The sequence below is a fragment of the Silene latifolia genome, chromosome Y (assembly GCF_048544455.1).
Source record: "Silene latifolia isolate original U9 population chromosome Y, ASM4854445v1, whole genome shotgun sequence".
Classification (NCBI taxonomy): domain Eukaryota; kingdom Viridiplantae; phylum Streptophyta; class Magnoliopsida; order Caryophyllales; family Caryophyllaceae; genus Silene; species Silene latifolia.
In genome coordinates, this window is record NC_133538.1 from 337,920,411 (window position 1) to 337,992,499 (window position 72,089).

General features: G+C 37.5%; 1 protein-coding gene, 1 long non-coding RNA gene and 1 other non-coding gene across 3 annotated transcripts; 2 read left to right on the top strand and 1 right to left on the bottom strand.

Annotated features, from left to right (window-relative positions):
• Positions 1-19,243: 19,243 nt before the first annotated feature.
• On the bottom strand, positions 19,244-23,128 carry LOC141631461 (uncharacterized). Its single transcript, XM_074444128.1, has one exon. The coding sequence runs from the start codon at positions 23,126-23,128 to the stop codon at positions 19,244-19,246; it is 3,885 nt and encodes a 1,294-aa protein (XP_074300229.1).
• An 11,661-nt stretch (positions 23,129-34,789) lies between these two features.
• On the top strand, positions 34,790-40,411 carry LOC141626262 (uncharacterized). Its single transcript, XR_012535869.1, has 4 exons — positions 34,790-37,067; positions 37,899-38,210; positions 39,379-39,504; positions 39,819-40,411. It is a non-coding gene; the product is annotated as an uncharacterized LOC141626262 (long non-coding RNA).
• Positions 36,303-36,399, top strand: LOC141636848 (small nucleolar RNA Z266). The gene has a single exon (XR_012541428.1). It is a non-coding gene; the product is annotated as a small nucleolar RNA Z266 (small nucleolar RNA).
• Positions 40,412-72,089: the final 31,678 nt, after the last annotated feature.

A 72,089-nucleotide genomic window follows, 5' to 3' on the forward strand; every position in this document is an offset into this window, starting at 1 on the left:
TCTCGGGTCTACCTTGTGGAGAGGAAGCTTTGGTGTAGCCGTTGACGGCCATGAGGGTGGACTCAGCCGAGGCGAGGAGGCTGATCAGCTGGAACCTGACAGAGGGTGCTGCCAGCATTCCCGGGTTGGTGACGAGTTCTAACGTCAGGGACTACTTTGCGGGTAGGACCTCGGCGACGGTGACGATGACGATGGACTGGAAGAAGATGGCTCCTCCTCCTTGTACTGCGGAGCAGATGGCGCGCTTGTGGCTGTGGTGGTTCTTGTCTTCGATTTACCTCGGAGACAAGGGGGAGAGGCTGTCGACGAAGCCCCTTCCTTTTCTGTCTGACTTGAGTAACCTAGGTCGGTGGGACTGGGTTACTCCTGGTTTTGCGGTCCTCACTCGCTACATGAGGGCCATGGGACGTCCTGAGCTAATAGAGAAGGGGACTTCTCCTGCTACTGTCGGTCCTGGACTCTTGTTGGAGGTATGAACCTTTCCTTTGCATTTATGAAAGATCATTATTTCTTCCTTTCTTTGTTTCTATTGAATTATGAAAGAGCATCGTCATAGAAAAAAATAAATGATTGTCTTGTCTCCAGGCGTGGGTGTACTCCTACTTTCCCAGCTTCCCGCCCAAGAGGACGGAGCCTGAGCCGAGGACGTACCCTGTCGTGAGAGACTGGGTAGTGTGCCGTAGGAAGAGCCAGCGCTCTTCTTACGATCTCTGTCGGAGGGCGTGAATGCCCTGAAGTTTGAGAACGTAAGTACCCTTGATCCTTATTTGATTACCTTTCTTTATTTATGTCTTTTATTTAAAAGTTATCATAGGAATGACCCCCTTCCCGCTTAGAGCCGATCTTATGAATTACCCCTCGTTTCCTTATTTTAGTGGGTGCCCATACCTTGGGAGGACTACCCTGACGCTCCGGCTTTCGTGGCTGCGGTCCTTCGTCCTAGGAGCTCGAGTCGGTTGTTGCTGAGGACGCCCATGGTACCTGTGTGGTACCTGGGCGAGCGTTTGACTTGACAGTCCTCTCGTGACACCTTCACGGTTCCCATAGATCCTCCATGGACGATGTTTAGGGAGCCTTCTGACGCCGAGAGAGAGGCTGACTTGGCGGACGCGAGCGGTGACGCCCTTCTCCTTCCTGGCGAGGAGTACTCCGAGTTCGTTCACCGGAGGTTGGCATACTGGCCGATCGTGGTAAGTACTTTACTTTTTCTTTGCTTTTTAATTCGATTTGACAAACGACGAACGATCGTCAAGTAAAGAACCCTTTGATCCTTGTAGGAGATCGAAGTGGCAGGCGTCGAGCCCCCAGCTTACCCGGAGACTCTCGAGTACACCGACGCGGTGGGGATGACGACAATCTCGGAGGTCCATGACTTCGGCAAGGAGGTGAGGGATGCTGGCTTGGAGGAGTGGCAGCACTTAGTGAGGAGGGTAAGTCCCCAGTTTTGACTGTCTTTGTTTCTTTTATTGCATAAGAATGCATTTGTTCCTTTTCCTCCTTTTTCTTGAACCTTTTTGTTATTGAAATGCAGGTGGCACCATCTCAATACGTGGCGCTATGGAGGACGGTCAACCGGCTGCGAGCCACGACCATTGAGGCACTTGTTGGTGGCTGGAGACGACACGTATGAATCTCTCATTTTCTTACTTTTTTTTTTTTTAACTTTATCGCAACTTCTTACGTTTTAGTGAAATGATTGAAAATGAGGCATTTCTTCATCATTTGCAGAGAGAGCGTGATCTAGAGCGCGAGCTGGCACAGTCCCGGGAGGAGATAGCTCGTCTGTTGAGGGAGTTGGAGGTCAGAGATGCTGAGATCGCTGCTCTCGAGGCGACCGTAGCTGAGTTGAGTGGCGACCAGGACTAGTTGCTTTCCTTTTTTGTTGTCTTGTATACATTTTGTACAATTTGGACCTTATTTCGGATTTTTCGGACCTGTTTTGGGCGAGAGCCCCCAGTTTGATGTATATATCGCATTTTGGTTGTATATATGATGGCCTGAGCGCCTTTGCTGCTGGGTGTTTACTGTTCCTGTAGGTTAGCTTAAAAACAGGTTTGGTAGGTGACGGTTTGTGCCGTCATGTTGCCGAAATTTACATAGATTTTGCACGTAAAACACATAACATATGCGTGGCTTAAATTGGCGCAAAATGAGAAAAAAGGGGGAAAAAACAAGGTGCCCGAAAATGAGCAAAAAATGACAAAATGTCCAAGAATGCATAGAAAAATGCGCAAAAAATGCCTAGAAATCAAAAAATGCCCAGAAATGAGCAAAAATTACCGGACGGTAGGGAGGGCTACCCCCTAAAAAAACATAAAAAAGACATGTATAAGTGTGAAATGTATTGAAAACGAGGAGTGAAATGATTCCCCTAAAAAAGAAAATAAAATAAAATGGGTAAGTGTGTTTGTTTGGCGAAAATGTCGACTTTGTCTCGAAAAGCGAACCCGAAAATAATTAGGAAACATCAAACTTGTTAATTTGACGGAATTACCAAAATAATACCCTATAGGAATAGGAAATTATAGCAAGAAGCAAATTAGGAAAGATCCAAATCTGAAAATCACGGAAAAAGGCATGGGGAAGAGGCGCAGCAAGAGCTGCGACTCTTCGAAGAGGCGCAGCAGATGCTGCGTCATTTCCCCAGCTTGGCAGACTTTGACGTAAATTAGGAAATTGCGAATAATATAAATAGAGACTTCGAGGAAGCTTTTATTCACACAATTCCTTCATCTTTATTCCGTCTACCACATAAAATCTCTTATATCTTCTAAAAAATTCAAAATTATGGATGTCTTTGAAAATTGTCTCAAGGAGTGGACAAATGAGTTCAGGAATGTTGAGAAACACAACATGGGTGCTTTTAATTTGGGATCGATCTTGAGTCTCAAATTAGTGAAAATTGTGAAGCCTTTCTTGGATGCTTGTCTTGAGTATTGGGACCCAAATTTTCATGTAGTTGCCTTTCCTGGAGGTGATATTTGTCCTTTCCCTGAAGAAATAACTGCTATTGGAGGATGGGACCCAGAAATCGCACCCGCTATACTCCTTAGCTCTCAAGGATATAAAAGTAAATTTAGAGACTTGCTCGGAATGACCAAGGCTGAGGTGGACCGTCTTGTGAACTCGAAAGAAGTTCGTATGTTTGACTTTATTGACCGATTTATAAATAGGGAGGACCCTACTATTTCTTATGTTGCGAGGCGTAGGGCCTTCGGGTTTTGTCTACTTCATCGCTATGTTCTTCAAGGACATATTGACAAGGAGATGAGAGGTGACCCCCGTTTTTTGAGCCTAGTGGAACAAATGGAGCTGCGCAAGAGCCCAGTATGCCTTTGCTTAGGGGAGACCATTCTTGGTCTGGATAACAGAAAGGCCAACCGCGAGCTTCCTTATTTGGGAAGTCCCGTCATTCTGCATGTAAGAACCCACTTTCTCTTCTTTTTTATGTCAACCGTTTTTTTGTTTTTTCTTTTTTCTTTTTTTTTTTTCTTTTTTTTCATTTTTTTTTTCCCGGTGGAAATATGGGCATTAATTCTCGTCTTCTTTTGCAGGTTTGGCTGATGGAACGGCTGCGGTTGATCGAGCCCCCAGTTACTGTGCCATGATACCATGCTCGATCAATTGCAATGAGAGCTAGACTCTATATGGTGGACTTCACTCGGGTTTGCAACTATTGGGAGAATAAGCTGAAGAATGAAGGAGGCCCCCTGATCCGGTGGATTGTGCCGTGGTGGCATCTCAGATCAGTTACTGGAGTTTCATCTTTTGACCCGGCGCTATCAGTTCGCATCCCTGGCTTGGGATTCATGATTTGCATTTTTCCGGAGAGATTGATGAGGCAAGTGGGCCTTAGGAAGAAGATCTTAAAGCTTGACACCGTTCCTCAGACTGCGTTGGCACACACCACGGTGTCTCGTCGAGAATGGCCAATTAAGTGGGCTCAGAGGAACATGTGGTTCATACCAGTTCCGATTGGCTCCTTATGGGTATCTGACTCATACTTGCAATGGAGAAAGGCTGGTACTCCGGAAGAGCGTGAGAAGTTGAGGAAACACGAGCCTGTGGATTATAAGAACCGCAAAGCAGCAAAGGAGAGTCAAAAGTATTTGACTGGGGAGGAAGAAGAGGCCGAATTTCGAGTCGTTTATTCGTCTAAGAAATCGAAGGCCGCTTCTGCCTTGGAGATGGTAATGGATCGAAACGGTAAGGGTAGACCGCGAGAACGACTGTTGGTGATTAGGTCGGAGATAGCACAAGAGCGCCCGGCTCGTGGTCGAGATAAGAAGTATGATAAAGGCGACAAAGGCAAGGGGAAGATGGAAGAATAGCCTTAGTCGTAGTATTATTTATTACTCCCTCCTATTTCCTTATATCTTCCCCTTTCTTTTGGGCACAAAAATTAAGAAAAGGGAAGAAAGAAGGAATAAAGTAGAATAAAGTATTATAAGTTGTGTTTATAGGTGAGAGAAAATAATAAAGAATTAATGATGAATAAATAATAGATAAAGTAATGAGAGTTGTTGATTTTTTAGGATAGAGAAATTAATAAAAAATGAATGAAACTTACCAAAAAAAGGAAAGAGGGAAGATAATCAAACTTGTGTGAAAAAGGAAAGAGGGAAGATAATAGGAAATTGGAGGGAGTATTATTTAAGTTGTAATAAACGGCGGGGTTTTTAGAATCCTAGCCTAGCATTTATTTCAGCATTTTCGCATTTATATGTATTTGGCATATTATTATTATTTATGGACCAACGAATAAAAGATTAATTAGTTAAGAAACTATTATGATTTCCTTTTATTATTCTTGTCGAATTTCAAATGCAAATGCAAATGTCCTTCTATTTACATTTCAAAACAATGGGTTATAACCTGTGAAGGATTGCCTACGTATTCATTGAAAATGAAATCAAACCCTGTGCGTAGTTCGAATAAATGTAAAAGAATAATTGTTCGAAGCAAGAGCTTGTAATGAACTTAGAAAATTAGCACGGGCTTTACTTACTCTTAAAATGCAGTTCAATTTATTTGATGACATGAGGATGTCGAAGTGTCAAAATGCAAGAGCATAGTGACATAGGCTTTCTTTTAGCGGACCAAGGGCCATTTTTATTTCGTGTCGTACGAGCGCAAGTAGGTGTTACGCGAGGGGCGTTTTCTGTCTTATACTAAGGGTAATATCGTTTCAGTTGGTCGAGGTTGGTCAAATTAGCAAATTCATTCCCATCTAGGTCTATAATCTTAACCGCACCCCGAGAGTATGGACTTGACTAGGAAAGGTCCGGCCCAGTTAGGCTTAAACTTTCCGCGTGGATCGACAGGTAGGAGAGCTCTGACTGATTTGAGAACCAAGTCTCCTTCTTTGATGTTCCTGGGCTTAACCCATTTATTAAAGGCTCGTTTGATACGTGCCTGATATGTTTGCACATTATGTTGCGCGCGCAATCTTCGTTCATCCAAGAGGATGGGTTCCAGGTATCTATCTCTATTCCATTCAGCTTCTGGAATTTGGCTTTCGAGCAAACTGGGTAGGGACGGAATTTCTAGTTCAACTGGTTGTATAGCTTCCATGCCATAAGTTAGAAAGAAAGGAGTGGTCCCAGTGGGCGTCCTAACTGACGTGCGATAACCCCATAAAGCAAAAGGTATTTTGCTAGGCCAATCTCGATAATTGTCGATCATTTTCTTGAGGATTGTGACGACATTTTTGTTAGCTGCCTCCACCGCGCCATTAGTTTGAGGTCTATAAGGCGAAGAGTGGCGGTGTTCGATTTTATATTTGGCTAGAAATTGTGCAGCTTCGGCTTGGAAATGTGACCCATTGTCACTGATGATCTCATGTGGGCAACCATATCGACAGATGATATTGGTTTGTATGAACTTTGCCACATGTTTAGCTGTAAGAGCAGTGTAGGATGCTACTTCGACTCATTTGGTAAAAATAGTCGATAGCTACTAAAATGAAACGGTGACCTCCTGTTCCGGCTGGAGTGATCTTTCCCATGATGTCGATTCCCCAAGCAGAAAACGGCCAAGGAGACGTCATGGTGTAAAGTATTGAGGGAGGGACGCGTTGCACATTCCCGAAGATTTGGCAATTATGGCAATGCCTGACGTATTTAATACAATCTGACTCCATTGTCGTCCAGTAACATCCTACACGTGTGATTTTATTTGCCATCATGGGTCCACTTATATGAGGACCACATTCTACATCGTGAACTTCTTCCATCACTTTTTGTGCCTGTGAATGATCAAGGCAACGCAAGACTACACCAAGAGGTGTTCTTTTGTACAATTCTCCTTGCATGAGAAGGTATTGAGAGGCTAGTAAGCATATGGCGCGTTGTCCCCTCTTATCCATATCTGGTGGGTATGTACCATTGAGTTTGAAGTTTAGAATGGCTTGAAACAAAGGTTCCCCTGGACTTTCATCCTCATTTGTAAGGTGGTGTACATAGGCCGGTCCTGACCGTCGTTTGATGCATAAAGGCATTTCAACCATGTTGTCTGGCATATTAATCAAAGATGCTAGTTTTACAAGAGCGTCTGCAAATTGATTCTCTTCACGAGGCAGGTGTAGATAAGTGACCTGATCGAAGAATTGGGCAACTTGATCTATCCTAGCCTGATAGGGTGCTAGACTTTCACTTCGAATTTTCCAAGATCCCGTAATTTGGTTAATGATCAAGGATGAGTCTCCGTGAACTCGAAGATTCTTGATGCCTAAACTTACTGCTGCTTGTAGACCAATGAGGCAAGCTTCATATTCTGCTGCGTTATTTGTCACCTCGAAGTCGAGTTTGACAGAAAGTGGTGTATGCTTGCCTTCAGAAGAAATGAGCAACACTCCGATTTTAAATCCTCTTAAATTTGATGCTCTATCAAAATAAAGATCCCAAGAGTCTACACTGGTTTGTAGTATGTCCTCGTCTGGAAACGACCACATGTCTATTGTTTGGGTGTCGTTGATTGGATTATCTGCGAAAAACTCGGCAACGGCGCGTCCTTTTATGACCTTCAGAGGTACGTATTTGAGATTGAACTCTGAGAGCATTAAGGTCCACCTTGCCAAACGTCCGTTGAGAACGGGTTTCTCGAAGAGGTATTTGACGGGATCCTAACAGGCTAGTCATGTACCTACCAAAAATAACCAACTGGCACTAACTAGTATAGCTAGGGAAGTCGGGTCGAACTCCACAGGGAGGCAAGATATCTGTTAGAGGTCCGTCTATTTAGGTCACTAAATGGGGGTTTAAATTTGGTTTCTAAACTAATAAAGGCTTAAAGGAAAGAGCAGTAAAGAGAGAGCAATAAAAGGCAGAAATTATAATAAAGGTGATCAAATGAGAGAGAACATGTTAGGATTTCGGTTCACCATGGTAGTCTAGCGATTCAACTGTAAATAGCCTAGATAATTTATTGTGAGAGGGATACAGGAAAGGTCCTTCCGGTCCACTTTCTATCCTAGATTTCCACTAACTTAACTTCCGTCCTCGTCAGGGTAGTCTACTGTTCATAGCAGGTCTATTTAATCCAATCTTCCGATCCAGGAATAAATTTAACCAGATTAAAAGTAACTTAGAAGCGTGCACTCAACTAAGTCGGTAGTATAATTAAATTGCCATGGGTACAGATTCTCACAAATAAATCATCTAGCCTATTCGCTCCATCGTCACAATCCTACCATGGACTCCCTAATCCCAACATGAAAGGATTTAGCTACTCATATTACTAATGTTGTCAATAATAATAATAGTGAATAAACTAATTGAAGGCATGATGAAATAACAATAATAATGCATAAACTAAATTAGGGCAGAATAATTATGACAATAAAACAAGGATTAAAACAAGGAAATAATGAGATTAAGATTAAAAGCAAAAGAGAGATTACAATCTCAAGCGATTCTGGCGTAAAGATCAAATCCACTAAGCAAAAGATTAAGGAGAAGAGAGTTTACAGTAGAAAGTGTATAAAAGAGAGATTAAGAGTTTCAAGAGATGAATCAAACGTAAGTAGCGTAAAACAGCGTACTTAATAACCTAATTATTGAATGCTTAAATAGGAAAACTAAGTCCATCACGAAATAACATAACATGGGTTAATTAAGCCCGTCTAAAATCCAAAACCTCTCGATCGAGTGGTATAAAACCACTCGATCGAGGTCTTCAGCAGCTAATGCTCTCGATCGAGTAAAAAGATCACTCGATCAAGGACATCCAATAAACAGCATTTCGATCGAGCACATCAAACCACTCGATCAAACTCTTCAGCTTCCTAAACCACTCGATCGACCAAATAAACCATTCGATCGAGTGTTCTTCCTCCAAGTCAGCTTCGAAATCATCTTTGACTGCTTCGTTGGCCATCCCTTCACGTGCTTCAAGGCAATACTCTCGCTCTAACATTCCCGTCTCCTCAAAATGCATGCAAAATAGGACGAATAGAGCACGGTTTCACCACTTTCAGATTCATTTCTACAAAAACAGACAAAACAAACCAAAGTAGCCAATTCGGGGCATATTGCAACAAAACAGTACAAAAGTGCATAGAAATACGTGCAAAATAAGACTAAAAAGGCTATATAAAATGCACGTATCAGATCCATTTTAGAATACACCTTGACAGAGTAGCTACGCATGTAGTGGCGTAGCTTCTTTGTTGCCCACGCAAGAGCGAGGCATGTCTTTTCGAGAGGTGTGTATTTACACTCATATTCTAAGAACTTCTTACTAAGGTAGTAGATAGCTCTTTCTTCTTTCCCAACAGTTTGTGCGAGCATAGCCCCCATGGCTGTTTCGGCTACTATGAGATATAAACCAAGAGGTTGATCTCGTTGAGGAGGCATTAGCACGGGTAGCTTAGCCAATATCTCTTTAATCATGTCAAATGTCTTTTGACAGTTATCGTCCCATATGGTATGATATGTTTTATTGAGCTTTTTTAAAATGGGTTCGCAAATCATGGTAAGCTTCAATATGAATTGGTTTATATACTGTACTTTGCCCAGAAATCCTCTAACCTCCTTCTCCATTTGGTGTTGCGGCATTTCGATTAAAGCTTTAATCTTGGATGGATCGATTTCTATTCCCCTCTGGCTGACGACATATCCCAGAAGATTGCCTGACGTTACTCCGAATAAACATTTCTGAGGATTGAGGCTCATGTTGTACTTTCGCAGTCTTAGGAAGAATTTGCGAAGGTTATCAATATGCCTCTTCCTATCCTTGGATTTGACAATCATATCATTGACGTACACTTCTACTTCTTTATGCATCATGTCATATAGCAAAGTGATTGCAGTGCATTGATATGTAGCTCCAGCATTGATTAGCCCAAATGGCATAATTGTATAGCAATATGTGCCCCACTAAGTGACGAAGGTTGTCTTATGCATGTCTTCTATGGCCATTTTGATCTGATTATACCTTGGATATCCATCCATGAAGGATAACAACGCGTGATCTGTTGTATTATCTACCAATATATCGATGTGTGGTAGAGGGAAGTCGTCCTTGGGACTTGCTTTGTTCAAGTCTCTAAAATCAATACAAACTCGGATTCGCCCATCCTTTTTGGGTACGAGGATTATGTTAGCCAGCCAGTCTAAATACTCGAAAATTCTGATGAACCCGGCTTTGAATTATTTATCGACTTCTTCTTTGATCTTAAGAGCCCATTTTGTCCTCATCCGACGAAGCTTCTGTTTTTCGGGTTTGAAGCCTGGTTTGATTGGAATTCGATGTTCTGCAATGTCTCTGTCGATTCCTGGCATGTGTTTGTAAGACCAAGCGAAAACGTCCTTGAACTCGTGTAGGAGGTCGATGAAATTGGCCCTTTCAGTTGGGTTTAAGGTCGTCCCTATCCTAAGTTCTTGGGGTTCTAGTTTGGTTCCTACGTTGATGGGGTCAGTGTTTTCTATACCTGGCGCCCCTTCCCCCTCTTGTAGTATCTCTTTAACTATGTAGGGAGGTAATTCGACTGAGTCTGGGTCAGGATCATCCGCATTATCATTGTAAATAGAATTGCATTCAGAATAACACAAAGAGTAAGCATAATCTGATTTATTCATATTAAATTTTGAAAATATCTGAAACAAAGAAGCCATCTGTTCATTAGTCAGTGGCGGTAAAGGGACAGCTGCTTTGGGACATTTCCCAGCTACTGTTATTATTCGATGCTATGCTAGGAGAAACAAGGGAATGGGGAGTGACGACAGAAGAAGACTCTCTAGACTCAGACCCTGATTCCGACTCCGGACTCCGACTCTGACTCGAATTCGTCGTCTTCTGGCTCTCCTTTAAACATCTCTCCTTCTCTAGTGGTGACTTTGAAGAGCTTTCCTTGGTTATTAGTCCATTGATTGATTTTCTCCATCCTTTCTGCTGATTTGAACTGGTGTCAGTGATCAATGCTGTGGGGTTGAAATAGTCATCTTGAAGTATCATGGTAATGATCTCATCCTGCACTGCTCTGACAAATCGGTCCTCCCCGAATATAAGGCTAACGGCTTGTTCGTCTAAACAAGGTGTTTGATGAGTTTTGACGGTAGGAACCATTTCTAGAGGGATGAAATAGCAATCGTGGAAGACCTCGATTCCATCTAGTTGCATTCCTCTATAGTGCCAAGGTTCGGGAAACCCGTGAAAGTATTCCTGACTCTCTTCTCTAACGAAGTATCCATTTAAGGTAGGGAGATAGGGTCGCATCTAAATCCCTTTGTCCTTACGGTTTTGCAATTGGGTGAGCATTTATAAGGCTGCCGTTTCGTGGGCTTGTACCCCAATCCTAATGGTATCCTTTGAGAGTTTTCTTCTTTATATGGTGCGAAGGTATTCTTCTTGTCAGGGTTTAGTGGCATTCCTGGGAAGTATCCCTGGGACTTAAGTATGTAGTTGACCACCAAGTTGGAATATGGGTTGAAGTATAGAGGTGCTAGTTCGCTTTCCACAAGATTTATGCTTTGAAGCCCCCAAGCTCATATACTGGGTCTGTGACTACTTGGTTACTTGACATTTTCTCTATTACGGCTTTGATAGGTGACGAAGTGATCGTCACTACTTTGCCATTTAGAGGAATCTTAATCTTCTGGTGCAAGGTGGATGTTACCATTTTGGAAGCGTGAATCCAAGGCCTTCCTAGAAGTATATTGAATGATGCTTCGATATCCACTATTTGAAAATTAACCTTTCGCTCGATTGGCCCTGTGGCTATAGTGAGATTGACTAGCCCTACTACTTTATATCGTGTTCCATCGTATGCTCGAACACCTTGGTTTGTAGAAGTCCAATCTGATTCTTTCATGCCCAGCTTGTATGCTGTTTTTAGTGGTATGACGTTGACCGCAGAGCCATCATCCACTAAAGTCATTAGTACGTTCTTCTTTAAGCATGTGACAGTGATGTATAGAGCGAGGTTATGACTGGTGCCGAAGGGAGGCAAATCTTCATCTGAAAAAGTAACTGGGTTACTTAGTTTTACTAAGTCTTGGAAGACTAAATTGACTATGTCGTCAGGCGTAGAGTTGTGCGCTACGTTCAATTTAGCCAATGCTTGCAGTAAAGCTTGACGATGGGGAAATGATCTCACAACTAGTTGCCAGACTGAAAGATCAGCTTTTGTCTTCTGCAGTTGCTTTAGCAAGTGGTCAGTAGACGTATCTTCGCCATCATTTGGGGTGATGACATTGGTGTTAGTAACTGGACCATTAGCCGTAGGGCCGTTCTAAGAAACATTTTGATATGGACGCCTTGAACGAGTAAGGTGGTCTATATCTTGATCTTCACTAGCCTTGACTATATCCTCACTAACCTTGACTAGATAGTGTTCTGTGAGGTATTCATCTTCATCGTCATCGGCCCATATTCCGTTGACGATACTGAACTCTCTCAACCTGATGATCTCGGCTTCCAGACTGATTATTTGCTCGACTAGGTTGTCAACTACCGCGATTAACTCTTGCATCGTAGACTCTTGAGATAGACTTGAAGTTAGTGACACATTCTCCCTAGGTATGGTACCGGGATTGCGTAAAGATGCCACTACAGCTTCCAACTCCGAAACTTGCCTACTCACACTTTTTGCCCATGTGATAAAAATCGGCGTTGGTAGGAGAAATGGTGGAATAACTTCCCTCATCTTCCAGTGCATGAATCTCATCCTCGACTGGAGAAAATAGGTGTGAACAATCCAAGGTGGATTCTTCATCTGTGATCATCAGAACTCCAAGAGGATTCTGAGTATTGTTAGGCTTACCTCCGGGAGGTATGGGTAAATGACCATCTTCGATCATATTCTGAAGGACATGTTTCAGTTTAAAACATTTCTCTGTATCATGTCCCTTGCCTCTATGATATTCGGAGTATGCGTTCTCATCTCAGAACTTAGACTTCTTTTCTGGGTCAGGTGTAGGTCATATGGGTTGGAGCTTACCTTATTTCATCAATCTTTTCAGAGCGTTGGAATATGAATCACCAATGTTCATGAATTTCCTTTACGGGTTATTCATCTTCGATGATTCGACAAGGTTAACCTCATCAGTCTTGCTAGTATAGCCATAAGAACGACTCGTTGAACCTTGATATCCGCGACCTACCATTTTGGACAAGAGTCCTTTCCGGATGTCGTCTTCAATTCTCGTCCCTAGCACAGTCAGATCTTTGAAAGACTCTATGTTTTGGTATCTCAAATGGTTTGCATAAATAGGTCTCAGATTATCCACGAACTTTTCCACAAGAGTGGCTTCGTCTGGACGTTTAAAAAGTTGTGTGATAGTCTTCCTCCACCTACTTAGGAAGTCGGTGAAGCCTTCTTTCTCATTTTGGGTAAGAACCCCTAGAGTGCGCATGTTGACTTGGATCTCAGCATTATCCGCGTATTGTTTAGTGAACTCAATTGCAGCATCATCCCAACTGGCAATCTTCTTGTGCTCCAAAGAGTAAAACCATTGCTTAGGAATGGTGTCGAGAGATGAAGGAAAGATCCTTAGGAACATCTCGGGTTTGATGCCTTTGATAGACATGTAATCTTTGAAAGCACGAATGTGGTTCAAAGGATTTCATGCCCCTTGAATTTTGGAATGTCAGTCATGTTGAAGTTGGAAGGCAATTGAGCATTTACTGCCTCATACTTGCGATTGTTCTCCCTGTAGATGTCATCTCCCTTAAGGTACATTAGTTGTTCCTCCAAGTATTGGAGTCGTTTTTCAACTTCAGTAGGACCTAGTGGAGGGTTGACTTCTGGTTGTGTAGACACCTCAAAATGTCTACCTAGCCTTAAGGGTACCCGATGATGAGGCTAATATTTAATGACTAAATGAAAATTGACAATGTTATAATTAAAGGTTCTTTACGCTTAATTTTCGATAAAGTACTTAAAATTGTCCTAATGCCCGTATTATGATTACCGCATTCCCGTTAATCTCATAGCCCATTTGATCATTGTTGGCCCCTGCTAATATGACAAAAGCCCACTATGAAGATTTGTAGTCAATCCCTCTAGAGAAAGAATTCAAAGCAAGATGTATGATTATTAAGGACACTTTAGTGATAAAAGAGGAAGCAAAATTAATCTTTACGGTTGATGATCCTATTCACTATTAGATTGAAGATCCCAAGTCAAACTCTATTTTCCATCTTTCGTAAACTACTTGTCTTAGCTAACTTCTTCACATCTTGTCAGTGTATATATATACACTCCCGCAAAAATATACGAGGGACATAAAAATAGCGAGACAGGGAGGACGAGCCGTACACACAAAGCCAGATACGTAAATTCAACACCCGTCTCAAATATTCTATCCCAGTTTCAAATCAAACCACACACAAATAAACCATCTCAGTTTCACATAAGCGTATAAGAGCTAATAATTAACGACAAAATCGATTTTCATTAATAGTCAACATCCACATAGGCCTGAGGGTACCGACATCAAATAAGTTTTCTTTACTTTTCTATTTCGTTGTTTTATTTATTTTATTTATTTATCGTATAATTTGTATTACTAACCTAGTTAATTTTCCTTTGTCTCAAATTTACATCGGCTTGTGTATAAAATTGTATAATTAACCTTTTTAATTGTTAGTTTCGTCAAATATATAATATTACAAATAAATAGTAGAGGCCGTCAGTTTGATGGGCGATCCGGGTGCCTAACACATTCCCTGATCGTACCTTTACCCCCGAATCCGCAATCTTTGGTTTAGGCCGGAGTGACGGATCAGTCCCCATTCCAGGGATCAAAAGGGGCTTTTTCCGTCAAATATTTTTTGTATGTTTTTATATAAGACCTACTGGCGACTCCATCTATTTCCATCTTATTTTACTTATTTTCAAAAAAGGAGATTTTTTTCAGGGATCTCACAATGGCGACTCCGCTGGGGACTTATTAAGAGTGTAAAGACTTGAAATTTATTTATAGTATTATATATTTGACGAAATTTTTGTTTTTCGTTCAGTATGTAAAAGCTGAACTTGCTCGCCCTATAAGTCGTACTTTGAACTGAATGATATAAGTTGCTTTATTTCTACCTAAGTAATTAATAGTATGTACTATGTAGTACGCTAACCAAGTAATGAATGATGGAATTCAAGATTAAGACAAAACAGAAAACAAAAGCAGGTGCATGGCTGGTACTTAATTCAACGTAAGCAATCCGATCTCTTTGGAATTCGCGCTATCGAATTGTTGCATGAAATTACAACCTGGCTATTGAGTTCTGATATATACTTGTATTATTTATTTTTTACGCATGTGTTCTAACCTTTTCCTATGTTTTTTCTTTCATTTTCTTGTTATCATGTCGTTCTCTGATTTTCTAATGCAAAAAAAAAAGGGCATAGACTCTCCGTAAGTCAATATTATGCTATTTTAAGCTACCCTAATTCACCCTCGGTAAAGTATGTTGTATACTTAGAAGGTCCATTCGATCGACTAGGCCTTACACATATTTTCCACCTCATGACGTCGCGTTTTGGCAACTCGTCTGGTCCATATGACTGGTGGAGCACAAAAGCGAGAGATACCCTCGGGTATTTTAATGTTGTGAGTACCCAATTTCCTACCCACAAACCTAACCATAGAGCCCGTAGATCCTTGGTATAGGTCATATTATGATGTGTGCTATTGCTTGTTATAATTTCATGATCTAGCTGTATGATAGTTAGTATTTAACGGGAAAGAACCACTATGAAGCTATGAGTACACTTACATTAATCTTAAGCAGTAGCAGCATGCATTCCGTGTCCATAAGTTAGTCAAACACAGTACTATTTTTAGGTCATAAGGTTTTTGTTGTGTACATAGTCATATCACACCGAGTCGAATAAAAACCGCGAGTTGCATTTAATGTCTCGTGCTCATCTATGCTACAATATTTAGTCTCATATAAAATAGTAGTCTATATTAATTTAATTTTACATAGGGAAATTAGAATACATAGTCATTAGCCAGCATCAGTCGTTTACATAACATTTGCACGTAGGCACATGCATACATATATCCATTGTAATTAGTTGTCATTTGCATAACAATGATCGTCACTAATATAATTTGCATTAAAAGAAAATTTGCATCGTCAGTTGACTATAATAGGTTTCTATAGGGCTTAGTACAATAGGATCATGCATCATTTACATTAACATTGAGCATTGTATATGTTCGTTTTCAAATTTTCTTCTTTTCTTTTAAAAAAAAATCTTTATTTCTTTAAAAGGGTCTAATTTTAACTACTAATTTTATTTTAATAATCTTTTTTTAAAAAAAATAAAACAAAAAAAAAGTTTCCTTTCTTTCTTTTATTTAAAAAAAAAAACTCACTTGTGATCCAGGTAGAAATTTGTATATATATCGTCTTACACATCGAGTCAATTTCTAAACAATTCTCCCAAATTTTTCCTTGTAAAGACTTGTTAACCCGTTTAAAAAGAAAATGGTGAGTAAGAACAAAAAAAAAAGTCCAAACTTCCCGACTATCAATATAGCATAACCTTGTCAAAAGAGCATTATATACCAGTTATGAGTCATGTTCTAAGTATAGGTCTCTCGTGTCTTTTAATTCAATACAAGTAGCTCATATCAGTTAAAAATGGATAAGCATTAACAAGACAGTAATGACGACCATAAGAGAGTAGTAAAATAGGGAATGATAATCCCACCTTTTTGTCCTAACAAGAGACCAGTACTGCTATACAAACTAGACCGAATCTCAATCCATTGTCTGTTTCCTGTCCCAAGTTCACAAGATGCAGGATTATAATTTCATGATTTGGTAGTAAATCACACTCCTAGTATACATTTGATATTAGATAGGACCATCCTAGTCCTTTTTTAGTAACATAAAAAATGAAACAAAGAGCATATGTCATTTTTATTAGTCACTTGTTCTACTTTTTACCCTTAACTAGTAGAATAGACTTGAAATACTTTAGATCGTATCTTTTTAGTGTAGATTAATCGACCTCTTAGAATCAGCCTGAACGAGGGCGTGCATTTGACCATCTTTTCCATCTCATGTGGTGTGATAATTCCTTGATCGTCGTGTCTCTAAGTGACCTCTGGGTTTGGAGACTACATCTTTCTACCCGATTCGTCAATTTTCCATATGACTACCAAAGGAGCACAACTCTCCATCTACCAGGTTTATCAATCCCATATCTCAAATGACTACTAGATGAGCACAAACTCATATGATCGACCATTTTAGCAAATATTATCATTCACTTCCATTAGTACTAGAAACCTAGCTCAAAAATATTCAAATCAGATTCATAGTACACCCGTGTCCAAACATACCAAAAAAGACACGGAAGCGCGCACTCCGTGCTGTTTTATAGGTGACCATTAGTCCCTTAAAATGAACTTAATATGTGAGTCCAAATTCCAATACAAGCTCAAAATACCCACAGTAAAGACTCTCATAAGTCAACAAAATTACTCAGTCAAAGTTGAAATCAACTCTAGTGACAAAAGTCTCAAAAGTCAAAGACCAAAATGATCTCAAATAGATTCAAATCCAGTTTCAAGACTCTCAAATATTCAAAGAGAAAAATTATGATCTCAAAGAGATACGAATCCAGTGTCAAAAACTTAAAAATTCACAAGGCAAAAAAAAAAAAAAAAAAAAAAAAATTTTGGTCAAATTTGCAATCAAATTGCAGAGTAGTCATTTCTCCTTTCTCAGACGAGTCAATCCACACTTACATTGTCTCCATTCCTCTAGGAACAATCCTTTCATTCACTTAGGTGAGTAAGAGAGGCACACAGGTCTCCAGTGTCTTCTAACACCATAGAACCTTCTACTCCATTCCATTTATCACCCTCGTTAAGCGTCTAAGAATTCGGGGGATGTACACTAAGTTTATACGATCACACAAGTATTTTGTTTCTATGGTATTAGTTTTGCTTAATTAGTAGAGCTTGTTACTGTAAAAATGGCAGAACTCATAAAAAATAACTCAAATTAACAAGTAAAATAAAAATGAAACACATTCTCCACATCAGAGAATTTGTTAGGAGTTAATTCTAGAGTAATAGTGTCCAGTCTTTCTACTTGGATCACATTTGGGTCAGACCCCATCTATTTCAAAATATTTTCAAAAAAAATAAAAAAAAATTCACTACTCATTTCAAATGTCAACATTTTTTTACATTCATCTTACATGCATCATATCCAGGACATGCATTTGCATTTTAGTTGTCATATATTTGTCACTAACTATTCCAGATCTCCAGTCAATTACTTTGTCATTCATCTTCCAGATTCATCCAAAGTGGGGGCTTCTCATAAAGTCTCATTTTTCTCGTAATAAAATTTTGCCAGTTTAAAAATCAATCAATTCTCCAGCTCTTTTCGTGAAATAAATTTTACGATCCTCAAATCACCTTCTTTTTCGAAATAAAATTTTGAATTCCTTGGTCGGCAGGCCCTGACATGCAATTAAGTTCTCAAAATAAACTTTTCTGAACTTACCTTTTTGCGAAATAAAATTTTGCATTTTTAAATCCTTTGGTCGGCAGGCCCTGACATGCAACTGAGTTCTTAAAATAAAATTTTCTGAACTTGCCCTTTTTGCGAAATAAAATTTTGCAATTTTCAAACTTATCGGTCGGCGGGCTCTGACACGCATCTAAGTTTGTAAAATAAAATTTTACGATCTTACCCATCCATTTTCAAAATAAAATTTTGAATTCCTTGGTCGGCAGGCCCTGACATGCATTCTGAGTTCTTAAAATAAAATTTTCTGAACTTGTCCTTTTTGCGAAATAAAATTTTGCAAATCCTAGTTTGTAAAATCAAATTTTACATTCTATTCCCTTTTCAAAATAAAATTTTGAATTCCTCGGTCGGCGGGCCCTGACACGCAATCGAGCTTGTGAAATCAAATTTTGCAGGTTCACCCTTAAACTAAACAAAGTTAGGCTATTCCAGATTCCAGACCGGCGAAACAAAGTTTTGCCATAACCAGTTTTCAAATAGTAAAACAAAGTTTTACCCGCTCCATTCCAGATTGACAAAACAAAGTTTTGTCATGCCAATTCCAGACCAGTTGAATAAAGTTTGGCTATACCAGGTCCATACCAGTGAAACAAAGTTTCACTATGCCAGTTTCTGACCAACGAAACAAAGTTTCGTTGCACCAGTTCCAGTTTCATTCCAGATTAGTAAAACAAAGTTTTGCTAAACCAGTTCCAGTTTCGAGCTACTACAGACAGGTAATGTAAGAGTCCCAGGTACGTTTCTTATCCTTTATCTGTCCCGACCGGACTACTTTGACCTTCGTCTTACTCAGACTCGGTCAAAGTGGGGGCTTCTGTAGACACCTCAAAATGTCTACCTAGCCTTAAGGGTACCCGATGATGAGGCTAATATTTAATGACTAATTGAAAATTGACAATGTGATAATTAAAGATTCTTTACGCTTAATTTTCGATAAAGTACTTAAAATTGTCCTAATGCCCGTATTATGATCACCGCATTGCCGTTAATCTCATAGCCCATTTGATCATTGTTGGCCCCTGCAAATATGACAAAAGCCCACTATGAAGATTTGTAGTCAATCCCTCCAGAGAAAGAATTCAAAGCAAGATGTATGATTATTAAGGACACTTTAGTGATAAAAGAGGAAGCAAAATTAATCTTTACGGTTGATTTTTTTTCGACAAAAGTAAACCGATATATTTAAACCTAGTTAAAACGTCATTACAAAACCAAAAACAAACAAACCAAAGTCTCGAAACTAGCCAGTAGCTAGACTAACCGACCAGTTACGATGTAAACGGAGAAATGTGCGAATTGCAAGAAGTGAATTTCGCACAGCTATTGGTACTGGCTTTTGAGAAGCCAGAACTGAAAATAATTTTTTTGATGAAATCACAAAAGTAATTTCGGGGTAGATAACTGTCTCCTGACGATTCATAACTTGAAGTAGAGCTCGAGAATATGCAGCAAAAAGGGATGAGGCACGCATGTAGGAGAATTCAGCTCTGCGGAAATTTGAGTCAACCATAATAGAATATCCATTTTGTAGAGAATTCCTGGAGATGCAGAGCCGATAAGAAATCGCAGGCTGCAGAGTTGAAAGATGATTATCTGCGGTAATCCGTAGACCTTGGTTCAGAATGCCGGCATATCGGAGAGAAGGCAGTTGCAGGTGTGAGTGATGTAACGCTTCAGCTAACTGAAGGATGCGAACAGGCACAAACTCACGGTTTTCAAAAACAACAGAGTTACGTGTGAGCCAGATGGATCTCAAGATAGCATAAAAATGAAGTAAACAATTAAAACCAGAAGAAGATGCTCGATGAAGATATGAAATGTGATCTGCTAACCAGCGGACGAAAGGGACATCTGGATTAGCCAAGGAATGTATGCCAAGTATCGACGAACGCCAGATATGCTGAATAACATCACAGGACCGGAACAAATGTTCAGGAGTTTCCATATCCGTCCGACATAGAGGACAAGAAGTATCTAGACGAACTCCTCTATGAGCCAGAACCGTCCTTGTTGGGATGATATGATGGACAAGCTTCCAGATAAAAAGAGGAAATTTACTTGAAAACGGGAAAAGCCATACCAATTTCCAAGGAAAAGAGGGAACCTGTGGAATTGCTGACAAATGCTTGGATAAAAGGTATGAGTATCCCGACTGAATGTTGTAGCATCCATCTTCAGTATACTTCCAGTACAGATAGTCATCATCTTGAAGAAGAGGTGGTTCCATGGCCAAAACATCTTTAGCAGTTGAGTTATTAAAGAAACGAAAAAGACTACACGAATTCCATGATCCATCTTCACGAGTAAGATCAGAGAAAGAAGGCAAGTGGGTATCTGCAGGTTGTTTCATACATGGGGGATGACCTTGTACCCAGTGGCTCCGAATGAGATCAATGGATTTGCCATTTCCAGCTTTCCAGGCCATAGCTTCAGAGCATGTTGCAGTAACCCGACAGATACCTTGCCATACAAAGGAAGGCTGCGTAACTTTGGACTTGAGGTTGGGAATTGGAAGATCCTTTCGATATTTTGGAGTGAGGTATTTAGCCAAAATTCCCGTTGGCTTATGATGTAGGCGCCAAAAACTTTTCATAAGGTAAGCTTGACTAAGTACAGTCACCGATTTAATTCCCAAACCTCCTGAGTCCCTTGGAACATGCAAGTGCGGCTGAGATAGCCAATGAATTGATCGATGTGAAGAATTTTTACTCCACCAGAAGGCAGCAATTAAAGAGTCGATCTTCTTAGACACAGATAGCGGAAGGGGAACAGCAGCTAAGATGTGAAACAACGATCCAAGAAGAATGGAATTGATAATAACAAACTTACTGGCTTGAGATAGGTGGAGGGAAGACCAAGATGAAATACGTTTGGTGATCTTATCCAGAATATCATGAAAAGCCGTCTTCTTGCATTTAGGTATGTCAACCGGAACACCCAAATATGTACCAAAAGAATCAAAAGCTTGCATACGCAGAATAGAGGTCATATGGGATTTAAAGTCCTCCGGTGAATTGGGACTGAATTTAATAAAAGATTTCTGGAGGTTAACCATTTGTCCAGAGGCTTTCTCAAAGTCTAGAAAAATATCTCGGATAGTCTCAAAAGAAGCAGGTATTGCTTTGCAGCAGATGAAAGCATCATCCGCATAAAAAAGGTGCGATAAAGGCGGAGCATACCGAGAAATCTTAAGTCCAACAAGTTGTTTCTGGGATTCAGCCTTCTGAAAGTGACGAGAAAGAACTTCCATGCACATAATAAACAAATAAGGAGATAGAGGATCTCCCTGGCGTAACCCACAAGACGGATGAAAGGAGGGCGAAGGTTCACCGTTTATCATGATACTATAAGTAACCGTGGAAATGCATTCCCATATCAGATTACTCCAGGACTGCGGGAAACCAAAATAATGTAACACGGACATGAGAAAATGCCAGGATACTCTATCAAAAGCCTTATGCATATCGAGCTTGATTACCGAGTAGCAGTTTGTCCCCTTCTTAGTCTTGTTAATATAATGCATTATTTCATGAGCAATAAGGCATCCATCAGACATGAGGCGACCTGGGACAAACGCTTGCTGGGATTCAGAAATAATAGATGGCATAATCAATTTGAGTCGATTTGCCATACACTTGGAAGCTAAACGATATACGACATTACATAGGCTGATAGGTCGATACTGTGAGACCAACTCAGGGTTATCAACCTTTGGTATCAAAACAATGATGGTATTGTTCCATTCTTTCAACATAACGCCAGAGTTGAGAAATCTAAGAATTGCCGAAGTCACTAACTGACCTATTTGTGGCCAAAAAGTCTTGAAAAACTTTGGTGTAATACCATCAGGACCCGGAGATTTTGAATCATCCATACCTCGGAGAGCCAGCAGAATATCATTTTCCGAGAAAGGGGCTTGTAGTAAAGAGCATTCAACTGGTCCAAGCTTGGGCAAATTGAGTGTAGACAAAAAAAGATGGATAAAACCCTCAGGACCAGAATGCGCAATTGTAGAATTATTACAGAGCAAATTGGTGAAATAGTTAACTATTTCATCTGTAACAGAAGCTGGTGAATGTAACCATACTCCATCAGTTGTACGAAGAGCCATTATACGATGCTTTGTAGCTCGTTGCTTAACTCGGTTAAAAAGGAAGCGTGTTGGATAACCATCTAAAACCTCAGCTTTGATTTTCGAACGTTGTACCCAAAAAAGTCGTTGGTTTCGCATAAGCTGAAGGCGAGTTGAGCGCAGATGCTGAAAAAGAGATGCTGAGTAGTCATCCACAATACTTGCAGCAGATAAATCCAAATCAGCTTCAATTTCAGACCAGTTAATTCCATTAGAAATACGATGACTTATAACCCATTGCAAGATAGAGCGACGAACCATAGCTAATTTCCGTGACAGCACAAACATTGAGGATCCAAGAAAAGGAGTATTCCAAACTCTTGAAACAAGATCTTGAACTTCAGGGTAGGATAAGCACCAATTATCAAGGCGATAAGGCCTTTTACGAGGTTTAGAAAACGGACTCAAAGAAAGGATGACAGGTGCATGATCGGAAACCAAAATAGAAAGATGTGAGATAGAAGTTGAAGGGAAAAGAGTAAACCATTCTTGATTGGCATACGCACGGTCTAGACGTTCCATGATGAATTTATCATTGTGTTGATTATTCATCCAAGTGAAACGGGGACCAGAGAAAGGAACATCCAATAGGCCATTACTAATTTTCCAAGTGGTAAAATCACTTTGGCCACGAATGAAGCTTGTACCCCCTAACTTATCAGCAAACAACTCAACCTGATTAAAGTCCCCAAGTATCAACAAAGGAGAAAGGCCCAAAATCTTGGAACTTAAAAGATTCCATAAAGCTTGTCGATACTCAAACCGTGCTTCACCATATATAAATAAAACATATTTTACATCATTTGTACAAGGTGCCCCAGGGGAGGATAATTTACAAAGGATAAAGTGAGATTCTAAACTTAAGGTAGTTAAAACTATAGAATTATCCCATCGCAAAAGAAGGCCCCCACTACGACCAGTCGAATCTACACCGCAATAGTGAGGTAGGCCCAGATGAGAAGTCTTATCAGATGCCGAGTCAGAAGAAGTCATAGTTTCTTGTAAAAACAAAATGGACGGATGATGTTGCTGGACACTTCGATGTATAAACGGAATTGTAGGATCATCCGTCGATCCTAGCCCCCTACAATTCCAGCAAAAGATCTTCATTGGTAAACGGGTGGCGAATTAAGGTCCGCCACCAGACCTATATCAGGAACAACCGCTTCATCTCTGGACAAAGAAAAGGGAACAAGCATTAGAAAAGATCCATTCAAAAAATTAAATGGACCAGCTTGTTCCAAACAAGGTTTCTTTATCACATGGGAATCCATTAATGAGATAACGATAGGATCCAAAGGTCTTTTTTTGCCCAAAACCGAAGAGCATGAAAAAAGACAACCATCCGACTGTTTATACCGAAAAGGCAAAACAGAGGATGACCCAAGCAACAACTCAGCTGGAGTTGGTTCAGAAACAGAATCCACAGCCAAGTCCATAAAACTCGATCTATTAGTGTATTTAAATCGAGTACGGCTGTAATAATTAAACCCAACTCCTACCTTACGTTTGAAGACAAATTTCACCGTCCTGCCAAGAGAGTCCATAGCAGGAGGATGACTAACAGAGGCAGAATTAGAGGAACGAAAAAGACAACTAACATCAGTTATCTGCGGTGGAGTCGATGGTTCGGCAAGGCCGAGGTCTAACGAATCGTCCTCCTCATCATCAGGCACGGCCATACGAAAAGCCGGTGAAGCGTCTCTAGGACGAGACGGTCCACCAACCTCAAACCCAGGTGGAACAGCCGGCCCTCTGACAAGAGGAAAAGATTCAAGAAGAATCTCACGTGATTGGTCCTCATGGACACAAGAGTCAGGAGGGTAAGAAAAGGCATGACCATCGGAATCATCATCCGAGGAAGATGAGGAGAAGGAAAACACAGGTGATTCTCCTCCGGAATCCATAATGACCGGGTCTGAAGGGGCAAAAGAACACAACTCAGTGTTCAAGTACTTTAGACGAGAAGGCAATCCCAAAATATCAGGACTGTAAAAGGGGGTTCCCGGTGGGCCATGTAAAACCAACAAACCACGAGCCGAGAGCTCGTCTAACCTGCCCTGAATACCACGCATCCCCTGCACCTTACCAGAGGGGCAGAAAGACACACGGTGACCAACAAGGCCACAAGTTTTGCAGAAACGGAAAATTCCTTCATAGGAAAAACTGATCCACTGATGCTCTCGCTCACTAAGAGCCAAAAAACATCCAGGGATAAGCGGCTTAGAAATGTCGACCCAAACTTTCACTCGCACAAAATTGCGAGGTGGAATCAGTGAAGGATAATTTTCCTCCTCATAAATATCTCCGACATGGGAGAGGAGAAAAGCGGCAACCGAAGTGTTCAAAAGAGGAATTGGAAGGTGTTTCACTCTGATCCAAAGAGGAACAATGTGAAAAAGCAAGTTGTCCGGAATAGTGGTAGCCGTAACAGAGCGGAACACAAAAAAACTCCCTTCAATAGTCACCGTCTGTCTCAGACGAAAATAAGCAAGGTCAACCGCTGACGAGAACTCGAAAATGTAATACGGTTTCATTGCACGGATTGAAACAGAGCCATTAAGAGTCCAGTGTTCAGAAATTTTAGATTGGATTCGGGGAATGGCCAAAAACCGTTGGTCCATAATTTTGGCAAGGAGTGATTTTGAAAAATCAACCCCTGAGAAATCAGCACATAGATATAAAGGAAGCTTAAGACTGACACCAGCTTGACATAGATTGGGCGAAGAGGAAGAAGCCATGATATGTTTTAAGAAAATCGAACAGAGAAACAGAGACTTACAGAAAAGAAGAAGATTAAAACAGTGGAAAAAGGCGGTTGAAGGTCAAAGAGGTGGAAGGCAGGGTGGTTATAAAGACGGAGGGGAGACAAGATTTGATGAGTTGGCAAAAAGGTTTGTTGCATGAAGGACACCTCAGCAAAGAAAGGGGAAGTTTGGCGAAAAGAGAACTGTAGTGGTGGGGAGGATAAGGTTAGGCGGAGGAAAGGAAGGCGGCTGAAGGAGACTTACGCACAAAGAAACTCAAATAAAGAGGAACTCTATTTTTAGAGAGATTTAATTTCGAGCTCTCTTTACGGTTGATGATCCTATTCACTATTAGATTGAAGATCCCAAGTCAAACTCTATTTTCCATCTTTCGTAAACTACTTGTCTTAGCTAACTTCTTCACATCTAGTCAGTATATATATACTCCCGCAAATACACGGGAAAAAGGGGGGGAAATTATGATCAGAGACAGAAATATACGAGGGACAGAAAAATAGCGAGACAGGGAGGACGAGCCGTACACACAAAGCCAGATACGTAAATTCAACACCCGTCTCAAATATTCTATCCCAGTTTTAAATCAAACCACACACAAATAAACCATCCCAGTTTCACATAAGCGCATAAGAGCCAATAATTAACGACAAAATCGATTTTCATTAATAGTCAACATCCACATAGGCCTGAGGGTACCGATATCAAATAGGTTTTCTTTACTTTTCTATTTCGTTGTTTTATTTATTTTATTTATTTATCGTATAATTTGTATTACTAACCTAGTTAATTTGCCTTTGTCTCAAATTTACATCGGCTTGTGTATAAAATTGTATAATTAACCTTTTTAATTGTTAGTTTCGTCAAATATATAATATTACAAATAAATAGTAGAGGCCGTCAGTTTGATGGGCGATCCGGGTGCCTAACACCTTCCCTGATCGTACCTTTACCCCCGAATCCGCAATCTTTGGTTTAGGCCGGAGTGACGGATCAGTCCCCATTCCAGGGATCAAAAGGGGCTTTTTCCGTTAAATATTTTTTGTATGTTTTTATATAAAACCTACTGGCGACTCCATCTATTTCCACACTATTTTACTTATTTTCAAAAAAGGAGATTTTTTTCAGGGATCTCACAGGTTGTTCAACAAAGGGTGGAAGGTTATCATGCACGCCCATGTCAGGAACATCATTCTCTGCAGGAGGAAGTCTAGTTTCTACAGCGACAATTCGGCCTTAAATAGCATTGAAGCGAGCATAATCTTGGTCTTGGCTTGTTTGGAGACGGACGAGCGCGGCTAGGATTTGATCATTACCATTTCCCGGTTGTCTATTAACACTTGCGTGACTAGTTCCAGGCACTTGGAAAATGGGGATTGGAGAACGATGACGAATTAAAACACGATCGACCATTTTAGCACACTTACTCAAAAAGACTCAACTTGTGAAGTGGGGGTGTGCCACTGTGTTAAGTGAGCTATGAAAATGACAAATTTTAAAATGTTTGTCCTAGGCAACTGTTGTGTAGTTGTAGGAGTGTTGACTCGAGGTGAGTTTTTTAAATGGGTTTTGAGGCTCGAATTTTGACTGGACATTTGGAATGAGTTTCGACTCATTTTCCGCTAATTTAAGCCACTTTCGAAAATATTTACATTTTAGAAGGGTTTTTACTTTTACAGAAATTTCGTCATGGTTTTGTTTACAAAATGGTGATCACATATGATACAAGCATTCATACAGGCATTATAACGGTATGTTGAGTGCATTTAAAAGGGTTTTGGCTTAAAGGGTGGGTTGCCATACCAAGCAATCAAATCCTGATCTGTGGAGAGGTCCGTGCCAAACATGAGTAAGGTCGGTTCCTAGTCCATTTCCTCAAGTAGTAAAAGCCCTTGATACAAATATGAGTATGTACCACGGTATGGTTGACGTCAATCCCTGTCTATCCTTAGGCCCAAATAAGAATTTGGATTGTGCAGACAGGACGATTGGTCGAATGGGTTGGGTTGGGCCTAGGAAAACCGAATAAAACCACCTAAGAAGGTCGAGTAATGAAAACCGACAACTGTCTCGTATAAAATATTCCTCAACCTCGTTCAAGTTTCACCCTGGGTAACACGTAAGTATATTATTCCCCAACAGAGTCGCCAAACTGTGGACATGGGCCACGGGGGCGCTTGGGACAAGCGTTGCATTTGTGGAGTCGCCACCAATTTTTATGGGAAATTGGAACCATTCGAATACCTCGTGCCATGTCAAGTCACAAAGTAGTGACATGAACACTAAGAACTCGTTACCCTTAGCATTCTATGTCTAGAATGACTCTCGTGGATGCCAATGAACACGGATGTTCACAGAGATCTGGAGTAAGGGGTGAGGGTACGTATTAGTAAGTCCTTTTACTGAACACCTAATCCCGCCCTCCTCGATAGCGGCCTCTACTAATGATTGGATAAATCGTTCATATTTGATATGTCGTCGATTATATGCATGCAATGCAACAAACAATCTTTTAATCCTAACATGTGAATTAAACTTTGTCGGTGAACAAATAATTAGCAATTATTAATGTCGAATTGGGAATTAGAATTAATTACATGTGAAAACCAAAGAAATAAATCATACAAGAAACGATGAATAAAATAGTAATAATAAAAATTACAATGAATTACAATTATTTAACTGATTTACATCAAAAATACCCTCAAGACGGAAATTTGAAGAAAATAAAAGAAAACAAAAGGGTTAAAAATAAAGTAACAAAAATAAGACAGATTAAGAGTGATATTATGGTTAATAGTCAATTAATTACGTAATTAAAGGTTAGGGCAAAGCGAGAATGGAAATTCAGGGACACAACTCACCTCAGAACGGGCGCAGCACTGCTGCATCCCTTGGAAGAGGCGCAGCTATTACTGTGTCTGTTCCTGAGTTGAGCTCTGGCCCGCAGGTTTGTTAATTTTCATTGGTTCGTTTTATGATTTATTATCGATGTTTGACTCAAGTGGAAGTGATTTAACATATTAATTACATGTAACCGTCATAAAAGCGATAAACACGGATTAAAACTAATTAAAACGAGTTAAGAACGAATTATAAACGAATTAAAACGAATTAGGTTTAATTACGATGGTGTAAACGAACTCGAAAGAACTAAATAAATTGAAAATAAGCGATGGAAGCATGTACAAAGGACGAATTCCAGAAACTTGATATGAGCAAATCGAGTTTCTAAAATCCGGGTTTGATCTAATGACGAAAACCCACAAATATTGATTATAAGAGATTTAAGTCATAAAGAAAACGTGATAATTATAAGGAATATATTAAGATCATTTTATGTACAAAGAAAAGAAAGAAAATAAGAAAGTAACGGAAAAGGAAGCGAAACAACAGAAAAACCGAGGAAGAAGAAGAAGAGTAGGAGCAGCGGCAGCCTCTGGAAGAGGCGCTGCAGGTGCTGCGACCCTTTGAAGAGGCGCAGCTGTTGCTGTATTTCTTCTCAACGTCTGGTTACTGTTGTTCCATAAAAACAGTTTGATAAAAGGGATTTAAAAGTCGGTTTTGAATGTATTTTTGACCTGAATCTTACATTAATTGATACAAAAATAAAATACAATAAAAAAAGATGGGATTTACACCCTCAGACTTACATGTTTGACGAAACGAGATTAACTAAGTTAATGTTTAGTGATTGCTCGACTCGAATGTATATAGAACGTGCCCTCGTTAAAGGATTTAGATTAAGTTGATTGATGTGTAGTGGTCAAATTGGTCGGTCATGCAACATGACTGGAACTCAGAATGATCTGAGCTTACGTGGTCGATCGATCAAGCACGTAGGCGTCGAAAGCTTAAAGCACGGTCTTAGAATGCAAAGGGAGAAGAGAAGGACGGACACTCGTGTGAAAAATATGGAGACTGAAGGTCTCTATTTATACTAAAATATGTGAAGAGTTATGGAATGACTCAAACTTTGGAAATAAATCACGGAAAAAATCTGAAAACAGACAGAAACGAGCTGGAAAAAGGGCGCAGCAGCTGCAGCGATCCTTCCAAGAGGCGCAGCATCTGCTGCGTCATTTCCCCAGAGGTTTCCCCCTGCGGAAGAAAGATTTCCCCGTTTCTATTCTGGAATTACGGTAGATCTACACTTCTTTATTCCTTAAAATAAGATTTACAAGATATATTTTACCAAAAGATATAAAATTAGATTATGGAACAAATATCCGGAATATTCTAGAGCGTTCCGACACGGCATTTTAAACGGTTTCTTGGAAAATGAAGCGGTTTTTTACCCTGACTCCAAATGAACTCTAATTACTGTCAAAACGACCGTATAGGCGCGTAGATGACGACCAAGGGGTAGACACAAGTATTTGAGCTATCACTTGACGATAAACTTACGAATTGTCATAAATCGTTCGGCGTACCAAACATGCGGCCCAATCATCACTGGGTGGTTAGCGGGAGGTGTAGAAATGAGGTATCTATAATGATATGCCGGTTCAGTTCCCAGTTGTTCCTGATGCTATATTTTCTAGTACAACTTGTATAAGCCGGATGTCAGAATTTTGCAGACCCTGCTAACTCTTGTAAATCACCGTGATCTACCAACTGTTGTCTGTGCTTAAAGGTGGTTGCTAGGACACCAAAAAATGAATGTTAGATCTCGTAGAATGTTTATGTGAACAAGCTTGTCCCCTCTATGTAAACAAAATATGTGATCTAGCATTAATGGTGATATTTTTTTAGGAGTAGCTTTTAATGATCCAATCTCAAACAATTAGTTATAATGGACCCTCCTTAAAGGGCGATTAAATCCTAAATAGATAGTACCTCAATAAAGCAATACGTAATCGTAAGTGTATATGTGTACAACTAACTATTAGCCATACTGACAATGTCTAACGTAGTAACACCATTAAAATCTGTATGTTTGCCGCAGAAACATGACTTTGTTAATATTTGTCTCACAAAGGTAGAACATAGAACTGCGTTACAGTATTGTAAAGTTAAACAAGCAAAAAAGGAAACAATTGCACGCGTAAAATAAGGGATGACTAAACAAAATAAATGAAAAACAACTTACATTTTACACAACAAAAGATACCAAAATATAGCGCAAGAAGAGAAATAAACAATCGCATTAAAAAGAAACGCACAACGGGAGGGTAAAGTGAAGTAAGTAACAGGCCTATCATAACTTAAAGAATTCCAAAAACATGTCATTTAAATTGGTTCAAAACCCAAAAAAAAAATAAAAACATATATATATATATATATATATATATATATATATAGAGGCCGGATCCGGCGAGGCGGCCGGTCTCATTAAATTCATTCATGTTGGGGCGGACTGTGAATGTTGCGCGCTTCAAATTTGGGCTCAAAATTTGGCCCACTGACTTTATTATATCCCAAATATTAAAAAACACGGTACTCAAATTTTCTTCATCATCAAGCTACAGTTCTTCTTATACTTGCAGCCATCTTTCCCAAATCTCCTCCATAACCTAATCAATAGCAAACATTGTTCGTAAATTCCAATTGCAGGCGATTTGCCGATCAACACAAACTACAACAATATCGTGTTTTGATCAACAAGCTACAACAAGGAAACAAGTATTTTAGCAAATTGATCGACAATTGCGATTATGATGATATTGTGCGATAATTTGGAAGATTTGGTTCAAATTTCATCAAATTGAGCGATTTTGTAAATATAATGTTCGAAATTGATGCAGATTGCGCGATTTCCTTTACCTAGCGATTTTGTACTACTTATTACATAATTTTTGACGATTTTTGCAGCTCAAATTGCCATGGAGATTGTAGATAAAACAATGGTTGATGATAATAATGTTTGTGAAACAAGTATTTTCTTTTATTGAAGCTCTAATTATTGTTTTCTATTTCAGTTTTAATTTGTGAAATTTTGATGATAATCGAACTTCAGGTCTTTGTTTTGATGTTGTGAATCTCGGAGTCTATTTTGTGAATCACAGAGCTTCTTTTGTGAATAATTGAATTTTTATGAACCATTTTGTTGCTATTTAAGATGGACTGTGATGATTACGAGGATCATTTAGCGATTGTGGATATGTTAATGAGAAGATTTTAGTGTTAAGCTTGTCTGGGTAGCTTGTTTTTGTTTGCTAATTTGATGAGATATAAGTATCAACTATCAAGTACTTGAGGATTTAAGCTTCTTACTCGATTTCAAAACACATTTATGTCATTGGGTTTTATCCCAATCATGAAGTTCAATACAAGGGAGTTGTTCTTGGTTGGCGTAGTTCTTTTTGTTTATTTTGTTCTTTGCCTTATTTTGTGAATCTCAGTTCTTATTTTGTGAATCTCATACCTTATTCAGTGAATCTTAAGGCTTGTTTTGTGAAACTTGATCATCACAAGTGGTTAAAATAACCTATTTTGCTCTTTTCTTTATTAGGTGAATCTCGGACTTTGTTTTGTGAATCTCGGACCTTGTTCGAAATCTTAGAGGTTGTTTTGTGAAACTTGGTCATCATAAGTGGTTAAAATCACGTTTTTTGTTCTTTTCCTTATTTGGTGAATCCCATACCTTATTTTGTGAATCTCATACCTTATTCAGTGAATCTTAAGGCTTATTTTGTGAAACTTGATCATCATAAGTGGTTAAAATAACCTATTTTGCTCTTTTCTTTATTAGGTGAATCTCAGACTTTGTTTTGTGAATCTCAGATCTCGTTCAATGAATCTTAGAGCTTATTTTGTGAAACTTGGTCATCATAAGTGGTTAAAATCACGTTTTTTGCTCTTTTCCTTATTTGGTGAATCTCAGACCTTATTTTGTGAATCTCATACCTTATTCAGTGAATCTTAAGGCTTGTTTTGTGAAACTTGATCATCATAAGTGGTTAAAATAACCTATTTTGCTCTTTTCTTTATTAGGTGAATCTCAGACTTTGTTTTGTGAATCCCAGACCTTGTTCAGTGAATCTTAGAGGTTGTTTTGTGAAACTTGGTCATCATAAGTGGTTAAAATCACGTTTTTTGCTCTTTTCCTTATTTGGTGAATCTCAGACCTTATTTTGTGAATCTCATACTTTATTTAGTGAATCTTAGGGCTTGTTTTGTGAAACTTGGTCATCATAAGTGGTTAAAATCACCTTTTTTGCTCTTTTCTTTATTAGGTGAATCTCAGACTTTGTTTTGTGAATCTCAGACCTTGTTCAGTGAATCTTAGAACTTGTTTTGTGAAACTTGGTCATCATAAGTGGTTAAAATCACGTTTTTTCCTCTTTTCTTTGTTTGGTGAATCTCAAACCTTATTTTGTGAATCTCATACCTTATTCAGTGAATCTTAAGGCTTGTTTTGTAAAACTTGATCATCATAAGTGGCTAAAATAACTTATTTTGCTCTTTTCTTTATTAGGTGAATCTCAGACTTTGTTTTGTGAATCTCAGATCTCGTTCAATGAATCTTAGAGCTTATTTTGTGAAACTTGGTCATCATAAGTGGTCATCATAAGTGGTTAATATCTCAGACCTTATTTTGTGAATCTCATATCTTATTCAGTGAATCTTAAGGCTTGTTTTGTGAAACTTGATCATCATAATTGGTTAAAATAACCTATTTTACTCTTTTCTTTATTAGGTGAATCTCAGACTTTACTTTTGTGTCACAGAATATTATTTGGCTCTATGGAATAACGAAACAAGTTAATAGAATAACACGGTTACTCTATGTGATAACATGACAAGTTCTTCGGAATAACACTACATGCTCTTTGGAATAACATGAGAAACATATGACTCGAATACTCAGGTGAAGTGGTGACTTATAAACTTATATTGTGGCCATTACATCAACCGTAGTGTGTTGGTGCAATATTCGCTTTCTACTAAACTAGCTCATTAGCTCAATTGGTAGAGCATTTGTGCAATTGCACAAAGGATGTAGGTTCAATTCCTACATGAGCTTCTATTATCAATATATGTAACATAAGTGTTACTTTATCAAATAAACAGTGTTATTATATATACGAAACAATGTTACATTATCAAATAACTAGTGTTATTCTTAGCTAGCATCACTTTGTTCGATAATTATTGTTACCACATAGAACAACTAATGTTACTACAAAGTGTAACTAGTGCTTTATATATGTTCGTCTATGTGGGGCTCGAACCCACACCATGTGCAATAACACATTGCTCTACCTTTTGAGCTAATAGACGACAATGGCCAAATCCGATATGAAAGTAGACAAATAACAACTTATACTCGTAGATAAGAATTTTTCAACCCAAACTAGCACTAACAAGGCTCGGTGAGTCGGTGCATGTGTAGCCCTTTTCGGTATAGTAGAAAACCCTCTATCGCATTCGGGTTAGTCCAATGTTAAATTACATATGTAAATGCCTTAAAATTCCATGTTAACATCCCAAGACACCCCTATCTCCATTTATTAAGATTCCACAGTTAAGTCGAAAAGTATTGACAATATGCTATGTATCCATGAACATGCCATTTAAAACATGACCATTTTACAAAGACTTCAAAATCGACCAGGACTTGCAGGCATGATAGCTCCTAACTACGAATGAGTTGGGGTGCCCCACATGTACCAAATGAAAGCTACAAGTATTTGAGTTAGCTTTCACCTCCAACAAGAATCACCCCAAAATCTTGCCTGGTTTGGGAGATATGTCCAACAAATTGTCGTCTTGCATTCATGTCATTCAAAATATCAGATACTTGTCGTACTTCCTCTAATTTAATGCACCTTCCTAGAATAGTCATCAATAGCCTACCAATATATCATTGATCTTAGCAATTTACATAGTACGATCCAAATGATATACAATGCCAAAAAAAGGTTGAGAATTGGGCCTGCAAAAACAAATTCTACAATAATGTAAGACACAAATCATGAAACATGCTACATTTCATATGGAGTACTATTTTAATGTGAGACTCGTTATCACCTATTTTGCTCTTTTCTTTATTAGGTGAATCTCGGACTTTGTTTTGTGAATCTCGGACCTTGTTCAAATGAATCTTAGAGCTTGAATTTCATCAAATACTTCGAAATGGACAAAGCTAAGAATTTCATCAGGTATAACATAGTACAGAGTAATAATATCAATAGAATAGCACAATTTTAACATTACCGTAATATAACTCAAGAATGCAGAAGATTAAGTCTAAAAATTCAGCTAAAAATGCAATCAAACGCTATGAAATTCATTAGGCACATAATAAGATTGCGATCCTACAACATAATATTCAACTGATTACAAAGTTGAACGAAAAATTGAAATCAATAATCAAACACATATACAAAAACATTTAGAGAAAAATATTCAGAAATCCGAACATAAATACAAATTCAAAACCGACAACAAAAGTATACTAACTATCATAAATAATTCACGAATTTCGACACAATTGACGAACTATAAACCAGATCAAGTTAGGGTTTCAACATTTAGCCATTTAAGAATCAATTGAAACTAATAGTTTTACACATAAACTGAAAAAATTAATGTACAAAGGCACATAAGAGTAAATAAGAAAGAATTTAAACAAATAAAAGACTCACCGGCATCATAGAACAAGCTTGAAGAAGATAGAAAGACGTATGATTGTAAATTTGTAATTGAGAGGAAAAAAAGAGGAGAGAGAAAGTGAAATGGACAAATGAATGGATCTACTGAGTGAAGAAGCGCGTGTTTTCTTATTGGAAAAATAAGGGAGGACACGTGATCATCCTAGCCTATAATTATTAGATCTGACGGTTTAGAAGGTGTCCAGCCGCCTCACCCTAAGAAGGGTGCCTCACATGATTCAAACTCTATATATATATATATATATATATAGAGGTGGGGTCAGGTGCGAACTAAAGTTCGATACGAACTTACGAACTAATCTAAAATAGTCGGACTAACAATAGTCAGACTAACTAAATAAGCAAAGTCAAACAAAAACCAGTGACTCATACCCGTCACTTTCAATCACCCATTTCAGTCTATCTCCTACTCCTCCACACAGCACACCCTCTCCGGCGACCACCGGAGCTCCGGCTACACATCGTCACCGCCAATTCCTCATCAATACCGGCGTTACAGATCTAGTCGAACACCATTTGAACTCTCACTATCCCATCCACAAACAGTAGTCGCCGAGCACCGTCCTTGATCTCTGTTTGCCTCTCAAATTCCACGGCGAGCCACTCCGGCGAACTTTCTGTAATTTTTTACGAGCTCGGATGTCGGGTTTTGGTCTGGGCTGCCTTTGTTTCATCGAGCTTGCATAACTCGATCCATGTCGCTCAAATTATTCTCAATGCGGGTTCGGGTTTCGGTTCCAAGTTTCAAGTTCGAATCTGGTGGTATTTGGTGATTGATAATGTTGAAGTGAAAGCAAAGAGTGACAATGTGGTTTTGTCATGGTGAATTGGTTTGTTAACGGAGATTTTACAGGAGCTGGAGCTCCAATTTCGAGTTCCGATTTTTGTTATTGGAATGCTTATTAATAAACTTTTTTTCTTGAAATATTTGCTCCTTATCTTGTTTTACTTTTTATAATTGAAGTTTTCAACTGCACATACTTCTACCCTTACTTTTTGTTTGTGCAAAATGAAGGAGTAAGTTTATTAATGGCCAAATAATGTTCGGAGTACTCCGTGTAATATCTATCATACCAGCACTCCAAATTGCACCCTGTCAAATGAATGTTCTGAAGTTATTGATACGAGGCCAAATAATGAGTGTCCAGTTGCTCACAATTGCCTTTTCCTGTTGTTATATATAATTATCGAGTTTGCTCAAGTAGTTCAACCTTTTTGTTTGTTAAGAGTTTGGAACCGGTGGTTCATGGGAGAGGCAGGAAAGAAGATTCACTTGATGAAACATATTTAGGTGCAGTGTCTGTGAGGATGTACTATATGCGCGCAAAGTTAAACCCGTTGAAGGTAAGTATTGCTTGATTATCTATCTAATTATGGCATTTTGGACATTTAACACATTCTCACCAATCATGCTGTCATGTCTGAGGCACTTGAGTCATTATTTGAAGAGTTCCACTTGATATTTTCGATTAATAGGAGCTCAGTGGACAGGTATAATCACAACTATTGCAGTTGAAATGCTTAAAAAACGCTTAGTTGAAGTTGTCATCTGTGTACAAAGGTAGCTGCCTTTCCAAATGAATGTTCTGAAGTGATTGATACGAGGCCTAGCCTTGGGATCCCTGGTCTATGAGTACTTTCTGGTGTTGCAGTTGCTTCATTGTTTCTGATTAGTTTTGGCTAGATGTCCCAAAACCAAAAACCAACAAATTCGTAAAAAGACGTAATAAGTGAACTGACATTTTACCCTTTTTGAATTCGTTTCATCCTAGTAATGAATATGAGTATGGGTATAATTATGAATAAATTAGATGAGTGAAGGATGTATTTCCTTGTGAACACAAAACATTTGAGGCATTACTATATTTCTGACTTGCCAACACTGTTTTTCTTAGGCTTTTCGCAATGTCGTACTCATTTTATGAATGAATGTTAAGTTTGATTCAAATTATGGGTCGGAATGTATCTAGCTAATTATAAATATGTATCTAGCAATTTAAAAGAGTGTATTTAGCTAATTAGAGGTATGTATCTATCAAATTTTGGCGCCGTTGCCGGGGAGCACGGTTTTGTTTGTTATTAGTTGTCGAATTTTATCTTATTTTATTTTATCTCGAGGAACACTTGTTCCTTGGGATCATCTCACGGTTTCTTTGTAGTTTTAGTGCCTATTTTGTAGGTAATAAAGCTTGGCCTTTCATAATGAATTACGAATTCGTCCCACAACTCCAAGATGAGCCTTTTCCTGACTATCTTGACCCATTCTACTACTTTTGCGATAGTCTCATCTCCCTTGGACATGTCCTTGACGGGGATTTCTTGGGTCATTTCGTGCTTGGTGGCATGGATTCTGAGACCCGTGGATTGACTCTAAAGTTGAGTAATGGGAGTCTCTACTACATGATTGGCCGGAACTTTGGAATTTCTTAGATTTCATGGCTTCCAAATGTTGGGAATTAGCACGTTAATTCCATTATTGGCGCATCGAAGAGGAGCTTAAAGTGTTACAGGCTCGTTTGGGAAAAAATTCTCAAGAAAAACCGAGACCACGTGAGCCTATCTTTTCTCATTTTGCTTTTCTACTTCCCCAATGTGAGTCTTTTCAATCTAATGATTTTGAATTATTGGATGACGATTACGATGGTCCGACTCTTTCTTTTAAAATTCCCCTTGATGTCATCCCAATTGAAAATTTAGAGACTCATGTTGAAGAAAATGACCTTGTAGTAGATGAGACACTCACCATGGATGATGTTGGGCTCGTTTGTAATGAAAAGGATGAGGTTTTGCCAGAGTCATGTGAAACTTTTGAAAATCCTTTCACATGGGATGTAGTTGACCCATTCGAAGTTGATGGGGGACTTAGTGATGCTAATATAGAGGTTAAGTGGAATGCACTCCCCATTTTTGATGAGTCTTACCACTTAGAGTTTTCATACCACCATTTTGAGACCGTTCATGATTATAATTTGTGCACTAACGATTATTTTTATGGTCTTAAGCATTATGCTCCTTCTCTTGCTGACGAGTGGAGTAATACGGTGGTTGTTTTTGAAGCGTCTTCTATGCATTTTGATAAGATTTTTCATCCTTTTTCTTTGATCTTTTACGCGTTGATCTTATCAATTGCGTATATCTGCTTTTGTATTGCCCATGCACAAGTATATGATCGGCTTCCCAAGGCTTTGACTTTTTTTTTAAGGATGACGATGGCCACAACGTTCGAAAAATAGGAGTTTAGCAAGACTTAAAATTTGCGCTTCTTGGGAGGCAACCCAAACTTTTATTTATTTTTATTTTTCATTTTCCACAATTTAATATTTTCGTAGAATTAGAAATAAAATTACTGGACTTGACGGTGTTTATTTTTATGGTTTGTAGATGAAAAAATGAAGCAAAGGAGTCTCGATGAGGTTATGCACGCTTCCCCATACACGAAACCCCGTTCGGGGTTGTAACTTTCATCAACGGGGCGGAATTAAGAGTTACAGAGAAAAGTCAAAAGCGGACTAAACTTGGTCAACCCCGATCGGGGACGCAACTTTTTCCAAAAAAAAAAAAAAAAAATTGCCAAATCATTTGGAAACATCATTCTTTCATCAAACTTTCAATTTTTGGCCCTTTTCTTGAATTATTAATGAATGGAAGAGTGCCCCGTATACGTTCTAGCTTGGGGGGAGGCTAGCTAGTCTAGTAAGTTTTCTTTGCTTTGCACTTTAGTTTATTTCTCGCATCCCATTAAATATGACCCATAGTCCTTCATGTTTATGTGCTTTAAGCCATTTTTATGGTTTAGTTGGGTAATTTAATTGTTGGCACATTGAGGACAATGTTGTGTTTAGCTTGGGAGGAGCTTGCATTTGCATTGTAGTGTAGTTTGCATGTAGTATAGAAAATTTGAAAATTTTGAGAGAAAATTGTGTGTTTTTGCTTGCTTTTGGCCTACTTTCCCTCTTATTTATCCTAATGATAGCTTATAACTAATGATTTATTCTTAATTGATGGATTATTGCTTCATGGGGATGTCTTGACATAGTAGGTGAGAGATAGAAAATGAACCGAATAAGCTTGATCTTGACTATTGGCAAGCTACAAATTGGTAAGGTAGAACCTCCTTAGACTGATGCATCCATATCCGGTCTCTATTAGGTGAGTGTAGGTGTCTCCTTATGATGTGTGTTTCATCAAAACGCAAAAGTATGGTTTTCATTTCATCTCTTTATAAGCATGCATTCATATGTTGTAGGCATTTTGGAGCCATTTACATGATTAATTTTGCCTTTTTGAACCCTTCACAAAATTGATCCCCAGCTACATATACACAATTGCCTACCTTGTTGAGCTAGTAGCTTTGATTAGTTGTGTTTGGGTGCTCATTTGGGATTTGTTTTATCTTGAAATATCATTGTGAGCTTGGTCTTGATGCTCTTGAAGAAGAAATGAGAAAAAGAGAAAAAAATAAAAATGAAAGAATTGAAAAAAAATGAAAAATGATGAGAAAAGAAAAGATGAAGGAAAAAGAAAAGAAAAAAAAAGCATGAAATGAAAAAAAAAACAAGAAGTATGATTTGAATTGAAAGAAGAAGAAGTGGTTGGTGTAAGAAAACTCTCGTGTCTTTTTCATATATTTTGGAGAGAATTCTTATGATTTGTATCGGAATTATTGGGTTTGTTTCGGGATTGAGCATCCTTACATTTTGGATAGTTGCTAGCTAGCTTAACTTAAGCTCCACATTTGCATAATTCATTTGTTCCCCTTTCTACCCATATCTTTTATCCTTCTTCTTATCCATTTGGCTTCTTTTTCATGCTTGCATATGATTGCTTTTGGCTTGTAGTTTTGAAATGTTTACCATATTAGATTGCAGGCACATTCTCATGAGTCGAGGATAAGTGAGTGTTTTCACACAAATGTCCTTTCACATACAAATGAGTTTGAGTGCATCGTGAGAGTCCATTAGTCAAAAGATCATGCAAGAGCTTAAAGGTTCGTTGAAAGTCTTCTATGCTACGCCGTCATGTAAATCTCATCCATGTTTTGCATTATTCCTTATGCCCATGTTGTCTCGGGTTTTAAATCATTTTGCTTAACTTTTTTTAAGATATTGCAATTGTTGGGAATTGGTTTCTTGCTTGAGGACAAGCAAGAGTCTAGCTTGGGGGTGTTTGATGTGTCCATTTTATATATAGTTTAACCCCCCTATTTTAGCTTGATTTATTTGACTATTGCACTTTATTTAGTGTTTTTGTGAGCTAATATTGCATTTTTGGTGTATTGCTCGTATTTGTTACATTTTGTAGGAATCTAAGTGATCGGAAGCTTTTTCCCGTCATTTTAGAAAACATCGGAATTTGCAAGGCTAAGTAGAGGCAAGCTTGATCATGGCATGTCAATTTATAAGGAGTGTTGGTCCAAGCAAAAATGACACTAACTTATGTTAGTAGAAAAATGAAGAAATGAGCCCAAGTATAAAATCAAGTGTTAAAGCCCAAGTAGAGAAGATGGGAAAATGCCTTGGATGCTCATCTTAGGATGCTCTTTGGATGCTAACTGTGCAATTAACCGGGTGTTTAAGAAGGAGTTAATGGCAAACATGGGATTCTCTAGGCAATTATTCAAACAATTAAGAGAAAATATTTGGGGTTGACCCCTTGTATTGACTCTAAGTTTCACCCCTCATTTCTTATATAAAGGGTGTAAACTTCAACACTTCCTTTACACCTTTACACACATTTTTCCACACATTTTCATATATGTTTTAGTCTTAGTTTTAGAATAAAATGTAGGTGAGATTTCCTTTATGTTATTTAAATTTCCTTTAGCATTTCAATATTGTATTACAATTTCTATTCAAGCATTGTTCTTCAATTCCAATTCCATTTCCATTGTTGAGGTAATTTATTTCTAGTATTATTTCCTATCATTATGTTTATCATTTTGTTCATCATTAGCTTAATTTACATAATGCAAGAGTAATATATATCTTGTCTAGGGGATAAAGGAAGTCATGCTAAATAACTAATCACATGTGTTAAAATGAGATGTCACGATATTAAAATAGTTTCTATAACATGTTTGCATTATATTGTTTAATCTTCGGTTATTGGCCGTAATCGTAGATTAATTTTGTTAATTCATTCTATAAGTCGAGAGGCACGGAATTGAATTAGACTAAGCATGTAACACCCCCATTTATTCGGGAGCCTTTAGCCAGACATTCCCAAGTAAATGAGAGCGTTACCATCTCGGTTTCCCGAGGTAGTGAATAACAAAGAACAACAAAACAAATTACATTAAATTAAAACTTTAGTGAATACATATTTATTACAAATTAACCAACTAAAACTTAATATAAAAATAAATACATCTCGCAGCTGAAAATAAATAAGTGATATAACTATATATGTGATCTAGACTTCATCTAAGGTTCTAAGTTTGGCTCTCATCCCAACGCTCCCAAGTCAGCAAATCTTTGGTACCTGTCAAATCTGCTCCCCATCGGTTCACCGCAGGTGTTCACGAATACACAGTCAACCGCGAGGTTTAGTAGGAATAAATACTAACCACAAAAACATACGATAACAATCCAATTCCTTTTTATATTGCACAACCCCCTGACAACGTGCTCCATCCTTTTACTTAGCACACCTCCCTTAACAACGTGCTCACATTACATCATTCTAACCGAAGTTGAAGTATCCACCATCCCAACCGAAGTTGAGGTATCCACCATCCCAACCGAAGTTGAGGTATCCACCATCCCAGTATAAAACTGAGGTATCCAACACAAATGCCATGATCAACAACAATAGTAATCATCTCAGAACGAGTCTGAGGTATCCAATAATTACGACATGAGATAACCAATAACCACAACATAAACCAATGACATATGATTCACATCTGATAATTCATCCAACAAACATTATCGAGTAAAAGTTGAGTAGGATTTATCCCTACTTGGCAAGCAACATCCAATTAAGCAGCTCAAGCGATCCAATAATAAAGCACACGAATCCGATTATAAATTCTTCACAAATCGTCACCTTTTATCGCTTTATTCGCTCTTTGCGTCTCTTTAAAACTCCTTCTTCTATTTTTATGAATTACTTTTCAGATTATTATGTATTTATAGCCTAGAATTAGAGAGTATATGATGCCAATCAGGAAACTATTGCCTTTTCTAATTATTATTAGGAATTACCATATTATTATTATACTTATTATTTTATTATTAAATCCCGCTTTAAATCCTGACCACTACTCATAATAGGCCTAATATAATCAGCCCATAACTATTTTACACGGTCCAAGGCTCATCTGACTTTTAATTAAACTCCCGACTCCCTTATTTACTTTCTTATTTAATTAATGTCTTATTTATAATTATTATCATAAATGACATTAATTAATTATTTAAATTACATAAATTATTCACATAAATTACTACTAATTTATGGGGTATTACAGTCTTCCCCCCTTAAAATAAACTTCGTCCCGAAGTTCGCTCACAATTAACACAACAACATTTACAAACATCCACACAACTAAACCTCTTTCCAACTTATGATCATTGCAACATAATCAATTTACTTAATTTTATCAAACCATATCGTACTTATCAAAATATGTCTCCATAAAAATTTCAAAACATTTGTAGTATCACATTCCTTCTCCCTAAAAATAAACTTCGTCCTCGAAGTTCGGGATTCTAAACAACAGGATCAAACAAACCATTTACTATAACATTCCAAAACATATAATACACATTGTAGCACAAGATAACTATTAATTCTAACATAATATTGATTTATGATATAATAAAAGTTATTAAATGGAAATTAAATAACTACAACCTTAAATTAATTTAGATTTATTGCCTGCGTGTTCATTTCTTGCTAATAATATCTAACTTAAACATGGATGCAATTAAGGTAATTATATATATGGCTTAGGACAACACATTCTGCATATCACTAGACATGTCATCCTACTTCACATAATTTACAACATCAAAATATCAAGAGATGAGAAAATGACTTTTAGAAACTTTAGCATAGAGCTTCCATTTTTAGGAATGACAAAACATATTACAACTTCCAAAATCGTTAATAAATAATAACTTAATGACTCCTTTATATTTTTTGAAAAATACAGAGAGTTACTAAACCATGAGAAAAAGAATCAAGTCAAAAACTCATAGGATCAATTTATAATGCATTTTACAAACAACTTGGTCGAAACAGAAATTTTACAGCAACTTGTCATAAACTTAGATCAAATTGTAAAACTCACCATAAATTGTCAAAATATTTCCTTACAACGTGGCTTATCAAATTGGAAACATACACGAATATTTTAAACAGTGGAGTTGGAATCATAACAAATAATTATATAGTTTTTAAATGGTAAGTTTTACAAAAACATGGCGTGGAATATCACTGTACAGGAATATTTCGACTACTATCCACTAAAATATTTCTTTCTCCTAAACCGTATATTATTTGAACATGAGACCAGTGGCATATGAAAGCTAACTCACAAAGATATCACACATAAAAATATCGGACAAGCATTTTAAACCGACAGTAAATAGCAGCCAAAACAATCAAGCGATAAAATTTCGAGAAATTAACCAAAATCACAATAATTAATACTTCACATGTTTAATCAAATTAACCCTTCCACATACATGCCAACATATTTTCCCCATATCATCATTGATGTGTGTCTATAATATGATGTTTTACATCTTTATTTCCACGCATTTTATGTCTATTATATGTAGTTTATTCTACTATTTCCCCTATTTCTGTCTACTCTCGTGTTTTTATGTAATATTGCAGATTATTGCGGAAATGAGTAGAAAATGAACCAAATCTTGACCCCGAAAGCTAAGCTTAGGAAGGACATGAATATTTTACTCGGACTTGAAGTTTATAATGCATTTCAAGGCCTGAAGATAGCAAAAGCATGGGTGCGTACGAGTTTAACAAGCAAAGAAGCACCTCACGACATTGCAGGCTGCTTCAGATGGCTATATCTCGAGTTCTAGAGCAGATAATCGAGTTATTCAAATTGGAGGTGAAAGCTTATTCTCTTAGCTTTCCAACGCCGCATAGAACGCCTGATTTTACCAAGTAACGAAGAAATGGCAGATGTTTTAAGATCGGTGCGCGCTGTAGGAATCGTCAGAATGCAATTCTGTACAGCGCTGTTGGTCGATCGACTGGTCCAAGTGGTCGATCGACCACTTCACGAGTCTGACGAGAATTTAAAGACGAGATTTAGCTTAAGCCCATTATATATTAGGTTTAGGAATAAGAGTTGTGTGATATTCCTATATAACGTAGCTTTAGCTTTCAGTTTTAGCATTCAGTTTTCATCATCAAAAATTTAGGGTTCTTTAGTTTACATTAATTTCTCAATAAAGTTCCTTGCTTGATTTCGGATTCAATTCTTGCTTCCTACTTCGGTATTATTTTGTCCTTAATTTCAGTTTCTACTTTACTTTGTCATTAGCATAGAATTGATAGATTAGAATCCCGAACCATAGCCTCTTTATTGCGTTGTATTGCTTTAATCAGTCAAATTATGTTTTCCCATATCGTTTATTTCAATTTCGTTGTTGTTATCGATTTTAATATGCGTAGGTAATCACCCTTTGCTAAGATGTGAGGGAATTTGTGGTGTAGACGACGTAGAATAGGTAGACCTGTTTCGGGGTAGCTGGTCGATCGACTGACCTCGCGTCTGGTTTTGCTTCGTTTGTTTCGTTAAGTGCTTTATCTTTCAATGAGACCGAGAGGAGACTTGATAGATGCTTAAACTTGACCATCCCGTAGATCGAGAGATAGGAATGGACAATAATTAACGAGTTAAAACGACTAAATTGCTGAGATCGAGAGATAATGTAATTTAGGCTTTAGGAATCACTTTTCAGGGCGAGAGCTAGCATTAGTGAGACTTAGGGACTGGTAGCATAGGCCGAAAGGAGCTACTAGTTAACTTGGACCGAGAGGACTTGTTTTACCCATCCTACACGACTGTATTTCGGACTTACCTAGGATTATGTGCCATCGCAGCTATAGTGAACCGACCGTCTTAGCATTTCTTTTATCATTGTTTACCGTCCTTATTTACTTTTATTTGTTTATTTAGTTTATGTCATTAGATTTAGTTATAATTCTCATCAAAACCCCCTCACTGTTACCCGATAGACTGAAATATAAAGCGACTATTATCTCTCTACCTCCCTGCGGATCGACCCTTACTACCACTTGCTAGTTGTAGTTAGGTATTATAAATATTGTTTTTGATACTCACTTCGACAGGTATCAATCATGCTTATAACCATGCTTAAATAAATTATGCCACACCCCTCCTCCGTAAAATAAGGTTAGGCCCCAGTAACCGCAACCATTAATGACAACAATACACAACCAAAACAAACAAAATTCCTAAGAAAAATCTACTATATATCTCATTTTAAATTACCCCACACTCTCATATATTCTCTCAAGGTTACCGATTCAAAACTGTAAGGGCCAAAAGTTTGGTGTGAGGGGCCCTACTCCTCCCAAGCCTTAAGGGGGCACCTAACAGTTTCCACCCGGTTTCATTTTATTTTGACACATCCTAAATTCATTATTATTCATTAGTTAGGCCTGAGGATCGTTTTGCTCTGATACCACTTTGTAACACTCCCATTTATTCGGGAGCCTTTAGCTAGACATTCCCAAGTAAATGAGAGCGTTACCATCTCGGTTTCCCGAGGTAGTGAATAACAAAGTACAACAACCCAAAGTACTTTAAATTAAAACTTTAGTGAATACATGTTTATTACAAATTAACTAACTAAAACTTAATATAAAAATAAATACATCTCGCAGCGGAAAGAATAAATAAGTGATATAACTATATATGTGATCTAGACTTCATCTAAGGTTCTAAGTTTGGCTCTCATCCCAACGCTCCCAAGTCAGCTAATCTTTGGTACTTGTCAAATCTGCTCCCTATAAAACGGTTCACCGCAGGTGTTCACGATTACACAGTCAACCGCGAGGTTGAGTAGGAATAAATGCTAACAACAAAAACATACGATAACAATCCAATTCCTTTTTATATTGCACAACCCCCTGACAACGTGCTCCATCCTTTTACTTAGCACACCTCCCTTAACAACGTACTCACATTACATCATTCTAACCAAAGTTGAAGTATCCACCATCCCAACCGAAGTTGAGGTATCCACCATCCCAGTATAAAACTGAGGTATCCAACACAAATGCCATGATCAACAACAATGGTAATCATCTCAGAACGAGTCTGAGGTATCCAATAATTACGACATGAGATAACCAATAACCACAATATAAACCAATGACATATGATTCACATCTGATAATTCATCCAACAAACATTATCGAGTAAAAGTTGAGTAGGATTTATCCCTACCTGGCAAGCAACATCCAATTAAGCAGCTCAAGCGATCCAATAATAAAGCACACGAACCCGATTATAAATTCTTCACAAATCGTCACCTTTTATCGCTTTATTCGCTCTTTGCGTCTCTTTAAAACTCCTTCTTCTATTTTTATGAATTACTTTTCAGATTATTATGTATTTATAGCCTAGAATTACAGAGTATATGATGCCAATTAGGAAACTATTGCCTTTTCTAATTATTATTAGGAATTACCATATTATTATTATACTTATTATTTTATTATTAAATCCCGCTTTAAATCCCGACCACTACTCATAATAGGCCTAATATAATCAGCCCATAACTATTTTACACGGTCCAAGGCTCATCTGATTTTTAATTAAACTCCCGACTCACTTACTTACTTTCTTATTTAATTAATGTCTTATTTATAATTATTAACAGAAATGCCTTTAATTAATTATTTAAATTACATAAATTACTACTAATTTATGGTGTATTACAAAGCATGTGTAGTAGGACGACCTAGTCATAAACGAGAGTTTCTCTAGGACCCGGTCTATGGTTGACACTAATATCGATAGGTGGGTGTCTGTAAGCCTAAACAATTTATTATTATCAATGCATTTCTAAATTAACATGACTAATTAGTAATTTGCTTGTGTGACCCGATTTCCCTAGACGCTTTCTTTTTTATTGTTTTCATTTTATTTGAATGACCAACCAACCAACCAACCAACAACCAATAAACCGACCTCGATAGAATTCAATCCATAGCAACTAGTTTAGCAAACTCCCGTCTCCTTGTGGTTCGACCCCTATTACTACATTTATTTGTGTTTAGGGAATTTATCTTTGCATAGGTGTGCGATAGCCTATCAGTAGTGTATCTAGCTAGCTACAAGTATCTAGAAACTTAAAGAAGTGTATCTAGCTAGTTAAAGGTATGTATCTAGCAACTTAAATGAGTGTATCTATCATCCTAGATACACAGTAAAAAGAGTGTATCTAGCTTGTCAGAGATGTGTATCTCACAAGATAGAAGAGTATATCTAGCTTACTAGAGATGTGTATCTTACAAGATAAAAGAGTGTATCTAGCATGTAGACCTGTCAAACGGGTCGGGCGGGTCGGGTCCCGGGCCGGGTCATACGGGTCGGGTCAAATACGGGTCGGGTCATACGGGTCACAAGTCGGGTTAGGGTCAGAATACGGGTCAAGAAATAATTTTTAACACCTTTTTAACGATTTTTCTAATTTTAAAAATATATTTTTAAAAATTAAAATATGTTTAAAATTATTATTTTAGTCATATTCATCATATACAATAATTATATTGATATAATTATTAAAATAAAGTTTTTTTAATAATTATTTTATTATTAAATATTATAAAAGTTATATAAAATTGACTTTTTAGTTGAATTTTTAATTTTAAGTAATAAAAAAATAATTTTTTAATTATATTTTGAAATATAATATATAAATAATAATATTTTTAATAAAATTCATGATTTTCCCTTGACCCAATGGGTCGATCCATTCGGGTCGGGTCTCGACCCTAAAATATCGGGTCATTTTGGGTTCGGGTCAAACGGGTCGCGGGTCGAAAAAACCGGGTTTGTAACCCTAAGAAAACGGGTCAGGTCGGGTCGGGTTTTCGGGTCGGGTCGAGTTTTGACAGGTCTACTAGCATGTCATAGATGTGTATCGAACAATCTAAATGAGTGTCTCTAGTATGGCAAATATGTGTATTTAGTAAGGTACATCTATAAATATTGCATGTTGGTAATTGTAGTAATATTTTATTTCGTTACATTTCCCTTTGTTGGAAACTAATTCAAAGTTGACTACTATTATTTAGGATCATATGGTAAATGGTAGTCATGGTCATCAGTTGTTAGAGTATTTTTAGGAGTCAATAAGTTGAGTGGGTAGTTCCTAAATTATAGATTAGTGGCCTAATGTTGTGGGTTAGTTCCTTATTTTCAGTTTAAGAAGTTGTGGTCTTATTAGTATAAATAAGACTTGCTTTGTAATCATTTAATCATCTCAATACAAAAATCTTCCTGTTTTGCTCTAATAAGTGGTATCAGGAGACCAAGTTTTGATCCATTTTGCAAACCAACAACACTCCCAAACAAAAAAAACAAAAAAAAAAGAAAAAGAAAAAGAAACAAAGAAAAGTCAAACACCAAAACAAAAAAACTAAGTCCCACTACCTTTCCTCTGCACTTCATCGTCTTCCCGAAAACCAAAAGCCCCAAATCACTTGCCAGACACCCAGATTTCCAACCAAACAAAAAAAAAAAAAAACCAATTAAAATACGAAGAATGGCAGGAAACGGAACCAATTCTTCGACCCAACCCTTAATTCCAGTTTCTAAGGGGGGAAAATATCATCTTTGGAGTCTTAAAATGAAGACCATGTTCAAGTCTCAAGAGCTATGGGACTTGGTGGAGGTCGGTTACACTGAACCGACTCCGGCACCGACTGTGCCTGATCAGCAACTGAAGGAGAATCGCAAACGAGATGCAAAAGCGCTGTTCTTCCTCCAGTCTGCACTTGATGATGAAATTTTTCCGAGGATTTCAGGAGCAACAACATCTCATGAAGCATGGGAGATACTCAAACAAGAGTATATGGGTGACGAGAGGGTAATTAAGGTACGTTTACAAACTCTCCGTCGCGATTTTGCTGCCTTGACAATGGGGGATACGGAGTCTGTGCAATCTTATTTGTCGAAAGTGACTGAAATTGTCAGTCAAATGAGGTCATTTGGTGAAACTATGACTAGTGAGACGATTGTTAGTAAAGTCTTGCGTAGTTTAAATGATAAGTTTGATCATATTGTCCCTGTGATAGAGGAATCAAAGGATTTGTCTAAATTTACCTTTGATGAATTAATGAGTTCTTTGTTAGCTCATGAAGAAAGGGGTCGTAAATCGGTTTCCAAAGTAGACGAAAAAGCTTTTTCAGTGCAGGATGAGTCTTCTTCTAAGGGGAAGGTTGACGGTGCAGGAAGGGGAAATGGTCGTCGCGGCCGAGGTCGTGGTGGCGGAGGGAGCGACGAGGGCGTTCCTGGTAATAATCGATACGGTGCGGATCTTTGCAAAAAATATGGCCACAAGGAAGCCGATTGTTGGTTCAAAAGAATGACCAGAAGGCAAATTTTGCTGAGAAAACCGATGAGGATGCCAAATTGTTCATGGCTCATTCTGCAATCTGTGACGCCACTGAAGGCACCTGGTTCATCGACAGTGGCTGCTCCAACCACATGTCCTGCTCAAAATCATTGTTCAAAGACCTTGATGAAACAATGAAAAGCGAGGTCCGACTTGGTGACAACAATCCGGTTCAAGTTGAAGGCAAAGGGACAAAGAGCAATTAAAACCAAACAAGGTGATACAAAATTCATTTCTAATGTTAATTTTGTTCCTAGTTTAGCCTACAATTTGCTAAGTGTTGGCCAGCTGATGAGTAGTGGTTATTCGGTTGTGTTTGAGGATCAGTTATGCACTATTAGTGACAAAAAAAAATAAAAATGTAGCTACTGTTTTCATGACTCAAAATAGAATGTTTCCTCTTCATGTGTCAAATGATGTTAGTAGTGCTTTAGTTGCTAAGGGTGATGATGAAACTAAGCTTTGGCACTTACGTTTTGGACATCTTAATGTGAAAAGTTTAAAACTTTTGAGTCAAACTGAAATGGTAGTTGGATTACCGAAAATTGGTGAACATGGTTTCTGTGAAGGGTGTTTATATGGTAAACAATGCAGTCAGCCGTTTCGATTGGAAAGGCTTGGAGGGCTTCAAATTTTCTTGACTTAGTTCATACGGATTTGTGTGGGCCGATGCAAACTGAGTCAGTTGGAGGTAGTCGCTACTTTATGCTGCTCACTGATGATTTTACTAGAATGAGTTGGGTTTATTTCTTACAAGTAAAATCAGAAGCTTTTGGTTATTTTAAGAAATTTAAGCTCCTTGTTGAAAATCAAAGTGGCAGGAAAATAAAGGCTCTCCGAAGTGATCGTGGCGGTGAATTTTTGTCTAATGAGTTCAATATTTTCTGTGATGAGTATGGTATACGCAGGGAACTCACAGCACCTTACACGCCCGAACAAAATGGTGTGGCGGAACGCAAGAATCGTACTGTGGTCGAAATGGCAAGAAGCATGCTAAAAGCTCAGGGGCTGCCAAACAAGTTCTGGGGTCAGGCCGTAGCTACTGCTGTATACCTGTTAAATATTTCCCCAACCAGGGCAGTCATGAATCGCACGCCGTTCGAAGCATGGAGGGGTAAGAAGTCTCGGGTAAGACACTTGAGAGTTTTTGGTTGTGTCTCTTATGCTTTAGTTCCTTCTACTTTACGCCGCAAACTCGATAGCAAAGCTGAAAAATATATTTTTGTTGGCTATAGTGGTGAATCTAAAACATATAAATTGTATAACCCGGTAAATGGCAAGGTGATTGTAAGCCGAGATGTTAGGTTTAATGAAGAAGAAAGATGGGTTTGGAACGATGATGAGCAGCGTCCAAAAGAAGGTCTGGTGCCTAATGATGAACCAGAACCTCATGCTGCTGATATCGGGCAGAATAGAAGCAGTTCATCATCTTCCGATTCCACGCCACCTAACGAACCTTCTGTGCAGAATAGTGGTCAAAACACACCTAATACACCAAGATCATCAAGTTCATCCTCGGATGAGACGCCTCCAAAGCATTATCGATCACTCCGAGACATTTATGAGTCGTGTAACTTTGCCTTGTATGTGTCTGACCCTAACACCTACAATGATGCTGCTGAAAGTTGTGAATGGCAGGAGGCAATGAAAGCAGAAATGTATTCCATTGAGAAGAATCAGACATGGGAATTAGTTGATCGACCGGTGGATAAGAATATCATCGGGCTCAAGTGGGTGTACCGCACAAAATATAATTCCGATGGTAGCATTCAGAAGCACAAAGCTAGACTAGTCGCTAAGGGATATTCACAGCAGCAAGGGGTAGATTTTGATGAGACGTTCTCACCCGTTGCACGTTTTGAGACGGTAAGAGTATTTCTTGCTTTTGCTGCTCAATTTCAGCTGCCTGTGTATCAATTTGATGTGAAGTCTGCATTCTTAAATGGAGACATGAAAGAAGAGGTCTATGTCTCACAACCGCAAGGCTTTGAGACGAATGACACTGAAAACAAAGTTTACAGGCTGAGAAAAGCTCTTTATGGGCTCAAACAAGCACCGCGTGCTTGGTATAGCAAGATCGATTCATTCTTTCAAACTACCGGATTCAAGAGAAGTGAAAATGAGCCCACGCTTTATATTAAGCGGCAAGGTAATTCTGAGTTTCTGTTGGTTTGTCTTTATGTCGATGACATGATTTATATGGGTTCGTCTCAATCCTTGGTTGAAGAATTTAAGTCAAGTATGATGAGCAAATTTGAAATGACTGATTTGGGTTTGCTAAAGTATTTTTTGGGGCTTGAAATTAAGCAAAGTGCAGACGGTATATTTCTTTGCCAAGAGAAGTACGCCACTGATATGCTGAAAAAATTCAACATGTCAAATTGTGAAGTTACAGCCACACCTATGAATGTAAATGAAAAGTTGCAACGAGAAGATGGAACCGGGCCAGCTGATGGAAAATTATACAGGAGCATTGTTGGAGGTTTGAACTACCTCACTCATACTAGACCGGATATTGCTTTTCCGGTCAGTGTGGTGTCTCGATATATGCATAATCCGACCAAGCAACATCTCTCGGGCGTGAAAAGAGTCATTCGTTATGTGGTCGGAAGTCCGAATGTTGGCATATGGTACACTAAAGTGCCAGACACTAACTTCAAGTTAGTCGGGTATAGTGATAGTGATTTTCTTTGGTTCCATAGATGATCGTAAAAGCACCTCTGGTCATGTGTTTGGTCTTGGCTCGGTGCCATAACCTGAGTTCCAAGAAGCAAGAAACAATAGAGCACTTTCGTCATCCGGCGAGAATATGTAGATTAGTTCAAGAGTCCGTCGGCTTTATGGTTCTTTGAAATTGGTTGGAGATTTCCATATCCCGCAAAATGAAGGTACTGTTATATACTGTGATAATAGGTCTGCTATTGCAATGGCGAAAAATCCGGCATTTCATGGAAGAACAAAGCATATAGACATCCAATATCACTTCATACGCAAGCTTGTAGCTGATGAAAAAATTGTATTGAAGTTTTGTGGTACAAATGAGCAAATTGCCGATATTTTCACAAAATCGCTTCCGCAAGCCAAGCATCAGTTTTTTTATGTCCGAGTTGGGTGTCAGTGACTTTGAATCAAGGGGCAGTGTTGGAAACTAATTCAAAGTTGACTACTATTATTTAGGATCATGTGGTAAATGGTAGTCATGGTCATCAGTTGTTAGAGTATTTTTAGGAGTCAATAAGTTGAGTGGGTAGTTCCTAAATTATAGATTAGTGGCCTAATGTTGTGGGTTAGTTCCTTATTTTCAGTTTAAGAAGTTGTGGTCTTATTAGTATAAATAAGACTTGCTTTGTAATCATTTAATCATCTCAATACAAAAATCTTCCTGTTTTGCTCTAATACCCTTGTCATGTAATGAAATAGTCTAGTAAAATTTCTGGACATTATATGTCAAACTATCAATTTTCTCAACAAGTTAAATATCTCAATCATAAACAGTCATACGGCGTAGATAATGACAATAAATTCAGGAAGGTTAACCTCAATAGCATATTTCGATGACCATATATCTTTCTACTTAATTGTTCAGGTGTCCTTAACAGAATTACATTAGAGGTGCCTCCGCTACAGGAAATCAAGCATTCATTTTCCTTATATTTTGGAGTACCAGGGGAGTACACATTAATGGCAGCGTCCGTCATCAATGATGCTAACGACATCCTTAGAGCTCGTGCCAGAAGTGATTCACCCACCGAGCCAATATTTTGCCGGAGACCGCCAGTTCACGTCCGTGTTTGTGGGGCCGTGTGAGCTATACAGTGATTCTTGTATAAAATTATATATTTCTTTTGAAACCTCATATCTTGTCTTTTCCTCTTCCACTAGTTGGATCATGCCTGAGATTTCACGTGATGAGAATGCAGGGTTGGGTGTATGTAGTTTCTTGAGTTATTTTATCGATATTGAATTGATATCTTAAAATTTTTACAATGAAGTTTCTAAGTATATTTTCTCGTAAAATTTTAATTTAATTATTTTGGATGTATGTCACTTTCCTACTGAGTTTGCTTCTACCCGTAATTACGTCGAGTAGTCTGGCTCTTGTGCATTTCACTAATGGATATAAAATTATGCCAGATGAGCTAGGGTCTGAGGTTCCGAGCTCAAGTTGCTCTACCAGTCTACTCTATTTTTCCCACTGATGGGTACGGGTTAGGCTAGACTATTTCATTCCAATACTTCATCACTGCCAACACTTCTCCAAGGTAACGACTATTACTTTTTTATTTTTTTGTGCTTTGACTAAATGATTGGATTTTAGATAATGTCGTGATTAAATAGGTAATAGTATAAGATCTTCACTATTTAATTTACTGTAATTGGGAAGGCGACAATTAATTTGAGATGAGGATAATGTGATTGGGATGGGGCAGCACATTTGCATTTTGACCTTGGTTTTCATCGTTCGTATTTTGTAGCTACGTAGTTGACGCAATGAGGGCTACTACTGAAACTGAATCATTACTTAGGGCCTCTTCTGTAAACTCGGAAGGTGTTGGCGTTGTTGCATCATCGCACAAGCTAATAGGAGCTACTGACCCTCTTCAAGATGAACCTCGAACTATCAGAGGAGATCTTGCTATCCAAACCGGAAGATTAGTCTCTTGTGGTTAAAGATACAAGCTCCCGGAAGACCTTGACTTTACAGTCATAGCAATGTTTACAAAACTTGCGAGTTACGAGTTATGGTTTGTCAGGTATGCTCGTTTCGTGAATGTTAACTTAAACTTGCTCTCGTGGTGCTGGTTGAGGAGCACGGCGGTTGTCGAGTCAATTGCACCTGCTGATGGTGTATTGTCCGCTTTTGTGGTGGCTAGACATGGTAGCGGAGGAGGCGTGTCTTGAGCTGCTCGGATGTGGTATGATGAATTCGGAGTTTGTTGGGCTGCTCGTGCTCGGCTTCAGTAACGTTGCTCTTATGGCTGGTCAACAGATCGAGCTTCTCCAATTGGGCATCGGAATCGAGTAGTCTGGTGTGATGGAGGAGAAGCAGGTGGTGAATGTAAGATGGTCACTTGTTTGATGCCTTGACTTGCCCATTGAAATACACCATGGAAATGAAGTCTTGTTGAACTAGCTTTAGCACACAGTGGTCACAAGTTATTCATTTGTGCGTTTTAGTTTGGTCTTTAAACACTTGCAGTGATTTTTCTTGTCTCAAGTTCTCAACACCTACAATATAAATGAAAAAGAAACACTACCAAATCCTCGAGACAAACTAGTATTCATAATCTATATATTTTAACACATACTATTATTTCATCCCAAAATATCTTGTATGTTTTCTAGTTAATCTTATTGTTGAGTTGTGTAATACATAAATTTTAGAGTAAGACGATTTTATATGTAAATGAATGTATATATAAAGAAATCGTTTTACAGTGCGTATCTAGTAATTAAAAGGAGATGTATGTAACTAGCAATTTAAAAGAGGAATAATGAGATGGCGCCACCGGGTGGCACTTAAATTGGGCGCCACCAAGGGTAATATAGTACAGTGTTCCCTTCATCAACTATTATGAATGATGAAGATAATATAATGCAGATGGAGAACATAATATAAGGAAAATGATTTGGCGACACCGAGTGTTACTCAAAGTGAGCGACACCCGGGGTATTATTGTAATTTACTCATGTATTTTGTGTTCCCTCCATCAACATTCAAATTTTAAACTTATTGGTGGTAAAGGGTAGTTTAGGAAACTAACATTAATTAATTTAAGATAATAATAATAAATTAATAAAAAAAATTCTTTCCAAAAAAAAAAAAGTAATAATAATAACCGATTAAGCGTTACGTGCGGACCTAGGTGACGGTGAGGAACGTGCCCCTGTAATTCTTTTCGAAATAAATATTTAATATAATCTTACATAAGCAGCATTGTCTTCTTGTTCAGTTGGTAGTTGTCTCTCCGTGTGATTGAGTGGTCTGCGGTTCAAATCCAGTTAGCTGCAATTTCTGATTTTTATCAAGCATTTATTTGCATTTTCAAACAAGCTCCATTTATTTACTTATTTAGAGTAAAAAAATGTTTGAAAGAAGATTTGATCCTTAGACCTCTTAGCAATATATAAAACTCTAAACCATTGAACAACTAAAGTTAATTGTTAAAAAGTTTTAAAAAAAATGGTTATATCTATCCACTTTTTAGAAATATTATTTGTCAATAATTTCATTTATTTATTTTTTTTCTATTTGTTTTACTCTTCAATGTTATTTTACGTAAACAATTCTAAAATAAAAGTTTTTAACTGAAAAATAATTATTAAAAATGTTCCGGGTGTAATTCCGAAGCAGTTATTTGTTACCACTCGTGGCTTGTAGAATGACGTCTTTGATTGAATCCTTCTTTCGGCCTCTCCTGAAACAATGAACAAACTGAGGGCTCGGCTTTAGCCGAGCGTACTCACTCCGACGCTCAAGTCAGTGAACTTAAAGAGATAAGTTATGTGTTACTTGGCGAAGTATATGTTGTAGAGAGATAAGGAAAATTTTACCAGATTATGAGGTGTTTAGGTTAAATTGTGGATCCTTTCCTCAATAAGGGTTGAGGAGTATTTATAGACTTTCACCTTTTGTCACGTAGTGGCCAAGTGGCCAAGTGGCTAGCAGGTGGAAAGACTGATCTACCCTCGGCCGAGGGACCCACGGCAGGTCGGCGGGCCCTGTTGACTCGCCGCCGAGGGGTCTTGGATATGAGTACGCGGATATGTGCCCCTTACCGCTAGTTGTCCTAGCCGAGGCACAAGAGACATCTTGAAGCAGTTGCGTCAGTTAAGGTTTAACTCGTTGACTTGTCAGGTGGATATCTTTGACCTTGCTCAATATGTTGACTCGGTCAGCGGGTGCAGAATATGCCCCATCAAAAAAAAAATGTACCCCTCTGGTATACAAATCATAGGTTCGCTACTAGGAATACATGTTCATTATCACGTGCATAATTACTGATCTTTCCTGGTCTTTGGCAAGACCATGATTTAACTTAAACTTGGCAATAGATGATTCAATTAAGAGCACATAAAACACATGTCATTGTGGTATTGACTTATGTTAGGTAGTGACTACTGACTTGTCAGTAGGGAGTACTTGGAGAGACTTGTTAACTTATTATTTTGTTCTTTTAAAAAAATTATTTTTGTTAAATTTTGGATATTAATATGGGTTTACGTATTTAAGTAATTGAAACCGATATTCATATTAGAGTGACTTATTGTTTTATAGGAATCCAAAAAACAACAGATTTAAAGCATACTTTATCTTATACACTCTTTGTGTGGTCATTTGTTTACGTATTACTCCCTCCGTCTCGATCATTTGTATGCCTTTGTAAAGGGACAATTATTAGATAACAAGTGGACAAAATTGTCCACGTATCTTCAAATTGTTCATTAAAAACATTCCCAAAATAGAAAGTTAAATAATTCATTAAGACACTCAAAAATAAAGTAGGTAAACTGATCTGATCTGATATGAACTCAACCGAACAAAATTGTACTGAAATAAAAATAAAAAACTATAATAATAATAATAAAATTAATACCAATAATAATAATAATAATAAATATTATAACAATATTATTCATAATTATTATTATTATTATTATTATTATTATTATTATTATTATTATTATTATTATTATTAATATATTGATATAATCTAATAATAATCTATTAATATATATAAAAAAATAGCAATATAATAATAATACAGTAATAATAACAATAATATATTAGTAATATAAACGAGAACATTATTATTAATAATATAATATTAAATAATACAATATATTAAGTATAATAACTCAAAAAATAAATACGATAAGTATAAAATAATATAAATAGTATAAATAATTTTAAAAAAAAATAATAATAATAATCATAATATATGTAATATAAAAAAAATAAAAATAAAAATAATAATACATATGTTATTAATAATATTAATCAAAATGAATATATTAATAAATAATAATAATAGTAATATAACAATAATAATAATAGTAATAAAAGTAAAAAATAACAACAATAATAATAATAATAATAATTTATACTACCAATATTGCCATTAATCATAATAATATAATAATAAATAAATATATTAAATATAAACAAAATAATTATAAAAAAAATAATAAAAACAATAGTAATATAAAAAATATAAAAAATAAAAATTAATATAATAATAAAAATATTAAATAGATTAATATGATAATATGATAACAGTAAGAATATAAAATAAGAATAGTATTATAAATGTTGAAACTGAACTGAATTGAATTGAATTGAATGGAACTGAACTGAACTGAACTTAATAGAGCTGAACTGAACTGAATAGAACTTATATGAACTGAAATTAAGTTCAAAAGAACAGGGCCTAAATAAGCAAATATCATATGCTAAACTTTCATTTTGACAATTTTTTATTTTATACTTTATATTGATGACAAAAGTATATGTTCAAATATATTTTAGTGTATCCTTGTTTAAAATATCTAATGATAATTTATAAATTTTAGTGAACTAAGCTGAAATAAGTAAAGTTGAGCTATACTAAATTGAGCTAAACAAAAACATACTAAACTGAATTGAGCTAAGTTAAGTTAAACTCTCACTTTTGAAGAGTGTTGAACTAAGTTGTTCTTAACTAACTAAATTTAATTGAATTAGACTAAATTGATGAGCTACATGCCTACACATAGACAAGGCAAACTAATAGGGTTGTGTCGAGTTCGTGCTCGTATAACAAGTAAATAGTAAAGGTGGACAAGTGCGTTGAGCCGGACATGAGCGGGCTAACGTTAAATTTCTCGGTTACAGACAAGCGGGTTTGAGGGCTTAGGACGGGTCACGAACCCCTTCAACCGAAACCTAATCCAATTAAATATCGTGTCGTATTAGTGTCGTCTCACTTACAAATCGAGCCGTGTCATATTTGTGTTCGTGTCACATGTATGCGGGTCACGAACCCCTTCAACTTAAACCCGACCCAATTAAATCTCATGTTGTGGTTGTGTCGACCCAGTTACAGAGGGGTCATGTCATATTTGTGTTCGTGTCACATGTAAATGGATCACGAACCCCTTTAACCCAAAACCGACGGAATTAAATCTTGTGTCGTTATTGTGCCCACATGATCAGTGAGTAAGCCCACAATATTTTGGCGCCAAAATCGTCTTTTTTATCTGTTGAATCTTATCTGTTGAATGGTATGTCTTTGAATGAGACTCTATCACTCTTTACGTTTTATGCGGTAACAAACAGTATTTGGCGCCAAAATCATCTAACCTAGATACATTAGCAACCTATCTACTTCTATATATACACTAGTTTTTGCATTCATAATTCTCAATCACACTACATATTCAAAGTTCAATCCGTCATTACTCATCTGTATAATGACTACTTCTACTAGGAAGGCCAAGAAACAAGTCACCATCATTTTTCCCAACAAGAAACAATGCAGCAATATATACGGAGGTATAAGCATGGTGATCGATTGTTCAAGTTTATATTTATATATGCATAATTATAATACTCCATGATTATTTTTTTTGTTCCGTGTAATAGGATCCAAAAGGCTGCACAATGAAGTTGTTAAAGATGCAAGGAAATTATCGACGACATTTCGACAACGTGTATACGCACCCTTGTCGGGAAATGAAGACAATAAGAAGAAGAAAAGAATGGTTAAGGAAGTCGAGTTCATTGATCTTACAAAAGGTGAACCAGATATTATTGATCTTACGATCGAGAAGCCTAGGAAGAAGAAAGTGAAAGCGGTCGAGATTATCGACCTGACCAATGATGACGGAATCGAGGTCATTGACCTGACCAATGATGACGGAATCGAGGTCATTGATCTTACCGGAGAATAAATTTTTGACATTGTTTTAGGTTATTTTAAAATTTAGATGATTGTTAAAGCATTAGGCTGGATTTAAGGACTCGATTCATTTTTATTTTTCTGTATTTGTTAGATGCTTAGCATAATGCTTATGAATTTCGTTAATAATAAAATTTGAACACATTGAACTTGCATCAGAACTTCCAGGAATTCTCATGTCATTAGACCTATCTTGCAGATTCTATATCTCTCTCCTTAGGATGAATTAGAATGCCCCATAGGTACCAAATGAAAGCTAAATGAGTTAACTTTTACCTCAAAAAAGAATCACTTGAAAACATTGCCTGAATCTCGAGATATGATAGCTTGAGTACTAGCAGGTCAGGCCTGAAATAATCAGCATTCAGCCGTGTTCCAGCAGGAACTTTGAGGGTGCATATATTTTTTATCAGGTTGAACTAATGTTCCCAACATACCTCAAATGAAAGATAAACGAGTTAAATACCTCCTAAAAAAAGAATCACGCCAATATGTAGCCTGGTTTTGGAGATATGAGCATTTTAGTACTGACAGGTCAGAACTGAATGTTCGGCATTAGCTGTGACAGCCTTTGAAGCTCTATTGTGACCAATTTACTCAATGAATCTTTCTGATTTCAAAGCCATGGGAAAGTAGACTTCTTCAAGAATTTATTCATATAAAGAACATAAATTTCCACCGGGTAAAACTCTAGATATGGAGCAAACAAAATGAGCCACATAAATGATATCGACCTAATTCATCATTCCCTAATGCAGCAGCAACTTCTTGCAGACCACATATCTCTTAGCTTAGAGCAAATAAAAATGCTCAAGTTCTATCAAATGAAAGCTAATGATGAAAGGTTTTATATCAAAAAAGAATCACTTGAAAAAGACCTCTGGTTTGTGAGTTGTGCATCCTTCTTTGATGACAGGTCACTTCTGAACTGAAGCCTTTCACTTGCACTGTCATCTTTTTTTTTTTTTTGGTATACTGTAAGTATTATTAAGGTCAAATATGTAAAAGCAATACAATATCTTAAAAAAAAGGAATTCATCCACAAAAACACTTCTGTTAATAAATCACTCGAATGGTTTAATAGCCCATGTTGCTTAAAGGTGTTTGATTATGCGCCAGACATTGAAATCACCTCCTACGCAAAAAAAGAAAAATACGAATTTGATGCATGACAGAAGGTTAAAAGGATTTAAGGGAGCCTCTTGCTGCTGTATGCCTAATTCACTTCACAACTATAGTTTTTAGGCATAAGAGGCAACTTGATTAATTCATGATTTTGCCTGGAAAACAGGGTTATCAGTCAAAGATGATGTTCGTGTTAATCACATAACAGTGAATGGAAACTAAGAGCCCTCTCAAATACCTATGCTTCAGTTTATGCTTCCCCAAATCTTCTGCGGTTACATGGTTTTTAAGAGAGTAAAAGTGAGTGACTACAGAATCAATCGAATTTAGACCATCCCAAAGCAGAAGGTCGAGTTAATCGGGTCACCAATATTTTTCCTCATTATCACACCTTAATTATCTTGACCCACTTTCATCCTCCCAAACAGAAGGTCACGACCTAGGTCACCAACCCAATTATTTTTCACTTTTTAACCAATGAGAGAGTGCCACCTACCGGGTCATCATACTCAACCAAATGTCACCTTCTCTTTATTTTGACGGTTGTCCTTTTTTTTTGTTTCCAGCCAATGGGAGTGTGCCACTTAGCGGGTCACCAACAAGGTCACCAACTCAACTCAAGGTCACCAATTGACCCTGAGTAGTTGAAGGTCACCAAAATTAACCCTTTAATCCTAATTTAAGGTGTCATTAAGGTGACCCAACAAGGTCACGACCCAGTCGGTGACCTTGCTTGGGGATGGTCTTAGAAAACAAGAGTAAAAGTGGTTCCGAACAGGTCATATAAAAGCAGCAAAGCTAGTTACTTTTGTATACTCACTCATATTCACTATATTCTTCTTCCCCTTTCATTTTTGCACAAGAAATAAGAAAGTGATTTTGGACCACACAAAACACACTACCCCACATGTAATTTAATTTGGACCACACAAATCAACCCAAAAAAAAGAAATAAGGAAGAAAATCCGAATAATCCGAATAAGAAAATAAGGAAGGAAATGGTGAATATGAGGGAGTATATAACTAACTCCTTGAATAGTTTGCGAACTAATGAGTATTAAACAGAGAAATGAATATGCATCATGAAGAGAATAAAACAATATTAAAAAAGACAAAGAGGCATAGTCATCGGCATCGAGGTGGTAATTTGTATTACTACCCATATTACTATCTCGGATACGTATGGTATAACTACCGGATACATGTGCATAACTACCGGATACACAAATCGATACCATATGTATCCGAGGTGGTAATTTGTGTACCCAACCCTCAACCATAAGCCCACCGCCACCCTATCACCACCGCTACCAGCAGCATCACCGATCCATCTCAAACGAATACTCCGGCAAGTCCATTCAACTCTGGCGACGATCCTAACATCACCGTGATCAGCAATAAACTGTCGACCCAATACTAGCGCCGGAACATCAAACCCACTAGTTTATTTCCGCCGACCCAAACACGAGCACCACTAGACCCCTAGCACCATTACAAGTGGCCACCTGATCCGCCAGTTCGACCCATTCTGTCACCACTCTTTACCACCCTCAAACAATCATCATCATCGTTCTACCTTCGCCAACCCCAGCGGATGAAGACATTTCCTAAGTCTAAATGTTTTGATTAAGCCATAATTACAACTTCTTCTCGAATATCTACATCATTTTCAGTAGATCTGAAATTAAAAATCATAATTTTTTAGGATTTTAAAATAACCAACTTGTTGGAGAAGGGAGATGCGCTGAGAAATTGACGAATGGACGTCGATAGTTTGATGGATTAAGTTGTCGGAGAAAGGAAATGGTGGCCGGAGCAAAGGCCAATCGCGAGTTATACCACGAAGAGAATAAAACAATACTCCCTCACTCCCGGTCATTTGTTGTCCTTTTCTATTTTAGGGTGTCTCAGTCATTTGTTGTCCTTTCTATTTTAAGAATGAACTTGATGAGTAATTTGATCATTCTCATTCACTTTGTTCCACTTGTCATTTAGTTAGAGCATCCGCAAAGATGAGGCTCCTCATAATTTCTCTTTCCTTTTTTTATTCGTCCACCTCATTTTCCACTAAATTTTCCATTTACCCTCCCCATTTCATAACTACATCAATGGGGTTCCCCAATTCACACACATAAATTTGGGAAGCTCCCCAAAAGTAACAAAAATTGTCTTACTTTTTTGTTGGGGACCTTCCCTAAAAACAGTGGAACCCCAAAAAATGGGGAGGTTAGAGCAACAATGAGGTTGCTCATTTGAGGAAAGAGAAGACAAAAGGGGAGCTTATTTCCCTCCTTTGCGGATGCTCTTATTGGTCTCCTCCTCTTTTCTTGGTTTTTGTGCCAAAACGAAAGGACGACAATTGGCTGGGACGGAGGGAGTAATAGATTAGACAACGAGGCATCGGGGTTGCGTTAGAGTGCCCATCGTCAGAGTTCCGTCGAGTTAGCCGGCGTCAAAGGGTGTGGTTGAGGGAGGTGGAGGAAGGGTACTGGGTAGAGATGAAAGACAATGATGGGTAATGGGTCTGTTACTAATTGAATGTCGGGGGTTGGGTTTTGTTTGACTGAGAGATTTTTAAGCTTGGCCGTTGATTACTTATATCTAATGGTATTAGTTTAGTTCGTAAGTTCGTATCGAATTTTTAGTTCGCACCAGATCCTATATATATATAGAAATAGGATCAAATGAGTTAGGGTACTTTTGGTGAGTTACCCCTCTAAATCTGGACCATTCATCTAACATAAGATATGTGGCTTAAATTTAATTTTACATCTCATATATAAACCAAATTTTTACAATTCAACTTCTTTTTTTGCCCACTTTTCTCGTCAGTTTCTACTCTTTCTCTCTCTCTCTCTCTCTCTCTCATATTTTCGTTCGTCCATTTTTACAGTTCTCCATTTTCGTTCGTGCTTCTCGTCAATTGAACTTCAGTTATTGTGCTCAATTTGTTCGTCCTTCTACTTCATTATCGTCGTTTTCTCTCATAAATCGTTGTTCTCAATTCGTTCGTGCTTCTCAACAGGTAATCAATGAACTGAACTAAATTTTTTCACTGATTTTGCATTTGTCCTCTTCTTGTTTTCTACTTGATTTTCTTTTGTTTCCTGTGTTTATTCTTCATTTTGTTTAGTATATAGTTTAATTTGTTTTGTTTTTGTTAAATTAAAATTTTTAATTGTTTTCGCATAATTTAGGGTTTCGTAATTTATTTTTTCATTTTTGTTTCTTTTGTTGAGGTTTTTCTTTTTGTCTTGAATTCCTGTATATTCTAATGAACATAATGTGTGTTTGTTTGGAATTATTTTTGTTATTGTAATATATTGATGTTGTTATTGTAATGTATTTGTGGTAGTTATTGTAATTTAGAAAATCAGTTATTGTAATGAGTATTATTTTAGTTATTGATCTTTGGTTAGTGTTTTAAAGTCAGTTTTTAGTCAAGTCCAGTTATTTTAATATGAAAAGTTTGTTATTGTAATATATTGATGTTGTTATTATAATATAGTGATGTTTATTATTGTAATGTATTGGGAGAGTTATTGTAATTTAGTAATTTAGTTATTCTATACGTAGTATTATTTAGTTATCATTTTAGTCAAGTCCAATTATTGTATTACTGTATCCTAATTATTGTATTATTAAAACTCAGTTATTGTATTAGTTGTTGTCATATTTTTTGTGTTTCTTCTGATAAATTTATATTCTGTTGCTCAGTGATAAAAACAAATGGGTCCTAAACGTAGCAGGGAGCCTGAAGATGGTAATAAAGCTGATTTGAAACGCTCAAAAGTAAATTTTTCAAAAAAAGAAGCTCAGTAAGGTTCCTGGAACTCCAAGATTGAACATGTGAATATATGTGTCCTGCCCCCTGTAATGAGTTTCTGTTTATTTAATGTGTCACTCTTTTTATATTTTGCTTGATTTTCCATTTTCAGTGCTGCAAACATTAAAGTGAGCTGTCGTCCTAATGGTTTGGTTAATCTGGTAAAACAACTTGGTCCTAATCAGCGAAAGGCTGTCATTGAGATCGAATTTGGTGATTTGCTTGATTTTAAAGTGAACAGTTTGCCATTGGGTGTTATACCATTGTTTATAAAACACTTTAATGCTACTACTCATATTTTTCAAGCAAGAGATGTCAAATTTTTTCTGTCAAAAGATGATGTGTATGATGTTTTTGGATTGCCAAATGGTGGTGATAAGGTTGAGGTTCTTTACACTGGACATAGTTTATTGTCTTCACAAGAAACGTTGAAAGTGAGTTCCTAAGAAGTTTAATGTAGAAGGGATAAATTATGTTACTATCCTCCTTTTTTATAATGCAATTACTTGATATGGGGATGATGGGGAGATGAATTTCGGAGGTCAAGCCAGTGCTTTATGCTATGTCCATTGTCCTTGCTCCCCCTTCAAATTATGGAATTGACTTTTCAATTCTTAAAGCGGTGCAAGATGTTTCACGTATCCACCATTTGGATTGGTGTGGGTATGTGTGTGATAAATTAGTCGAACGTGTTCAGGGGTGTAGAACTGGGTCGTCTACTTTGCGTGGTTGCATACTTGTTGTTATGGTGGCATACTTCCATCGTATGAGTTTTAAGGAATATACAATGTCTTCTGAGACTCCTCTTATCAAGCGCTGGGATGAGAAGTCTTTTGTTAGTAGGGGTATTTTAGAGCTCAATTCTGGTTCGCTAGGGAATGGGGAATATGTCAATGGTGTGTATCCTGCCTGCAAACGCTTAAGAGAAGCTAAAGCTGCCGAGGTACGTGCAGTCGTTGATAAACTTGAACCTGGGAAAAAGTATCTAGAACTGCCTGACTGTTTTGATACTGATGATTTTATTCGAGCAAAGGCTACTGATGTAAGTTCCAATCATTCTTCCCATCATTTTTTTGTAGTTATTGTAAAGGTGTAGTGTAGTTATTTTAAAGTTTTGTGGCAGTTATTTTTTTCAATTATTGTAAATTATTGTAAAGACTTAATATAATTATTGTAAAGACTTAGTATGATTATTCTTTTATTATTATTTTTTTTCTTAGGTTTCCCAAGCACATCTTTTGATGATGAAGAGGGATGTTGAGATATTTCTCCATTTGTACACGCAACGGAAGGAAGCGATGGGAAAGGAGTGTGGTTCTTCAAAAGTTGAAGATTCTTCGCCAGCCACTTCAGTTCTTCGACTCCTGCTTTCATTAGTGACGATGATTCTTTGTTCACTAAATATTTCAATTTTATTTGTGAAAAAGCTGAGGAAATGAAACAAAGGAAGTAAATGCTTCTTGTTGTATGAAAGTTTTTGCAAGGAGCATGAAAAAGGGGAGCATAAAAAGGTAAAAGATGAAAGGAATGGGGGTTTAGCGTTTGATCCAGAAAAATATAAGGTGGTTTATTCTTGGGAGAAAGGTAAAAATAAGATCCCTGATGTAGCGGTTGAGAAACCGAATGAGGAGGTGCCAACTAATGACGACATTGATAATATTGATGTTGAGAATGAAACTGTGGACTTGGGTAGTGTGGATGACGTTGTTAACAAAGTTGTCAACGAGGCTGTTGTTGGGGCTAGAATGCAAGATAGTTCTGTTATAAATCCTTACCTGCTACATTCAGACGTTATGCCTGAGCATACGTTTTTTTGGAATTGTGGTATAGGGTGTGATTTAGATTGTGGATCACCCAATCCTGATGCAGTTGTAGTGTCTGTTTTTTTTGTGCGAGTACAAGGAGCTTTTTGCTCCTATTTTAATGCGGAGTAAGACTGTACTTGATTACTGTTTTCTGCACGATCATGAGCTACGAATTGGGTAAGCATTATATGTTTTTAGTTTCCTCTCTTTTTTTTTTTTTTTTTTTTTTTTTTGCTAATATATCTACTTTTTAATTAAAAGCTTTTATTGTTGTCTGGGTTTTTGTTTTTACTATATAATTTGTTTCATGTGGCAGGGAGGATTTGGTTGTGTTTTCATTTCACAATGTTAACTCGAGATGACATTATTTCACTGTCTGCTAAGACTATGATCACATCGAACGTGATTGATTGCTGGTCATTTTTACTTAATGACATGCTGGTCAAGGATGGGAAAGGGTTATCCCCCACAAGAAGTTTTTTTTTGTACAAGTCATTCGGTATGTGAAATTTTTTTTATATATTTCTGTATCAGTAAATTTACAATGGTTATGACAGTTATTCTATCGTAGTTACTTGATTATTTTAAAGCATGCTAGCTGTTATTTTATTCAGCTAAACAAGTTTTCCTATTCTTCAATTTTGTTTATTGTTTCTTGGATGATTACAATCTTACAAATGAGTATGTTCCTTTTTCTCCAAACCCAATGAGAAACAAGTTTCTGTGATTATTCTAATACTGCATTGCAGTTATTGTATTATACAAGTTCAATTATTCCATCTTTTTTACAAGTTACAATAACTGAGTTTTCATAATACAATAACTATGTTATTGTAATATAATAATCGATTATTGTATTACAATAACATAGTTATTGTATTATGAAAACTCAGTTATTGTAGCTGGTAGTTATTTTTTTTATTATTTCAATATGTTAGTGTGGTTATTGTATTATAATGAAGCTGTTATTGTTGTGATAGTTATTGTAAAGCAGAATAGTAGTTATTGTATTCAGTTAACCAAGTTTTTCAATTGTGATACTTCATTTTCTCTTATAGTGTGGTAATATTTTTCATAGGCTTCTTTATTTAACCTTATCAAAGCTGCTGATGATGAGAAAGATTTATACAGAAAGGAAATTTGTAACGCTTGGGACACTGTCATTGAGAACAGCCAAGGTTCTCTTGACATTGGTGCCGATTTGGTAATTTTTCCAATCCTTTCTCTTCTTTCTTTCTTCTGTTGATAATTTTATCGTTGAGAACAGCAAAGGTTTATGTACGCCTATTTTATCATGCCAGGTTTTTATCCCTGTTCATTTGGAGATCATTTTTTCTGTGTTGTTGTTAATTTTGTGGGGAAGACTGTGGACTATCTTGACAATCGTGTATATGATGATTTTGAAGATAGTATCTGGGTGTTGGCTACCAACTCTATTGTATGTGTAGGATTTATCTGTATGGATCCCTTTAATTTTAAGGATTATAACGAATTTATTGTGAAGATAACTAGCTAGTCATAAAATAAATTGCATAAACAAAATCGTAAAGGATTAAGAAACAACCTTCGGTCCGAACAAAATCGGCCTAAGAACAATATCGCAATGATATTCACCTATCAGTTGCACCCAAGACGATATGAGGTATGCCTTTGTTCTTTGCTAGAATCGATCCCCAAATTAACTGATTAATTTTTAGGTTTTTTTGTGTTTTCTTTGATGAGAGGAGGCTAGGTTAGCATTAGGTTAGAAAAAAATGATCTCCCCCTTTATTTACCTTATAAAACCGTGTATTAGGTAAATAGGGTAGATTTTTTTTCTTCCAAAATCTCGGCCCATATTTCCAAAAATGAGAGATATTATTTTCTCATTTTTCGGTTTTTCTACTTACCTAAAAATAAGGAGATTAAATCTTCTTATTTTGGTAGTATGCAAAATGTATAAAATGTATTAAATATAAATTGTCATTTTATTATTCTGCATTAACAAGTCTACACACAACAGCTTGCGGTTGATTTATTAATACGAGTCAATAATAATTTATAATGACAATATCGTATAATTATCATTCGCTGATTAAATATAACCGGTTACATTTAATTACGAATTAACATATTAATTCGTCCAAGCTAACATTATATACATTAATTAAATATAACTTATTATATTCAATTAACGAATTGACAGTTAATTCGTCTCAACTAATATTATTTAATCGACATTAAATAATCGTCTCATCAACACATTGACTAACTGTTTAGTCATATAAGGCATCAATGTGATTACATTTCCATAACCACTTCTCTCAAACACATCCTTTAGGTGTGACTTTTAGGGACCAGTTGATCACCGCCATCTGTATGATAATAACGTCAAACTTTCTAGCAAGCCAACCGTTATTAGGTAATCGTTAATCAACTGACAACATACGAAGTATACCCTTGTGAACCTATAAGAGATTTATAAATGTTATCACACTAATTTGGGAGGACACAAGCTCCAACAAACTCCCACTTGTCCTCACAAGTGTATGTGCGATAACCGATTCTCATATCCTAAAATTTCTCCCACTCAATGTAAAACAATTTGCAAAATCTGTATTCACAAAGGTCGTATTTTACAAGTGATCTGTATCAAGAGTGGTTTCCCCGACTAGAGAGTAACTTAAGTGATAAACGAATCATCATTCGAGCATGGCCATGCATTTCAGTTACTACTCCTCGAGTGGCCCTGAGAAATAACTATACCTGATAAAGGTTGGATATTTTCCTCAACTCGAATCCTGCAGATGTAAGCACAGTATGAAATGACCCAGAAAAAATCTACTTAGCCTCCAGTTACGGCAGACCGTGAGAAAGAAACCAAAGTCACCCAAAAACTGCCGTAATCTCAAGAGACAGTCGATAGTCAAAAGAATCGACTCTAGGAACACAATGGATGTCCTATCCACGATCTGGCACCGAATGTGCTTAAACATTTAGGACTCCATTACGTTGTCACAAAAATTTGTCCTACGAGGTATCGTTATAATCTCGCATCTGTGATCGATCAGTCAACCGTTTGACTTATGGCTCGTTGAACCCACCATCAATCGACTGCACAATATAATAGCCAAAGTTATCAGCTCATTAAGGCGATTACGGACCAAACAAAATATAATGTAATTCAGTTCACTTTGTGGCGTTCAAAGTTGTCAGTACAATCCACATGAAAAACAAAATATTATAAAAACGATGAAGTTATAAATAGTATATGAAAAAGAGAATGTATCAAATCCATAATCAACTACTACAACTCAGGAACACGTTTAATTCACATAGAAGTAACGTGACCTTCATGCTTATCAAAATTCAACGGTTTAGTGAGAGGGTCCGCGATGTTATCATCCGAAGCTATCTTGTCAATCATTATCCCTTCTTGCTCCACGTAATCACGGATCAGGTGAGCTTTCCGATGTACATGTCTAGATTTGTTGCTAGACTTTCGCTCCTTAGCCTGGAAGATGGCACCTCTATTGTCACAATAGATGGTGATCGGGTCATTCGAACTAGGAACTATCGTGAGTCCTTGTAAGAATTGACGCATCCATATCGCTTCCTTTGTTGCCTCTGAAGCGGCATAGTACTCGGATTCAGTGGTAGAATCTGCTACAACACTCTGTTTGGAACTCTTCCAGCTGACTGCAGCACCATTAAGAGTGAAGTCGAACCCGGACTGAGATTTTGAATCATCTCGATCCGTTTGGAAGCTAGCATATGCGTCACCGATTGCGCATAGCTTAGTATCTCCTCCATAAGTCAATACCCTATCCTTAGTCCTCCGTAGGTACTTGAGGATATTTTTAACAGCTATCCAGTGTGTTTCACCTGGATTCTTTTGGTACCGACTCGTCATACTCAATGCATATGCCACGTCTGGACGTGTGCATATCATGGCATAAATGATTGATCCTATTGCAGATGCATAAGGAACACGACTCATGCGCTCAATCCCTTAAGGCGTCGTGGGTGACTGAGACTTGCTCAACTGCATCCCAGACGTCATTGGAAGGTTCCCCTTCTTGGAGTTGGTCATGCTGAACCTCTCAATAATCTTATCCAAATTAGACTCCTGACTAAGTGATAACGTCCGTCGTGATCTATCTCGGTAGATACGGATTCCCAAAATGTGTTGTGCCTCACCCAGATCTTTCATCTGAAAATGGTTTTTCAACCATTCTTTAACCGAAGATAGGAGAGGAATGTCATTCCCAATCAAGAGTATGTCATCGACATACAATATCAAGAATACAATCTTACTCCCACTCGACTTGATATATAAGCATGGTTCCTCGACCGATCAAGTTAAACCATACTCTTTTATCACCTGGTCGAAACGATGATTCCAACTCTGAGAAGCTTGCTTAAGTCCATAAATGGAACGCTTGAGCTTGCATACTTTCTTAGGATGTTCAGGATCTATGAAACCTTCGGGTTGCACCATGTACAACTCTTCCTCCAAATAACCATTTAAGAAGGCGGTTTTCACATCCATTTGCCAAATTTCATAGTCATGAATCCGAATGGAACGTAGCATGACTAAAGGTTCAAAAATCTCATCATAATGCAATCCGTGCACTTGAGTGAAACCTTTTGCCACTAGTCGTGCCTTATAGGTATCTGGTTGCGCGTTTACAGAAAGCTTTATTTTGTAAAGCCATTTGCACTGTAGAGGTTTTACCTTATTAGGTAAATCAACGAGATCCCATACGTCATTCTCATACATGGAGTCCATCTCGGATTGCATGGCTTCGAGCCATAGCTTTGAGTTGGAACAAGCCATAGCACCTTTATAGGTAGTGGGTTCATTACTCTCTAGGAGTAAAACGTCATTCTCCTAGACCATACCAATGTATCTGTCCGGAGGATGAGAGACTCTACCCGACCTCCTAGGTTCCTCAGGAATATTAACCGTGTCATCAGTTGGAGGAACAACTTCCTCCATCTATTCCTTGGTTGTTGGTTCTGGAATCTCCGACAGCTCGAAGGTTCTATTACTTGTCTTATTCTCGGGAAATTCTTTCTCTAAGAACGTCGGACTAGCCGCAACAAAAACTCGATGTTCGGTAGGCGAATAGAAGTAATGACCAAACGTTCCTTTTGGATAACCTATAAAGTATGTCTTGACCGATCGCGGGCCGAGCTTATCCTCGTGTCTCCACTTGATATAAGCCTCGCAGCCCCAAACCCGAATAAAAGGACAAGTTAGGGACCGTTCCCTTCCACATTTCATATGGAGTCTTGTCGACAGCTTTAGTCGGACTTCGGTTAAGTATAAGAGCAGCTGACAAAAGAGCAAAACCCCATAATGAATCAGGTACTACCGTGTGACTCATCATGGATCGAACCATGTCAAGTAAGGTTCGATTTCTCCGTTCGGACACACCATTCAATTGAGGTGTTCCAGGTGGAGTTAACTGCAAAACGATTTCACAGTCTTTAAGGTGTTGATTAAACTCATTTGAAAGATATTCGCCACCCCGATCTGAATGGAGTGCTTTAACCTTTCTCCCCAGTTGGTTCTCAACCCTGTTCTTGTATTCCTTGAATTTCTCAAAGGACTCACTTTTATGCTTCATTAAGTAGACATATCCGTATCTACTCAAATCGTCCGTCAAAGTGATAAAATATCTATAGCCATCTCTAGCGGTAATTGACATAGGTCCACAAACATCATTATGTATGGGTCCTAATAGGTCACTAGCGTGCATTCCAACACCTTTGAAGGAAATTCGAGTCATTTTGCCAATGAGACATGATTCACACGTGCCATATGTAGAAAATTCGAATGCGGGAATAGTCCCATTATCGACGAGTTTCTTTACACATTTCTCATTTATGTGTCCCATTCGACAATGCCATAGATAGGTTTGATCTTTGTCACCAACCATTAATTTCTTATTATTCACGTGTAATACTTCCGTGGTTTGATCTAAGATGTAAATTCCATTCATGGAAGCTGCTTTGCCATAAATCATTTCATTTAAAGAGAAAATACAGCTATTATCCTTTATTAAAAATGAAAAACCGTCCTTGTCAAGTACGGAAACTGAAATAATGTTCTTAGACAAACTGGGTACATAGTAACAGTTATTTAAAAATAACTCAAAACCACTAGGGAGTTGGATTACATATGTTCCCTTCGAGACAAAGCAGACAACTCGGCTCCATTCCCGACTCAGCAGTCCACATCACCCTTTCCG

What these genes read in the sequence shown, in the direction of transcription:
- LOC141631461 (XM_074444128.1), bottom strand. Translation starts at nt 23,128, where the DNA reads ATGACTTCTTCTGACTCGGCATCTGATAAGACTTCTCATCTGGGCCTA.